We start from the raw sequence: 72,089 nt of genomic DNA on the forward strand, positions 1-72,089 counted from the left end.
TCCCTGGCGATGTTTTTCAATCTGCCCCTGAATTATGGGTACCTATTTTAACCAGGGTGTTTAATACAGCCGTAACAGACACCATCCCACCAACATGTGGAGAATCAATCATCATACCTATATTTAAAAAAGGGAAAAAAACAGATCCAAAAAACTATTGCCCTTTTTCGCTCCTAGACAACTCCATGTAAGTGATGAGTAGGGTTTTACTATTAAGATTGGAGGAATGGGCGCAAGAGCATTTGATTTCAACCCTGTTGCAGATTTGGTTCAGGAAACGGCTTAGGACTATCGAGCAATGCATCAACTTAGAGTTACTAGGGCTAAGGCAGGTACTCTTTATCTCTGCTTTACCGATTTAAGTAGTGCATTTGATCTAGTTGGCCATAATTTACTTAGGCCAACCTTGATTTCTATGGACGCACCTAGGCCTATCATTGGGGTTCTTTCTTGTTTGTATGAGAACCTAACCAGCCAAGTACGCTTTGACCCTCGGGAGGAATGCTACCTAATTTTAAAGTATGGCGAGGTATACGATAAGGATGTGTGTTAGCGCTAATTTTATTTCCCCTTTTTATTAATGGGGTAGGTAATCACTTACAGACAATTCAGGCTGATGACCCCTGGGCGGCTGGCCACCCTATACCCGTACTATTATATGCGAATGACGCAGTACTATTAGCACGGACCCCAGTAGGCCTCCAGAGACTGATGGATGCTTTTTTAGATTTTTGACACAAAAGAAATAGGTAATTTATAAATCATAACCTGTGGGCCGAAACACAAATCCTGCGAACAGTTTTTTACTGATAGCATTCCAATCAATACGTTGAAAATCTTTTGTTATCTTGGTATTTTATTTTTGGGACATGGCTCATGGTCACCATATATTTCAAACACTAGCACTAAAATAGAAAGGCAAACCAAGGGATATTAACATTTATTCAAAACTAGGGAATCGACCAATTAATGAAATGGTAGCCATTTATAAAGCAAAAGGAGTGAGCACAGCCCTTTATGGGGTGGGTCTCTGAGGTCATGCAAATAGCATGGGCCTGAAAATAGAAGAAAATTGCTTTGTAAAACGTTTACTATACATACCTTCCTCTGCATCAAACAATATTGTACATAATGAGGTGGGACTACGGTTTTAAGTGGTTAGACCACTGCTATTGTGGGCTTCACTTTGGCACAGGGAAGAAACAGCTTTTACCGGATCAATTATTTTAGACTGTTTATCCTTGAATGATGCATTAAGTATTCCCTGGTTATTGTTTATTAACTCCTCCCTCAAAAGGCTGTTTAAGATATCCATTTGGTCAGATCCCTCAAAAGTATTGTCTCTAACAAAGAACGGTATCAAATAATTATTTTTCCAGCACAGACTGGATCGTAGATCAATGGTCGAGCAGAATAAACCAACGGTCGCCTTGTATAAATCTTTTAATTTGGAGGAGGGCGGTAATAAAGGCCTGTCACATGTGACTAATGTACAGCGTCATTTTGTGCTGATAAGACTGAGATGTGGCAATGTTCACTACCTAGTTGCATTCCCAAATATGAAGTCCTGCCCACCTGATATTGTGCCATGCCCTTGTGACAAAATAAGTAAACAAAGCACATTGCGCTTTCCATTGTTTTGTAATTTTTATCATAATTTAAGTGTTTTTATCTTAAATCGTTGTTTGCTGCTGAGAACATTAGGTCACACAAAGTAGCAATGAAAGTTGTGGTGACACTAGACCATTCTTCAATATGTTATAATGTTGCTTTGTTTATCTTGAAATAGATGATTGCGAGGAAAGTATTATGCTATAGTGTAACAAATGAACTGTTTTTTTTATAATTGTCACTGTAATTATATGTATTTTAATTGTCTTTTTAGATGTACTATTTTGCTTGTACTTTTATGGCTGTTTTCTTTGATAGCTGAAGAAAGATTTAAATGAATTAATGCTTCACATTGCCATACAACATTCCTGTAAAGCCATACATGTTGGCTTTGCCAATCTTTTCTTTGTTTACATTTTTAGAGGATACTACAGCTCTCCAGGCAGTGCTAATTGGTCCCATGCTTGCTGTTCATTTAATCTACAGTGAGCCACAACCCAGAAGGCCACTGCCTATAAACCAGGAAACCATCATAGAATGGTATTATCCATTGCGTATCATTGTTATACCATTCTATAATTACAAACATATTGGGTTCTAAATATGCAGCCCTGATGGAAAACAAAGATACACTATATTCAACACTGTGACTAAGTTTAAATTTATATGTTATTGCAAGCATATGTCCACCATGTTTAGGTAGTGGCATGTATCCTTTATCTACTTTTATCATTTCAATGTATCTTGCATATGTTGTGGAGTTTTTATGTTTTATTGTGGTAGTGTAAGTGGGTGAATTCAAGAATGAGTCAGCGGGTGAATTAATGGATGCATGATGCATGAGTGCCAGGGTGCTTGTGTGGGTACTCATTGAGAGTCTGAACCCATCAGTAACTGAAGAAGCACCTCCATTAATATAATAGACCTGTTGGCATACCCAGTGCTTATTTTTGGGTCTGAGGCTTGTCTGTGAAGGGAGGGTGCCGGCTTCTTACAGACCCAAATTGAGGCTGTGAAGGAACTGTAATGGTGTTGCTAGTAGCTGTTGTAGGTGGTGATTGGCAAGCGATGGGAATGTGAATGCTCTTTTTGCCATAATATGCTCACAACACATCCACTGAATGTTCAGAAAAAACACTTAAAAATCCAGCTGCACTAAGGCCAATCTCAGCCTTTAACCCATTGTACGAGTACACGATGGTGAGTCTAGTCACAGTGTTTTGTAACAAATGTCCATTCACTGCACATTTCCACCCATCTTCATCATTGGAAAGCTTAGTCACTTTCCCTTACTCAGCTAAGCCATACTTCCCAACCCTTGCATAATTTCTTTCATTTCCTTCCATACTCACCCTTGCACAGGTTCTAACCCCTTCTACGACGCTTTCCTTCCCCCACGTCTGCTTCCACCCTACCACGCCTTTCCATCGCTGCTTCTTCCCAAACCTGGCACTCATCCTTTCCCACCCTAAAGCAGCAGGTTCACACTGCTCCAACCTTACATGCACCCATTCCACTCTTGCATAACCCCTTGGCCTTCCTCGTCCATGCTGGGTCCTAGCTCCGCCCACACCCTGTCAGGCCTCTTCACCTTTCCTTCACTCTGCCCAACCCCCTCACCATTTCTTCTCTCATTCCTTGTTTCCAATACAAACACTCAGACAGGCACAGAAGAAAGGCAACACCACTTCCTGTGTAAGCTTTTTATTAATGCCTCGTTTTGCACACCCCTCTGGCACTGTTCAACAGGCACAGCATCGGGACATACATTAAAAGGAAGCCCTCACTTCCTCTTATGGTTCCAGTGACCGTTCCCGAAATAATTGGGAAGTACTTGGAAGTTCGGTCTGGGCCTGGCTTGACTTATGATCCCCACTGAGTGAAGCGAAGGCCCGGCCTGAGTGCGACCAGTGGCAACGTACTTTACAACACCAGCAACTTTTACAAGACAAACATTGTCCCGCCATGATGTAAACAAATTGAAATGTGAGAGGAGATGTCAACATATCGCAACCAACCACTGCCCACAGCGATCATTAGAAGTTTGACACCCCCCTACCCTTCTCCTGGCCAAGGTAGGAACCATAGGGATCTGTAACACTTGGGTGCAAACACTGTGAAAAATAATTGTGAAACCAGACCCTTTGCACATGCAAATGATGACCATTTGGGTAATGTCTTCTTTCTCTCCAGTTCTTGGAGATCCAGAGATTGGGGGACGAGCCTGAACACACAGCTTGGAAAGACATCATGACGCTTGCACACACTGGTGAACACAGCTTGGGTGGTTCCACTTGCCTACTCTAATAGGGAGAAGCTTGGTGAGTACAGCCAGGTAAATGTCATTGTTCTGCACAAGAGGTATAGATTCCTTAGGAGGCATCAGAACTCCTAGTAGTGAACACAACTTTAAAGACAATATGGCTTTTGGCACAAGCTGCTGAACATGAGAGGGAACACCCTGACCCTCTGTAAACCTTATGCCGCATGACACATCCCGTAGTCCTTGCACATACTGGTAAACACTGCACGAGATGCTTTCTTCTCTTTGCACACACTGGTAAAGGCAGCACACAGCGTGCATTTGATGCCTCTTGTGCCATGCCTCATGGCTGGAGGTTTGTAGACCAGGCTCAGCCTGTACCTTTCCTGGACTGGAGGCTGAGATTCACGGAGGCAGTGGCGTTGTACCGCCTTAGTCCTAGAAGCGGCTGATTCCGCTGCGGTCTGAACTCTGGAAGGAGCTGAGTTCCCAGCGCTCCATCTTGCTTAGTTTGAGGTCTGGCCGCCGCACCACCATGCAGTAGATCTTCCTCAACACGGCCCGCCGAAGGAGAATGTACACCCAGGGATCCAGGATCTGGTTCCACGATGCCAGGCGTACCCCAAGGAACAAAAGCCACTGATTGCGTTCCATGTTGTCCATGTGACCGCTGCGGACATCATTCACAGACATCATCAGAAAAATCTGGAGAGAGTAGAAGAAAGGGCGAGAGTTTAAGATTGGCAAAATATCAAGAGGGGGCGGAGGTAGAAGCATATGGTAAGGCCACTCAGCTTTCAGAAGTTTAACATATCTTAATCAAAAGAGAGTAAACGCAATGATTTACTGGTGTCTCCATGTACCAATTACCTACCCGAAACCCTCAACCAATATTGGCCACTGGTAGTGTTAAGTGGTCACCACTATGATGTCAGGCGGCATCGTCATTGGGTTTTGCATTTAAGGACTTTATTCTTTAGGTGAGTACCGCCTCCTCTCGAGGGAAAGTACAGGTGGGATCTGTGTGGTGTAAACTGTCCATATACAAGTGATGCTAAGGATAATTTACACATCTGAACAACATCACCACCTCACTTTTCAATCTTACCCCTATCTACTGTACTTATATTAAACATCAACTTTCAGATACAGGAGGTAATTTTAACTTTTTCACTACACGGATCCCACCAGTACTTTCCCTTGTGAGATGGCAGTACTCACCTAGGGAAGCGAGTACCTAGGTGCAAAACCCAATGATGATGCCGCCCAATACTAAACCATAGTGGTGACCACTAAACTGCACCAGTGGCCAACATTGGTTGAGGGTTTCGGGCAGCTAACTGGTACACGAAGCCACCAGTAAGCCAGTAGGCAGGGGGAAAGGGATAAAGGTTCTCTGACTGAAAGTATGTGTATTCATCATGTGATGGTGTGTTATTCAAGCAATATAGAACTGTGCGTCACACTAGATATGTCAGTTCTGCAAAGAAGGCTCCTAACATACTTTCGGTTAAATTTGTTTCCTCCACTTTTATGGGGATGGTATAAACACTCCGATCCTATGACCTGTAAATGTGACATGGGTGTTGCACAAGACAGTTTACATATTACCCATCCTTGCCCTAGGTGGATGAGTTTACGACATAAGTATATTCACCCCCTTCTTTTGCCACTGAATGTTAAACAAGCTAAGCTAGCATTACTATATTTGAAGTTTTTAGAGAATTTTAACATATGTTGTTATGTAACACATTTTTAGAATGCGTGTATCACACTAATTTATTCATTTAACTTCTATATTGCAAAATGTTTTTAATTGCGTATCACACTTTTATGATTTGTTCTGTCAAAACAAAATAAGTTATTTTTCATGATGATGAATTTCAAAATTCAGTTTGGTCTTTCAAAGACCCATGCCATACTGCCATCACGTCATCAATATATCACCACAAATGTATGAAAGTTGTTTGCCATCTATGTTTTAGCATGATCAGTTTTTTGTATTCCATTTATAAAAATGTTAGCATATTTTGGAGCCATGCTGCTGCCCATTGGAACTCCTACATTTTGTAAACAGCAATTGCTTTCAAATCTGAAATATGAGCGGTATAAAATAATTTGTAGAATTCTCAACAGAAATGTTCATTTTTCTTCAAAGCAGTGATGTTCTAATATCCCCTATTCCACTGCTGTTCTAATATCCCCTATTCCACTGCTTCCTTTCCTTCTTCATGTGGAATGTTTCAATATCAGTTTACCACATCACAAGTAAACACATATCCTTACGACAATTCAGTATTCTCTCATTTGTATACTATATCAGTAGAATCCTTAATAGAAGTTGGAATACATCTTAATAGTTTTTTCAATGTTTATCAAGTTAAGTCGTCTATGGTACAAAATTAGATTCTTGCCCCGCCACAATAGTTCTCAGTTGAATATTTTGACTATCAGTGGCTTCTTCTAATGAGTAAAACATCTGATTTTTGATTACCATTCCTGGATTATTTTGTAGTTTCACATACTGTTGTTCCTCAAGAAACGATGCAATTTTTGCAACATACTATTCACGGTCCATAAGCTCTTGTCTGCTTTTTAGGTCGAGCATTTGAGACCTCTTTTATATACTTTAGTATATACTTATTATACACTTGTATGTGTATTTACTTGGTGGGCTCTGGAGCTCAGCCCTAGGACTTGTCTGCTTCAGCTTGTGAACTTCTATTTCTGTTCAACTGTATCTATTTAACAGTCTTGAAAGAAAACGACCAATAGAGGTCAGTTAAAATACCAGAATTGCTTACTGCTTGTTTAAATGCCTCAATTTAACTGTTTTGTGAGAAAAAGACCAGCAGGGGTCATTAAAATACCAGAATTGCTTTCTGCTGATTGACTTTCTTTTTACATTGTTGTGGCAACTGCCTCTATTTAACTTTCTTGATAGAAAACGACCAGCAGAGGTCAGTAAAATACCAGAATCACTTTAGCATTCTCTAGATTCCAGTCTATAGAAATTGTCTTCCACGAGCACTCGTAGACAATAATATTTCAAATCTTGTATTTTCAATTATATGACCACCGAAAGCCCTGATTTTATATTAAGAACAGAGCTTTGGACTATACCATTTCTCGCTGAAAGGCAATATTTCTCTCCATAAGTTCCTATACCTGGCTCTCACGCAGTTTGTTGCTTACTTTCCCTCCATGTTAAAGAACAGTAGGTGTTTCAGCACCCAGGCTAATGTGCTGCATAGCTAAATACATATAGGGTCCCAAAGGCGAGACCGATTGCATTGCAAATCCTTGTTTAAATAATCGAGTCATGTGTTTTAACCAACTTAGATAAGTGACTTTGCTCAGAATCAAAAAGCTTAATGGAAGGATTGAATTTTTGCTGAGGAAGGCCTGCTAGTGATATGCAATGTATAAGATTATTTCTTATCATTATAAATAAAGAGGACAGGGTTGCTTTAATCTATAAATAAATGTTGCTGCAGGCGCGAAGAACACTGAACACTTCGGGCCTGGGGCACCATGCCTCTCTGTCACTCTCTCCCTTTGTGACAGATATGATGGGACACCTGGTGCAAGTGACCTCAACCTTTGAGCATCCCCACAACAAGCCCATTAAAGTCTTTTCTAACGAAGTGTCACTGTTGGTAGAGACATAATAGGTGTAAAGGGGCAAGATCATCAGATGGGTAGTAGAGTACAACAAAGGCTGTGCTGAATCTGCACACTTGGCAACACCAAAGAAAGAGGGGTACGCAATGGCTGGCCCCAAATCCCATGTTTCACAAAGCTTTGATCTCTCATGAGCTGGGAGTCTTGCGAGCCAAAATCCACTGAACACTTGTGGGTTGGGTCCAATCCATAGGTATTTCTGCTGTTTGAGCCCTGGTGTTTGGATTACAACTCAGGGTCTGAGGCCATGGATGGCGAAAGTCAAAATCTTCAGTAAAGCTGTTTCTGCGAACAACACAAGTTTCTTAGCTGCCCACAGATTTTTTAGATCCCTGTAGATTTTTTGGACATCTTCCAGATTTTCTGACGTTTTTGAGATTTTAGAATTAACCTTCAGATTTTCTCTGCGTGTTCTTGTGAGCAAAAGAATGATGGTTTTAACCCAGATCTCTTGACTGGGGGTGAATATATGATTTATTCAGCATTCCGTCCATCATTTGTTTGCGTAGCACTTTTCGCCCTAAGTGGGATGGGTATGCCCAGACGTGGGTCGCTTGCTCACTGTGCCACTGGTTTCAAGCTAGCCTGGCTGATGAGGGGTAATACCTACAAACCGGTCCCAAGATGCTTGTTTCCGGTCCAGGGAGGACCTGGCTTGGCAATTCATTCTGGACTGTTCCCATGAGGCACAGGGTCAAGACTTATTTGCATATGGCAGGGTCTAAACTGGGGTGGCACGGTGAGCAAAAGAACAATGGATTTAACCCAGATCTCTTGACTGGGGTGAATGTATGATTTATTCAGTATTCTGTCCATCATTTGTTTGCGTATGCCGTCATTTTAAAGCACAATAAAAATTGTGTACAACTTTCCGATTACAAGGAGGAATTAAATGTTGACAAGTAGATGGAGTCACAATGGCAACTATTAACACTGATAGCCAACACTGGCAGTGAAGGGGGTACTACTCATTCATTGCAATAGCATAGCAGCTCAGGCTGAACAGGGGGTGTCTATACAGCTGGGCTTAATTTGCAAAAAAATAATGAAGAATTTTTGACAATTTGTCAGGGGTGGACATCGATTCCTCTTGGAATCTAGTTACAGAGATGTTTAGGGTAGGCAATGTAAATATAACGTTGAGCTACTGGTACAAAGAGTTGCTTAGTGAATCGAAAGAAAGTGTTGGGAAAATAAGTGAAAAATTGGAAAGGCATATGGGGATCAAGCTAAATTAAAAATTATGGGAAAAATCTTTCGATCTCAGCTATTCCGGTCTTAGAGGTGCTAATTTTGATCGGCGGGATGTTGTACATTACACCTTGATGTATTAAATAAGGCACTCTCAGCGGTCTTTAGGATTGGTCCAAAATGTGATGAGGAAGGAGGGGGTTCCACATGCTTTGGACCTGCTATTGGTTAGAGATATCTTGGAGAGGGGTGTTTCAAGTTGTACGGAAAGTAATCAGTTTGGATATCCCTTACTTTCCCAAGATAGCTCTTATAGTGTTTTTATTTGATGTCGAGAAACCGGAGCATGTTGGTACGGAGCACTTCCTATTTATAGAAATGTTAGTAGCCTGCTCTCTGATTACCTCTCAGTGGAAATCCTACACCACCCATAGGATGGACGAGTGGGACTGAAAAATGGTGAAGGTTAGTCAGAGGGAAGCCTGGTGCCATGCAAGAGTTTTTTGCATCATTCAATTTGGCAGGAAAAGAAAATGTTGGGTCTGGGAGTTATATCTATGATGTGCATGGTATTTCATGAAAGCACTTTCAAGAGGGCTGTGCACTGTCACTTTTTTGATGAAATATACTTCAAGGAAGTAGGAAAACTTGTATTTGTGTAAGTGTGTTGCATGGGCACTTTAATTGGTAGGACACTAACAGGAGTGTCCAGGTGGAATATTAAACTGTATTTAGAAGCTGGGGATTTGCATTGCTATTTCATGAAAGCACTTTAAATAGGATTGTGCACTTACATTTTGGCACTGAGCACTTTATATTCATAGCGATGTTGGTGGCCAGTCTTTGATTTCCTCTCATTTGAAATTGTCCACAGCCCCTATGGTGGACAAGTGGGAACGAAAACTGGTGAAGGTTAGTTAAAGGGAAGCATGGTGCCATGCGAGAGTTAACGCCATGGTCAATATAGCAGGAAATTGAAATCTCTTGCCTGGTAATTATATTAGAGATATCCACGGTTACTTCATGAGTAAGGGAAGTTGAGGATTCTGACAAATTCCCAGGTTTACGATACTTTGTAAATCTGGGAATGCAGCAGAATCCGTGGGTGTTGCGTAGGAACATCCAAAGAAACACCCATGGCACGCCCCTTGAACTCAAAGTGATGCGTGAAAAGGGGCCGTATTTACAATCGATCTACGTGGTGCCACGGGTCGTGCTAGATACAGCCAGGACAAGCCTTCGGAACGATTGTGTTCTTTGGCGTCCTGTACACCGGACACCAGTACGAGTATATTCATTGTATAAACTCGTGATTGTTTTCCCGCACTTAAGGGGATACTCTCCATACATTACACAGGATTGGTATGGATTAATTGGACCTACCTCCCTGTTGGGGTAATAATTTTTCTCTGGAACACGGGGGAACCCTGAGAGAAACCGAATGCGACGGTCCTGAAGAAGACCGGAGTGACCATACAGGCGCATCAAGAGCGGTCGAAACATGTTGACTCTGGCAGTGGTAGGAGGGAAGCCTTGAGGTTCCTAATTATCTCCTGAAGGCATTTTCCCATCCTTTGTTCACTTAATTTTTTTTTTTTTTTTATCCTGGTAAAGGTGCCAAGAGAAGTTTAATAAAGTTTGTATTCTGGTTGACACCTTTAATCAGTTTTAAATCACTCCTCATACTGCACAATTTTTTTGTCGCACTTTTCGGTTGGAAACACTTGGTGTGTGCACTATTTTCACCTCATTGAATGTGTTTAGTGTTGTGTTTGTTCAGTCTGTTTGACTATATGTTGGCTTAAGAGAATTTTTTTTTTTCCCCCTCCCTTATGCTCCGTCCTGTGTGGGGTACACCAGGGCGTATTGTAAGCAGGCCCAATGATGAAGCATGTCACATACCTCGGTATGTGAGTGAGGGCAGTATTTTCAAATAGAGTGATATGCCCTATTGGGGCTTGCTCTATCCCTTACCGTATTAGTATATATGGTTTTATGATTTACTCTATCCACCCCTTTTGTGTGTACAACTATAGGTTTCCGGGGGTTCGGGGTGGCAGAGTTTAAACTTATTTGACCCTCGCCCCTCTTTTGTGATTGTATGCCGTATTTACAAGGGCATGAATAGCCATGCAGGGTGCTTTTGCGTGACTTTGTAAATATGGGCCGGCACACTGCGCTGCCAGTGCGCCCAAAAAAGTGACGCACCAGCGGAGCAATGGGCTTGTGAATGAGCGCCCTTGTCTGCAATGTGTGTGTCCGCTACCAGGTGGCACTATGGTGTCTTACTAGGACGGTAGAAGCAATAAGAATTAGTTACAGCTCCTGCCATTGGGCAGACCCGTGAGCTTGCCAATGCGGCGTAGCTAACATGATCCAGTGTTGCCTGCAGTGCAACCTTTAGCCAACTGTACCTCGATCAGGTGTCAGGTTTAACACCTTAACTCAGGGGTGCTGCAAGCTCGTTCACCTACCTTTTGCATCTCTCTGTAGCTTCAACTTTCACCGCCCTAAGGGGCAGATTTATGAAGGCCCTGCGCCGCCGGTGCGTCACTTTTTCCCATGTTAAAAATTACGCACCGGCGGCGCAAGGCCTTCATAAATCTGCCCCTTAGTCCTGTGTATCTGTTCGGTTTAGTCTGATGGGTTCATGCTTACTGCACCTGGACATAATATGGGCATTTTATCTTCAGTGACTTTATATCTCTGACTCAGTTCTCTGTGTTATCTTCTGCACGTTCTTGGCAATAACTCTGGGGTTTTATCACCGAGAGGTAAATATCTGTGGAAGAATGATGCATGCAGACAGACCTCAGGGTTAAGTATGTTGTCAAGAGAAACGAGGGTATTATTGATTTAGCGTCATGCTTCTACTTCATGTTCCGCAGCAGCAGTACCCACAAAAGTCACAAGAGGCCGCTACTTCACCACTAAACGGCAATGTCATTTTAACTGGGAGTTGTCTAATGTTGTGGTCTGTTAGTAAAATGTACTCTATACGGCAACGTTTTCCAAAGTGTAAATCGGACCAAATGGTGAGTCTGCAGCCAGTGCTTTAAATGGGAAAAACTTAAGCACAGGTAATCATTAAAATGAGCTAGAGGTGTAGTCAGGGGGCGGGGCTGGGGGCGGGACTAAGGGCAAGACATGATGATACTTAACGACTTCTATATTAGTTGCAGCACATACCAAAACACATGAGAAATGTGTTTATATAAACAAAGCAGGTTAACTCATTACGCAAATTGAAAGAGAAATGCAATAATATGTTAACATTTCCTTGTTTTTTGCAATAGTTGCACCTTCTTAATGCCAGGCTGTTAATTGCTGTTGTTTGGCACAATACTATATATTTTTGAGCACGTGAGAAGGAAGAAACTGAAAATACCCCTGCTTCGAACCAAAGCTCTTATGGCACCAAGCAAATGAAGCAAATCACCATGGCCCTCCCCAGGAGATATCTCTTGTCTCTTCTATCGATCTATCCATTCATCAGGGCTTTAAGTGGGATGAAAAAACTGGGGGTCTCTGAAAGGGGAGTGGCCAGTGCAATTAGGGGTGTGGCTTTAAAACACAGGCTAAAAATCTGTGTTTAGCAAAGTGTGCCACCAGACTTGTATTTTGCTGTTTCTGTCCTAGCATCCAGATATATGACACAACAAGTAACATCATACCTACAACAAGTACGGACTATTGGCTTTGTCAATGGTTATTAGTTGCATAAGATAAATAAGCTGCAACTATGGCTTCTTACATATAATATTGAAAAAGCTTCCACTTAAAGCCCTGGTGACCCTACCACAATGTTGCTGCTCTTGCGTTGCAGAAAGAGAAGAGAAATCGAGAAAGAAAATGACTCTTTAAAGGATTTCCCTTCCCCCACAACTCTCAGCTGGCATGACATCATGCTGTAACTTCTCCACTAGTGAGAAGTGAGCAGTGTAGGCAGCGCACATCGATGTGCTTGCTATCCCGAAACGGGTCTCTGTCGGGCTATTTTGCGCCCTGGCACTTTTTTCCAGACTGCAGTGACAACAAGTTGCAGTGACAGCAAGCTGCTGTCACCTTGCTGTCACTGCAGTCCAGAAAAAAAACGGACCGCCTGTGCCAGGGCTCAAAACAGAGCCCGATAGAGACCAGTTTCGAGGCCCCCTTTAAAAAACTGCCTGTGCTCAGACCCCTTGAGACCAAGCCCACTTAAAGCCCTGCCATTCATCCTTTCATCCTACCATTTACCTGCTGATGTCCACCATTTAACCTTTACATTCTGTCAGCTATTCAGTCTTTCATCCATCATTCAGTTTTTCACTATTCCGTCTTACCACCCTTCATATCCAAACCTCTCCATTTCCAAACCTATCCATTCACCCATCTCTTTATTCACCCTTTTGCTCATCCACCAATCCTTTCGCTCATTTATCCATGAACCCTTTCACTCCTTTATTCCATCCACCCTTTCACTCAATCCCACCTTTCAATCATCCATCATCCTCCCTTTCATCCATCCTCCCTCCATTTTTATTCACCCATCCAATCTTTCACTTATCCACCCATCATCCACCCTTTTATCCAATCATCCAACCTCTTTCACCCATCCATCATGCTTTCACTCATCCATCCATTCATCTATACATCCACCCTTGCTCACTCACCCAACCACCAACACTCCCTTTTACGTTATTTATGAATCTTTGTTGCCGAGCAGACATGTACACACAAAGTGCCACCCATTTTCTTTAAAATACCTCCAGAGATTCTCTCTTTCTTTCACTTTATTCTAATGAAAAACAGTTATGCAAATGCAGGCCAACACACAAACACAAGCAGGTAAACAAAAGACTAGGGTATGAGAAAAGCCATGTTATACTCTTCACCTATTATGGCTTCTTTAATTGACACCAGGGCCGGACTTGCCGTAGCCTGATTGCCACTGCAAGGGCACTACCATGATTCCTGTGTTTGCACAAATGCACAGGATAGTGTGAATGTGATTGACAGCACAGGGGCTGAACGGACCCTGCTCTGTCAAACAGTGTGATGGTGAGCACCCGGACATTATTCGAATGAGCCCTGCTGAATTGCTCAGCTGGGGCTCAGATCGGGGCTATAGAAGCGGTGCCTTGGCTGCCAGAGACATGTTCCACGCCTGCTCATCAGCACTCACAGCCAATGATCCTATCTTTTCATGAGTACCGGTACTCTCCTTGGCAGTAGAAAAGTGCCGGTACTCAGAGTGATGAATCTAAGAAGTGCCGGTACTCAGTACTGGTGAGTACCGGCCCATTTAAAGAACTGTCAGCAGCTGCTTTCTGGTAAGTCATGAAAGAGCAATAAATAAAGACGACTTTAAATTTGCATTTATCTTGTCACATTCGCTGCTATTCAAAGCCAGAATCAGTCTCTGTCTTCTGATCATTTCTGAGTCATCTTATAATAGGAGGATTGGTGGCTCCTCTCCTTTCTCTGACTGCAAAGTAAGAGGATTTTTAAAAGTGAATATAATCTTGCGGAGGTATATATATATATATATGTGTGTAGGGCGCAAGTTATACAAACTTGTGGTGTCTCAGTTATTCAACAGACACCCGCTGGCATGTCCTCATGTTCTATCCAGTGGCTGGGGCGAGGGGTGAAGTTCACAGAGAGCTGGCTATCCCTGAACAGGGAGTGTGATAGATCGCAGGAGGAACTGTGTAAACATTGGGCAGAGATTGGTGTGTGGGACTACGACCCTCATGTAATTCCCATTGGGGAAGGATTTAACATTTGTACCTTGTGTGGCTGACATGAAACTCATCGAGGTAACCGCTATACCCGTACGGCATGGAAGCCGTATGATTACTCAAATGGAACATGTGCAGCCCTCCCATTGGCTGACAGTACACCAATGACAGTGGTGGGTACTCTATTTACAGCCAACCGGACTATGGGGCAGATTTACAAGCCCCTTGCACCGCTTTTGCGTCATTTTTCCCATGTTAAAAATGACGCAAAAGTGGCGCAAGGGGCTTGTAAATCTGCCCCTCTGTGTTTTACCAAGGCTTTTCCAGCATTTGATAAAGGCAATCGAACCGAAACGTGTCGTGGAGGAAATAGCTGATGATCATTAAATATTTTTAAAAAAACAACCCCGTGAATGCTCCAGTTTCGTTTGGAAGTTGCTTCGCAGCAAGGGAGTTCCCGTCCTCGCAGTGGATGATAGCACCCTTCCTGAGTTCGGAGATTTTGGTGGAAGGAAAACAGGTATATGTATACATCACTAGGTCTGCTTTTAAAACAAAAAATGAATATGAGGCCTTACTTCATACTCTGCTACAGAAGAGGTTTTTCAAATTTGCTAAAACTGCTGGTATCAACACCAATAATTTTCAGAAGCCTTGTGATTTTAGGGAACAGATATCACAGGCCACTACCCCAATCTGCAAAGATTTCCAGCTCCAGTACAGTTCACCACCTGCCACTTTTATGCGCAGATCAATATCTTGACCACAGTCCGATAAAGCCATATTGAAGGGCATGTTCAAAGTTGCGACATTTACAAACAATTGCTGTCAGAGGAGAGCGCAAAAAATTGTAGAGAGTATGTTACTTTTGTAATTTATAGCATTTTGAAAGCATATCTACTATCTACTATTACATTAAAAAATCAACCCCGCCTGATGTCTGTTAAAGTTAGGTGGAAGGCAAAAGTCAAAAAATTGGGTCAGAATAAAGTTACTAAAGAAAAGGGTCATGGTTCTAAAGAATTTGGTAGCACTGTTCTACGATTCGGAGGAAGGCAGAAGATCCAAGGAGGTTAAGATGGTTAAAAGCCTAATGAATGAAGATATAGGGCAGCAGAGAGAGGATTGAAAAAAGCTCCTGGATTGGAGGTTACAGATAAGTGACAAGGGCTGTGGGAAGTAGGGTTGCCACCTTTGTCAGAGAGTACATGGGGTGGGAGCGACTCTAGGGAACTGAGGAGTTTGTAGGGAAGAAAGTGTGATGGACGGGGTCCAGAACTTTCAGAGCGCTTGTCAAAAGAAGGTGTTGGGGCTATGTGGAGGTGGGATGGAATCAAGATTTGTGTTTCTTTGTGTGGGATTTTATCCCAAAAGTAACACAAGGCAGCACTTAGCACATATTTTGATGCAAACCCATATTTACTAAAATCACTAAACATCAGTTTGAGTCAAAAAAGTGTACCTACCCGAAGCTGGCATTGTGAGGAGAAATACCTTTATTTTACCTCCTCTTTGCATGTGTGATGCATTCTGCATTTTTATTTAATGGCTTTCCTTTCTCTTCTTGTTTTTGTCCTCTCCTGGAGCATAGCTTCTTTACAATCCTTTTGACTGGGTGATTTGCACCCTTTCACTGCTCACTTTTAGGGAACAACTGCAGAGTATCAGGAAAAATCATTTCTTATTGCCAATGCTGTGCAAATCAGTAAAAAGCTTTGGAAAAGCCAGTAAGTTAAAAAAGACATCCCCGCTAATGAAGAAGGCTTTGGTTTCCCAACATTAATATGACTAAGTCAGCTTCAAAATGTATGAGGCTTGGTAATACCAAAAGTGGTTACACAGTGAAATGCCCCAAAGGCAACTTATAGAACAAACATTGGTGGCAGGTATACATATGAAGATCGTCCTCTTCACACATTGAGTTAAATATGTTTAAGAAGCTGTGATTACATTTAATTCAGGAAACAGATACTCTGATGCTAAGAGCAAAAAGTCTAAGGGCCATATGTATCAAGCTAATTAGCATTCGCAAAGGCCGAAATTCTGCGAATTTCGGCCTTTGCTAATGCTAATTTTACAAATGGTGTGTATCAAACATGTTTGATGCAAAATAAGGAATAGCAAAATTTGCAATTCCTTATTTTGCGATTGCACTTAAGGAATTGCAAATTTTGCGATTCCTTATATGCAATGTATCAAACAAAAAATATTCAAAAAATGCCATTAAGGATTCGCAAATTACCACCAACTTCTAGTTGGTGGTAATTTGCGAATTCTTTTCAAAAAGCTTTTTTCCAAAAAACAAAAGGTGCCATATGACGCCCATACATGCCCTTAGGGCATGTATGTGCGCCATATGCCCCCAAATGTCTTTTTCAGGGGTGCAGCAGGGTGTTCTTGAGACACCCCTGCACCCTTGAAGAAATTCCTAATTTGCGATTAGCTAATTGCTAATCGCAAATTGCACCTTCATTCCTATGGGCCTCATGGCCCATAGAAATGAATGGGTAATTTGCGATTAGCAATTTGCTAATCGCAAATTAGGAATGGTAAAGAATCGCTATTTAATAGCGATTTTGTACATACATACCGTTTTGCGAATTCCAAATAGCGATTCCTTCAAATTCGCTATTTGGAATTCGCAAAACGGTAGTATGTTACATATGGCCCTAAGAGCCTTATTTAGTCAGCCGAGTCCCCCCCGGCCCCAGATCTTGCGGCACGGATCAACATTATTGTGACAACCTATTGCAAATTGGCTGCATTTTTTTTGCAGTTAATTTACTGACCTTCCATGGGTATATCTGTGATTTCATTTGAAAACATTGACCATATGGTAGCAGACCTCTCTGTAGTGTCCGCAATGTCCAAACTATATCACCAACTGCACCCATGCTCAATCAATCAATCGTAGATTTGTGAAGCACGCTACTCACCCGTGAGGGTCTCAAGGTGCCCGGGGGGGGGAATTGTGCCGCAGCGTGCGGCTACATCTTACCCAAAGTGCCAGGTCTTTAGGCTCTTCCTGAAGGTGTTCAGAGTGGGGGAACGTCTGATGCTGAGCGGGAGCTCGTTCCAGGTTTTTGCCGCGATGTAGGAGTAGGCTCTTCCACCCGCTCTGGCTCTGCGGATGCGAGGGGTTTTGGCCAGGGCAAGGTCGTGGAGCGGAGGGTTCTCTTGGGGGCGTGTAAGGAGACTCTTTCTTTGAGGTACTGGGGTACTGAGGTACTGGGGTCTGATGATGTGATGTTATGAGTATAACCTCCTGTCAAACCTGGCTTTTGTGGCAAAAGCACGTTTCCATTGTGGGATTTTTTATCCAATATTTTCAATGTAATAATCAAATATACATATCCCAGAATGCATTCTTTTTTAAAAGTCATGAGTGGCTGAATTGGTCACATATTACTTTAAGCTCTGTAGAATCTCTGGATCTGCATTTGTGTGCCTACAGATGTCATGGAATGCAGCATAATACATTTGATCTGAGGGTCATAAACAAAGGCAATTTACGATGATCTTAGTCCAAAGTTCTTTTTTGCCTGCATACACTTGCAGTGATCCATGTATAATGCTGGATTATACTGCAGATAGTTCACCAGGTGCAATATCCATTATCTGCACACAGACTATGGTGCACAGATAAACAACACAAGTACAACTAGTGCTTGTGTTTTTTCTGCACAGCCTACCACAATGTGTCACCAAGACATAACGCCAAGATAACGAAATGGGCCTTCGCTCCCACAAAGCAACTCCTACATCGAGAAGAAGTTGGGAAAGCGGGGAAGGCCACAGCTCTTCAGTATAAATAAACATGTGAAAGTCGCAATTTGGTATCATTCAGATGGGGTGATCTCTTTTAAGAAATTGCATTATAGAGCTATGCCCAAGGTGGGATTTTGAACTACCTACATTTGAAAGCAATTTTTTCATCAGCTTCAATTCAGCGACTGTGAATAAGAGCTTAAGCCTTTCTGCTTTCTTAAAATTCTTTAACAATCATAGGAGGAAGAACAAATCATTTAATATGTATTGCCTTCTAACACATAATAACAAAGACTCTTTTCAAAAGCCAGGAACCAGAGCTGAATTCCAATGTGGATCTTCAAGCACTGCTAAATATATAGAACCAACAGCCCACATCTGCAGGTCTTTAGAATACAGCCAATAAATCCCCTAAAAGCATATTGGATTCCACAAAAACGCCATGAACTACATGCACAAGATGAGAGGCATTGTTGGAGGTGCAACAAAGCTATTGTTGGATGTGTGCATATGTTTATTGAATGTCACTGTGTTCTGCCCTGGTGGAGAGAGGTTCTTGCCAAAGTGGAGACATTTATAAGTGTAGCTGCTCTATTGACCACATCTATTCTGCTTCTGAATGACTTCTCCTCAGTTGAAACTAGGCCTGGGCAGTAAATTCCGTTCCGCTCGTGGAATTTGCGGAATTTGGGTAATTTCACGGTCCGCGGAGAACACGAAATTGCCCAAAATTCTGCATTCTGCAACTTCGCGAAATTTCTCACAATGCGTGTTCGCAAGATATTTCCGCAAACAGCAATAGCGAACAGGAAAAAAGCATCGCAAAAATGCAATTCCACGCGTTCACGGAATTTCTGCATGCTCGTGGATATTTTTTACAGTGTCGCAGAGATTTGCGTAACGCGATTGCGCAAATTCCACCCACCCCTAGTTGAAACCCCAAACACATTTGGAAGCTCTGGTAGTAAGAGATAAATTGTCCTCCAGAACCGTGAGTCACTGAGGATTGTGTAAGGAACTCACCGGATCTCTAGCTTAACAAAGCAGGCAGCCCATAATTAGTCTGGGAAGATAAGAACACATTTGGCTATATCTGGTCCAACCGCGTGCATAACTGTCTAGGTCAATGTAATATTGTAGGAATTAATTTAAAATGTATGTATGGACGTATGTGGTATTTGTGTAGTGAGAACCTAGCCAAAAAGGCAGCAGAGCACTGTATCGCGTCAAAGGCAAACATACAGTCAACAAGTGATAGGAGAGGTAGCTGGGTATTGGATTGTCACTGCGTTGTGATGTAATGTTCTTTGAGAGATGTCTCTTTCCTAAATTAGATCAATGTAGGGGAGGTTCTTACAGACACTGTGATGTTCAAACAGATCCTCGGTGCTTAGATGGATAAGGCTTGCTCCCTTGTTCTTCCCTATTTACACTTCTTAGTCTCCAGCCTGATGGTGGCCAGCCTGTGGGGTGCTAAGAGCCACCAAAGATGGAGCGCTTATGCACAATAAAAAACCCCATGTTTATATTTTCTTTATAGTGCTATCTATGTAATAAACATGGCTAATTATAATGAATACTTCTGATAGTTACATTTTTATATTCTTTATCTTAACTCCGGATTTTTGTTGGTTTTAGTTATAGTTGCATGTATAATACTCCTCACCTCTAAATGTATTTTACTATTGTTTATAGTAAGCAAAAATATTCAATTCTCACACAAAATTGATCAGATTTGGTCCATTATTCCCCCAACTAGATTTGGGAACACCCAAAGGTATAGCTGGAGGTGGTTTTCTCATTCCATGATATTACAGGAAACCATATCTCTAATGAGTCCATTAATAGTACGATCTATGATTATTGCCGAAAAGCAGTTATGAAGGAAGGGCGTGAAGAGTTAGCCTAATGTATTTTGGAGCTTATTAATGGGATATTTAAATGTGGTTAGATTCCTGACGTTCTTAAAGAAAGGTGGGTCTCTCCTCTGTTAAGATAATCCTTGTTAAATGATATAGGCCTGCAAAACTATTGTCCCATCTCTAACATTCTTTCATATTCCTATTGAAATAGTTGAACAAGTCAGCTTGCAACCAACTGCAAGATTTTATTGAGGAAAACAAGTTTCTTGGGGAGCAGCAATCAGAATTTCGTCCTTGGAGGAGACCGGATTGGCTCGGTGTACATACATCTATTCTCAGTATCGACACTGCTGATCCTATGCTAATGATGCTTCATTTTTTTTGTAATGAAATATTTTTATTGAAAGTTCATTTTACAGTATCGTATATACGTAAAGTGTCTATATGATTTCATTTTACTATCATTATCTTAACTCATATTCTCAAATATACATAATAAATCAATACAATATAGTTCAATTAAATGAAAGTAGAGTGTATTACTTGAAACGATGGAATAAAAGCACATATTACACAAAACCTTATAAATAAATTACACATCTCAAATTTAAGGTAAATGACCACCTTCTATTTCATTTTGATTCTCTGCTGACTTGTTTCCTATAGATTTCCAACGGGTCCTAAATCTTCTATAGGAGCCTGATCGTACAGCATAACGTTTTTCCATTTCTCGGATTTTATACAATTTCGACTGCCAGTGGTAAAATGTAGGTATACTCTCACTCCACCAATTCTGCAATATTAGTGATCTTGCCACAAGTGCTAAAATATATAGGCCTTCCGCTTGTGGAGTGCTAACAGTTATGTTTGGGGAATATTCCAGAGTTGCAATATGTCTATCAATGGTTGTCCTAGGACCTAACTTAAGTTTACAGTATTTTTCTATCTCTTCCCAGAAATATTTAATTTCCGGACATTCCCTTACAATATTGGTCCAGTTGCCTCCCCCTTCTGCTAAGCTCTGGAAACATTTGTCTTCAATCTGAGGATATATATTATGCAGAAAGACTGGGGCCCTATACAATAACCATTTATTGTGTAATATTGCATTTTCCTAAAACTGGCGCCTCCTAGAAGTATTGAATTGTGTTTAATAATTCTGTTCCAAACCGACCTTGAGACCTGGAGGCCTACTTTCCTTAGCCATTTATCTTGGGCATTTTCATACACCCGCTTATATTTATATTTGTTAGGGAATTGTAACCACCTACTTATTGATCCACGTCTACCTGTTTCCAAGAGAGCCTCACTAAATGTTAGTTTTGCCCAGAGTTTGACCAGGTCTAAGGAGCATATTATCAGGAAACTGCAGATAAAGCAGCGATAATGACCTTGATAATATGTCCTTGTGAATTCCCATAGCAGCCCAGGTTTACACCAGAACCTGGGCTGTTATGGGAATTCACTGGGGCATATTATCAAGCCCATTATCAACGCTTTAGCGGCAGTTTTCTGCTGCTAAAGCAGCGATAATTTTATCGCCTTTCTTGATAATATGCCCCTAAATTCGTTAAAAAGTGTTTTATTTGAAGGAAAGACCACTTAAGTATATTTTTTAAACGGCTCAGGCCACATTCGATTTCTGTCCATTCCTTCCAAGTATCAGAGTTACTAAAATCTCCCACGGTTAGATAGCCATTCTCTTCCCATTTCCCTGAAATATTAGGTTGGGTAAGCCTCTGTTCCCAGACCTATAGGTCTGTCAGGGGCATAGAACCACTTATTGAAGGTATATCGTAATATATGAACAGTTGTATTTTCTGTTTAAAAGACCACTGGAGGACCTTATACCACACTTCTTTGGGAATTTTCACTAATCTCATTGTGTCCGAGATTAGACATTCCTTCAGTATTCTTGTTATAAAGAAGTTTTCTGTGCAAAAGGAGTCAAGATGGTTAGAAAATCCATACGTGTTATGTGCAAATTTAGCATAGTAGAATTCCTTCAAATTGGGATGGGGCAGTCCACCTTCCTTAGTTGGATAACTTAAAGTGCCCAGTGCTAATCGTGGTGGCTAATGATGCTTCTTGACCTGTCAGGTGCTTTCGGCACCCTTAATCATTTTCCACTCACAAGCAAAGAGGAGGAGAATTTGAGGGCATCTGTTGGGCGTTAGGGGATTAGGGGGCTTGTAGCTGATTAAAGTACTTTTTCTCTAACAGAAGATGCCAGAGATTGAAATTGGGGAAGGCAACAACCAAGAACATTCCCAATGGGTTACCACAAGATTCCTATTTCTTGCCAATTGTTTTTAATCTCTATGTATGATTAAAAGACCAAACAAAACAATATCTTCTTGACTTTTACAAAGGCTTCAATACTTACTTGCTTTAATCTGTTTTTCTATTGCAAATTATTTTATATAGTATCAGATTGCCATTGTCAGAGAGAGAAACATTGAGTCTGAAATGTTGTTTACCAAATTATTTCCCCTATTGGAGTTAATAATAGAAAATGTATGGTCAATGGAACAATATTTTTGTAGGTTTGCCAACATCATCCATGGAGCCATGTAGAAGTGACCTCAATGATATAGGCCCCAGAGATCAATGGTGGAGATCATGGTGACATCCACCATGTGGGCACTTGATGGAAGCCACACTGACAATTTCCCCCACATGCTTATGACAATTACTCACCAGGATGGGGCTCCAGCAGATGCAGGACACCACCATGATTCCCACCAGCTGCACGACCATCTCGATGTCATGGGACTTGGCCCGACGGGTGCATTTTCTCTTGCGCCACCTGGCACGTACCAGAGTCAAGCCACTCACAGTGTTACAGACAAGCGCCACAAAGAGCGAGGCCAGCCCCAGTAGCGAGAAGAGCAGCGCAAAACTGATCTCTCTCCAGTTTGACGTTGGGCTGACATGGATGAAGCACCATGTCCCCGGATACTGCATATCATATCGGCCGAAGCTCAGCATAGGAAGAAGAGCAATGAGCAAGGCAGAGGTCCACAGGCCCAGTAGAGTGAGCTTAGTCCGCGTAGAAGTAACAATTGAAGAATGCAACAGCGGGCGGGCTACTCCGACACAACGCTCCATGGCCATGACGCAGCCCAGGAAAAGTGGGCAGAGGCCAAAGAAGACCATGCAGGCACCAAAGAACTGGCATATGGAGCCCGTCTGGTCAAGTTCCTTCCACTGCATGTGGACGGCGTAGAGGCGCAGTACAAAGGCACCAGGGATTATGTGTCCAGCAAAGTCAGTGATGACCAGGCTACTGGCGAAGAGCAGAAAGGTGGCCTTAGATCGGCGGCGGAAGCGAGCGTAGGACTTGACAAGGATAACTAGTGCAATGATGTTGGACATGGCGCCCAGCGTCATCGAGAAACTGGGCATGGCCGCGGAGCGGGATCTTGAGGAGACAGGCTGGGTGGAGACAGCCATGTCAGAGCTGCTGTCCGGAAACGCAGATGCATTGCCGAGCTCATGCGAACCGCTGCAGCAGGAGTTGTCCAAGGCATCGTATAGGCTGTGCAGGGAGAGATTCTGTTGGTGCTGGGCAAACATCTTACTGGACCCTGTTAGTAGCAGCCATGGAGCACTAGAAGAAAACATATGGAAAACTCATCAGAACCTTGGCATGGAGAGAACTGAAAATAAGGCAGAACATATGGAAATACTCTAAGAAACAAGAACAGTGGAAAGTAACCATAGCCTTAAACACAGAGAAAGTTCAACCATCTATTGAATCCTACAACTAGGATGGAAGGCATTTATGTATGCGAGATTTGAACAATGTTAGCAGGTATTTATTGATAGGAGCCTAGAACAAGGATAGGGTGCAGAAATCTATGGCAGCCTAAAACAAGGGTAGAGGCAGCTCTCTCTGTTAGCCTATGGTATGGGAAAGCCACCCACATGAGCCTAGAATGAGGATAGGCAAAGCAACCAATGAAAACCTAGACCCAAGTTAGGGAGCAGCTATTTATAAAAGTATAGAACAAGGATAGCATATGTGGATGGCAGCCATCCACATATGCTGGGGACCCCACGGGCACTCTTGGAGGGAATACTTAATGTCAATTGTGCCTGGTTGGACAGGGGAACCAGCACAGTCAGGACGTGCAAAGCATCAGCCCCTTCATTCAATCTTTCAACCGGCAGAGACTCACCCAATGGAGACTGTTCAGGGGAGGTGGGAGAGAGAGAGAGAGAGAAGAGAGAGAGAGAGAGAGAGAGAGAGAGAGAGAGAGAGAGAGAGAGAGAGAGAGAGAGAGAGAGAAGAGAGAGAGAGAGAGAAGAGAGAGAGAAAAGAGTATATAAACATTTCAAACAGTTGATTTTCTAAACATTCAGGAATGATCAAACAGCAATCAAAAATGCTATTATGCAGCCTGTTTTACTTTTGGCATAGAATTGAAAAGCGCCAACTTACATTTTAACAGTCCTTTCTGCAGGACATAGAGCGCTCTCTTCTGATTTTATCATTTGTGGAATATATCTCTGCAGCTTTCCTCATTTCTGTCTGCCGATGTGTAGTGCTCTCTCTCTCTCAGCACCTCACCTCCTCCCCCGAGCTGCTCCTGTTACCCCCTCTCCATCCATCTTACCCTTTGCTCCGGGTCTCCTACGGCCTAAGTCCTTTAGCCCGTGGCTTCCGCCCCACTCACGGCACTTCCGGGTTGGTCATTAGTGACTGCTCAGATATAGGACGTACATTTAGGACCCCTGGATCAGTGCTTAATTTGAGCCAGCGGTTTCTGGTGCTTGGCACTTACTCTTAATTGTCAGCACCAGCACATATGGTAGTCTGCCACATGGTGGCGTTGTTTACCTTATTTGCAGACGAGCACAACAACAGTTGTGTATACATTCAACATGCATTGAAAATTATACCACCCAAAACATTTGAATAGCTTTGGGGGGCTGGAAAAGTCTGAATTTTCACACTTCTAGGAGTGTGATGGTTCGTGGGTGTGTTTGTTATGTCATTGGCAGCACTGGCAGGGGCACAATTACAAATTAAGCACTGCCCTGGATGTGCGGTTGGCCAGTAAAACACTCATATCTGAGGGTCGGGAGGGGGCTTGGAGCTCCTCTCACCACACCCTTAAGTTAGAAGAAGTCTTCTGGGCTGAGGCGGGAGTTCCTTAAAATAGAAACAGAGATAATGGTCTCAGTTTGCGAAATAACAACTCTAGGATGTGAACAGAAGCTGAAACTCGACATCAATTAATATTTTGGAGGGGGGATGATGGGGCGGTTTCAATTAGAGGAAGTCGTCAGAAGACAAAACACATTAGAAAAGCATTAGGGACGGATATTAGGGTGTTTAATGGCCTCAAGCAAACCATGGAAGGCTGTACACGCTGCACAACTGTTTCTGTATCAGAAATGAGTATTTGCTGAGGGTGGGGTGACTCACAAAAAAGCAGGACATCTGAATCCCTAGCTGTTCTCCCACAAACCGGTACTGAGCTGCACATTTTGAGATTCACAGGAGTACACCTAGAAAGCTGGTCCAGGCACAGCCTCCCAGAAGTACTTCTGTGAATTTCAAGTATTCCAGTCCTTCCATTTTCCCAGTGGGATCTGTACATAATGTAAAATAGCTCCCTGGGAAAAAAGCTGCCCAAAGTGGAATTTACTTTTTTTTTTTTTGCTTTTTATTTCTCCGCAGGGAAACCCTGTTTCCTCGTGGAGTAACCCCTTCTCCTCCACCCCTTCCAAATTTGGAGGTGATCTACCCCCCTCCTGCCCTTGCTTAGGGAGTTACTGCAGCCCCTTGGTGGAGTAAATAACCATTTCCACTGAGGGTAAAAATCGGACACGAGTTTGTGATTATCCACAAAAAAACATTTCAAGGCAAATCACACCTTAATTCAACCACTCCTCGAACTTTGCTTGTGGTTTGATACCGCAGATTAACAGTAGTAAAACAATTTAGGTAGTGTTTTATTAGGCGGTTTGAACATGGGGGGCAGGGTAATGGGCGGTTGACAGGATAGAATTGTTTTTCAGCAACACTGTTTTTGTTTTGTTTTGCCAGGGCCCATCCTTGGCAGGCCCTGTCCTAATTAGAGCCCCTCATTTACACCTGTCAGGAAACCTAAAGTGGATTTATTAAAGACCTAAATAACAAGTGGCGTCTCTAGAAGTGATTTCTGGGGCGGGGGCACACAAGGAGCTATGCGTAAAATAAGTGGGGTTATGTACAATGGATATTCGAGAAACTTGCATGCACATACGTGTGAATGTAGATAGAGATGTATACATGGACATGGCAATACTTGGCCAATAGGGAAGTTGTTTTCCCTCCACATTTTTGATTGCCCCGTAGATGAGGGTTCAGATGGGCCCTGGGAGTGGACATGCTCTAGAGTGCTGTGAAAGTGCTCCGAGAAGTGTACTATGCTATTGATTTTTTAGTGCTTTAAGTGACCGGGCGATTTGATAAATCACTATTTACTACTGTGAGCCTGAAAAGGCAACGGAGGATCAGGACATGACTCGTAGCGCCTACAGAAAATACATTCCACCCACCCACGCTCCACACAATCTGATTTTGCGGAATGCTGGCCTCTCAAGTTTTGTTTTTCTCCTTCGGGAATGTGAGCGCCTCTCAGGCGTGCCCCTATGCTCATCCCTGTGCCCGTGTTTACATACCTCACCGTCTCCTCAGAGGACGTGTGCTGCAGGTAGCGTGTGCTTTACAAGTCTAGACACAGCTGGAAACCCCCAGGTCTTTGAAATCAGGTAACAAGAAATAATGACCCGCTGCCCCCAGGGTCCTTCTCTGGCTGACACAGCACCTGTGTGTCTGTGCCAGGGACTGGGGTTTCACTTCCCAAGGTGTTTGCCTTCCTGGCCAAGTGACTGTGTATTCACTACCCCAGAGGCAGTGCATTCCTTGTCACAGTGGCCCACATGCATCAAGCATTTTTGGAGTCGCAAACAGTGAGATTCCTTTAAATCGGCCGTTTGGGACTCCAAAAGTGCTTTTTGGGATGCATCATGATATTTTAGAAATCGTAACTTTTTAGCTATTTCTAAAATTGCGTTTGCTTTTAAGAAGTCGCAAATATGCGATTTCTTAAAAGCAATGCATGATTACTTTTAAAATTGCTAAATCGCAATTAGGGGGTCAAATTTACCGAGTGGTTGAACCACTCGGTAAATTTGCAAAAAGTGTTTTAAACGCTGAAAATGCATTTTTTTCAACATTCATGTTACGGACACACATGTCCTTAGGACATGTGTGTGTGAAACATGATGCGAAAAATACATTTCAGGGGTGCATGGGGGGGTCCTTTGGACCCCCCCCTGCACCCATGAAATGCATTAACAAATTGCGATTTTCAAAGTGAAAATCGCAATTTGCTAATGCCTTCCCATTGCATCCTATGGGCCTTTTGGCCCATAGGAACCAATGTGATTAGCGAATTCTTAAATTGTATTTCGGTAATTTATGCGATTCGGTAAAAATAGCGATTTTTACCGAATTGCAAAAAAAAAGCGAAAATATTCATGCATAGGCTTTTGCGATTTCTAAATTGCGAATCGTTATTTTTCGCAATTTAGAAATCGCAAAAGCCGATATTGATGCATGTGGGCCAGTGTGTGTTACCATTCGCAAAGAACTGTAAGTGCTTGGCATCACACCGTGTAAGTGTGTTCCTATTCTCAGAGGTACTGTGTTCTTTGTCTTAGTGTAAGTGTATAGCATCATATAGTGCCACAATATCCCCATTCCCAGACATTGTGCATTCCTTGTCACAGTGTAAATGTATTCCTATTGTCAGAGGTAGGGTGTTCCTTGTCACAGTGTAAGATGCATTGCATCATATAGTGTCGGTGTATTGCCCTTCTCAGACTTTGTGTGTTCCTTGTCACAGTGTAAGTGTGTTCCTATTCTCAGAGGTAGTGTGTTCTTTGTCACAGTGTAAGTGCATTCCTGTTCTTAGAGGTAGTGTGTTCTTTGACACAGTGTGAATGTGTTCTCATTCTCAGAGGTAGTGTGCTCCTGTTCTCTTAGGTAGTGTGTTCTTTGTCACAGTGTAAGTGTGTTTCTATTCTCAGAGGTAGTGTGTTCTTCTTTGTCACAGTGTAAGTGTGTACCTATTCTCAGAGGCAGTGTGTTCTTTGACACAGTGTAAGTGTGTTCCTATTCTCAGAGGCAGTGTGTTCTTTGTCACAGTGTAAGTGTGTTCTTATTCTCAGTGGTAGTGTGTTCCTGTTCTTGGAGGTAGTGTGTTCTTTGACACAGTGTGAATGTGTTCTTATTCTCAGAGGTAGTGTGTTCCTGTTCTCGTAGGTAGTGTGTTCTTTGTCACAGTGTAAGTGTGTTCCTATTCTCAGAGGCAGTGTGTTCTTTGACACAGTGTAAGTGTGTTCCTATTCTCAGAGGCAGTGTGTTCTTTGTCACAGTGTAAGTGTGTTCCTATTCTCAGTGGTAGTGTGTTCCTGTTCTTGGAGGTAGTTTGTTCTTTGTCACAGTGCAAGTGTGTTCCTATTCTCAGTAGTAGTGTGTTCTTTGACACAGTGTAAATGTATTCCTATTCTCAGTGGTAGTGTGTTCCTGTTCTTGGAGGTAGTTTGTTCTTTGTCACAGTGCAAGTGTGTTCCTATTCTCAGTAGTAGTGTGTTCTTTGACACAGTGTAAATGTATTCCTATTCTCAGAGGTAGTGTGTTCCTGTTCACGGAGGTAGTTTGTTCTTTGTCACAGTGCAAGTGTGTTCCTATTCTCAGTAGTAGTGTGTTCTTTGACACAGTGTAAATGTATTCCTATTCTCAGAGGTAGTGTGTTCCTGTTCACGGAGTTAGTGTGTTCTTTGTCACAGTGTAAGTGTGTTCCTATTCTCAAAGGCAGTGTGTTCTTTGTCACAGTGTAAGTGTGTTCCTATTCTCAGAGGCAGTGTGTTCTTTGTCACAGTGTACGTGTGTTCCTATTCTCAGTGGTAGTGTGTTCCTGTTCTTGGAAGTAGTGTGTTCTTTGTCACAGTGTAAGTTTATTTCTATTCTCAGAGGTAGTGTGCTCTTTGTCACAGTGTAAGTGTGTTCCGATTCTCAGTGGTAGTGTGTTCCTGTTCTCGGAGGTAGTGTGTTCTTTGTCACAGTGTAAGTGTGTTTCTATTCTCAGAGGCAGTGTGTTCTTTGTCACAGTGTAAGTGTGTTCCTATTCTCAGAGGCAGTGTGTTCTTTGTCACAGTGTACGTGTGTTCCTATTCTCAGTGGTAGTGTGTTCCTGTTCTTGGAAGTAGTGTGTTCTTTGTCACAGTGTAAGTTTATTTCTATTCTCAGAGGTAGTGTGTTCTTTGTCACAGTGTAAGTGTGTTCTGATTCTCAGTGGTAGTGTGTTCCTGTTCTCGGAGGTAGTGTGTTCTTTGTCACAGTGTAAGTGTGTTTCTATTCTCAGAGGCAGTGTGTTCTTTGACACAGTGTAAGTGTGTTCCTATTCTCAGAGGCAGTGTGTTTTTTGTCACAGTGTAAGTGTGTTCCTATTCTCAGTGGTAGTGTGTTCCTGTTCTTGGAGGTAGTTTGTTCTTTGTCACAGTGCAAGTGTGTTCCTATTCTCAGTGGTAGTGTGTTCTTTGACACAGTGTAAATGTATTCATATTCTCAGAGGTAGTGTGTTCCTGTTCACTGAGGTAGTGTGTTCTTTGTCACAGTGTAAGTGTGTTTCTATTCATTCTCAGAGTTAGTGTGTTCTTTGTCACAGTGTAAGTGTGTTCCTATTCTCAGAGGCAGTGTGTTCTTTGTCACAGTGTACGTGTGTTCCTATTCTCAGTGGTAGTGTGTTCCTGTTCTTGGAAGGAGTGGGTTCTTTGTCACAGTGTAAGTTTATTTCTATTCTCAGAGGTAGTGTGTTCTTTGTCACAGTGTAAGTGTGTTCCGATTGTCAGTGGTAGTGTGTTCCTGTTCTCGGAGGTAGTGTGTTCTTTGTCACAGTGTAAGTGTGTTTCTATTCTCAGAGGCAGTGTGTTCGTTGACACAGTGTAAATGTGTTCCTGTTCTCGGAGGTAATGTGTTCTTTGTCACAGTGTAAGTGTGTTTCTATTCTCAGAGGTAGTGTGTTCTTCGTCACAGTGTGAGTGCGTTACTATTGTCAGAGGTAGTGTGTTCCTTGGCACAGAGTAAATGTATTCCTATTCTCAGAGGTACTGTGTTCCTTTTCTTGGAGGTAGTGTGTTCTTTGTCACAGTGTAAGTGTGTTTCTATTCTCAGAGGTCGTGTGTTCTTTGTCACAGTGTAAGTGTGTTCCTATTCTCAGAGGTAGTGTGTTCTTTGTCAGAGTGTAAGTGTGTTCCTGTTCTCAGAGGTAGTGTGTTCTTTGACACAGTGTAAGTGTGTTTCTATTCTCAGAGGTAGTGTCTTCTTTGTAAATGTGTTCCGATTCTCAGTGGTAGTGTGTTCCTGTTCTCGGAGGTAGTGTGTTCTTTGTCACAGTGTAAGTGTGTTTCTATTCTCACAGGTAGTGTGTTCTTTGTCACAGTGTAAGTGCGTTACTATTGTCAGAGGTAGTGTGTTCCTTGGCACAGAGTAAATGTATTCCTATTCTCAGAGGTACTGTGTTCCTTTTCTTGGAGGTAGTGTGTTCTTTGTCACAGTGTAAGTGTGTTTCTATTCCCAGAGGTCGTGTGTTCTTTGTCACAGTGTAAGTGTGTTCCTATTCTCAGAGGTAGTGTGTTCTTTGTCACAGTGTAAGTGTGTTCCTGTTCTCAGACGTAGTGTGTTCTTTGACACAGTGTAAGTGTGTTTCTATTCTCAGAGGTAGTGTCTTCTTTGACACAGTGTAAATGTGTTCCTATTCTCAGAGGTAGTGTGTTCCTGTTCTCGTAGGTAGTGTATTCTTTGTCACGGTGTAAGTGTGTTTCTATTCTCAGAGGTAGTGTGTTCCTTGGCACAGAGTAAACATGTTCCTATTCTCAGAGGTAGTGTGTTCTTTGTCACAGTGTAAGTGTGTTCCTATTCTCAGAGGTACTGTGTTCCTGTTCTCGGAGGTAGCATGTTCTTTGTCACAGTGTAATTGTGTTCCTATTCTCAGAGGTAGACTGTTCTTAGTCACCGTGTAAGTGTGTTCCTATTCTCAGAGGTAGTGTGTTCTTTGTCACAGTGTGTGTGTCTATTCTCAGAGGTAGTGTGTTCTTTGTCACAGTGTAAGTGTGTTCCTATTCTCAGAAGTAGTGTGTTCTTTGTCACAGTGTAAGTGTGTTCCTATTCTCAGAGGTAGTGTGTTCTTTGTCACAGTGTAAGTGTGTTTCTATTCTCAGAGGTGGTGTGTTCTTTGTTACAGTGTAAATGTGTTTCTATTCTCAGAGGTAGAGTCTTCTTTGTCACAGTGTAAATGTGTTTTTATTCTCAGAGGTAGTGTGTTCCTTGGCACAGAGTAAACATGTTCCTATTCTCAGAGGTAGTGTGTTCTTGGTCACAGTGTAAGTGTGTTCCTATTCTCAGAGGTACTGTGTTCTTTGTCACAGTGTGTGTGTGTCTATTCTCAGAGGTAGGGTGTTCTTTGTCACAGTGTAAGTGTGTTCCTATTCTCAGAAGTAGTGTGTTCTTTGTCACAGTGTAAGTGTGTTCCTATTCTCAGAGGTAGTGTGTTCTTTGTCACAGTGTGAGTGTGTTTCTATTCTCAGAGGTAGTGTGTTCTTTGTCACAGTGTAAATGTGTTTTTATTCTCAGAGGTAGTGTGTTCCTTGGCACAGAGTAAACATGTTCCTATTCTCAGAGGTAGTGTGTTCTTTGTCACAGTGTAAGTGTGTTCCTATTCTCAGAAGTAGTGTGTTCTTGGTCACAGTGTAAGTGTGTTCCTATTCTCAGAGGTAGTGTGTTCCTGTTCTTGGAGGTAGCATGTTCTTTGTCACAGTGTAATTGTGTTCCTATTCTCAGAGGTAGAGTGTTCTTTGTCACAGTATAAATGTGTTTCTATTCTCAGAGGTAGTGTGTTCGTTGACACAGTGTAAATGTGTTTTTATTCTCAGAAGTAGTGTGTTCTTGGTCACAGTGTAAGTGTGTTCCTATTCTCAGAGGTAGAGTGTTCTTTGTCACAGTGTAAATGTGTTTCTATTCTCAGAGGTAGTGTGTTCTTTGTCACAGTGTAAATGTGTTTTTATTCTCAGAGGTAGTGTGTTCCTTGGCACAGAGTAAACATGTTCCTATTCTCAGAGGTAGTGTGTTCTTTGTCACAGTGTAAGTGTGTTCCTATTCTCAGAAGTAGTGTGTTCTTGGTCACAGTGTAAGTGTGTTCCTATTCTCAGAGGTAGAGTGTTCTTTGTCACAGTGTAAATGTGTTTCTATTCTCAGAGGTAGTGTGTTCTTTGTCACAGTGTAAGTGTGTTCCTATTCTCAGAGGTACTGTGTTCCTGTTCTCGGAGGTAGCATGTTCTTTGTCACAGTGTAAGTATGTTCCTATTCTCAGAGGTACTGTGTTCCTGTTCTCGGAGGTAGCATGTTCTTTGTCACAGTGTAATTGTGGTCCTATTCTCAGAGGTCGAGTGTTCTTTGTCACAGTGTAATTGTGTTCCTATTCTCAGAGGTACTGTGTTTCTTGTCACAGTGTAAGTGTGTTATTCTCAGAGGTACTGTGTCCTTGTCACAGTGTAAATACGTTCCTACTCTCAGAGGTATGTGTCCGTGCCAGAGTGTAAGATGCATTGCATCATATAGTGTCAGTTTATTCCCACTCTCAATGAGAGAGCATTCATTGTCACAGTGTAAGTGTACTTGTATGACACAGTGCCCGTGTAGTCGCAGTCACAAAAGGTAAGTGGTCTGCATCATATAGTGTGGATGTATTTCCATTCCCGCAGATAGTGTGTTGCTTCCCACACTGTACGTGTATTTCATGTCCTAGTGTCAGTGCGTGTCATCCGTAGTGTTAGAGGGTCCCATATTCCAGAGCTAGTGTCTACCTTGTCGCAGTGTAAATGTATTGCACATCCTAGCGTCAGTGTTCCTTGTTCTGGTGTCAGCGTGATGCTGGTCCCAGAGATTGCATGTTGCTTTTCAAGGTGTAAATGTATTGCTTATTCGAATCTAGGTGTCTTATCTTACTTTGGTGGGCTTCCTGTCCTAGTGTCAATACGCTCTCTCCCCTACCATCAGTGAGTTCCCTGCTGCAGTGTCAGTGTGTTGCTTGTCCTAATGGCATTAGAATACATCTTGTTACAACGAATGCGCTACAAAGCATTCCATTACAACACGGTCAAACGCAAACCATTACATCGCAAGTCATTACAACGACTTGCTGTAGGGGGCGCGCTGGATTTAGGAATAGTATAATTTACTATTCCTACTCCAGTTTGTGCAACAGCAGGGAAGGTGTTGGATTGTAAATCCAACACCTGCGCGCCCCCTACAGCAAGTCGTTGAAACAACTTGCGATGTAATGGAATGCGTTGTGGCGCATCTGATGTAAACAATGTCTCCCATGGCATTAGCGGGTTCCTTGCCATGGCGTGTGTATTGCATGAGCTAGTTTCAGTGTGCTCCTGGCCCACTGTCATTGTTTTCCTGTCACACAATAAGTGTGTTCCATGTTATGATGTTAACGTATATACTGTTTCAGTTGATATGTATTACCTACCTATTGCAATTGTGTGCTTTGTCCTAGTGTCAGTGTGCACCCTCATGTTATAGCAGTGTACCCCGTTACAGTATCAAGGTGTTCCCTATGTTGATGTCAGGGTGTGGTCCAGTGTCTGCGTTGACATACTTATGTCAATTACATATAAGAGGCGAATCTCTGTTTTTTTTTAAATTCTTGTGGTTTTTCAATGCATTTCGAAGGTGTTTTTAACATAAGTTAAAATCTTACTACCTTTGTCATGTATTACTCCACTTTAACCTTTGTTTTTTCCATTGAATATATATATGTTACCCAGCTTGAGCCCCTGAGTGTTCTGTAAATCCCCACATCCTCATTCCTCCTACCCAGTTTAAATAGTATTTCTGAATTTCTGGGCCCAAGCTCAAAACCACTTTATCTCAAAGGCTTCATTAGCGTCTCTTCTCGCCTGTTTCGGTCATTTTGAAGGAGGAGAATGTGGTCAATCCAAGCTTTATCCATTCTTACAGCCGTTTTGCCATACTTTATTATTTTTGGTTTGAGCTTCTGAGCTTCCTATACAGACAGCATGGGTGTAACTTTCAAACCAGTACAGATGCTCCACTGTAATAAACAGCTTTAGAAATCTCACCACAAATCCATTTCTCAATTTTTAAAACTTGTACTGCAAACAGATATCACATCCAGACAAATAGACGCCTAATGCAGTGCACTAAGGTCAGCAGTTCACCACATCACACAGAAAATGACCCATTATCCTCAATAAAGTCTATGAACATGATAACAGTTACACTTAAATTCCATTTACGCTGTTTCTAAGAATAACTCAAGCAGCACAATTTTAATGGAGGTTTGTTTTTATTTAATTCCAGAATCTAACACAACTCACTGCTTCATAATGGGTTAGTTTACTATTCTAACTCTGTCCCTTGCTTATTTGAGAGCAAGTGCTTGATAGTGGCATTAGGTGCAGGTTGAAGTTTGTGTAATATTTATGTAAGATCAAGATTTTGGAGTCTATGATTTTGCTAGTTTTTTTCTGCAGTCTGTGTTTTACATGCTTGCTTGCTGGGTGCGGAACAAATAATGCATTAGATGAATTCACGAGAAGTCTTGTAGGGCTATCTGTGAAATCTTTTTTTTGCCAACATGGCAAAACCAAAGCATTTTAAAAATGCACCATTTTGCACTTGTTTGTTCTGTGTGACCTTCTGCACCATTAAAATGTTGAGAGGTAAAATCAGGGGCCACACACAGCTCTTCCAAATAATTTAAAGCCCAATGTGCAACATTACTACTAGTGCTACTATAGTAGTGTGGACACCCATACATCCCCTGATGCACCCGAATACCCGCCCACAACACCAATGCATACTGCAGTACTGGGGCCCATCGCAGCTCTGCCAGTGCACCTCAGTCACAACCTGGAACACCATAGGTTACTACAGTAGTAGGATGACACAGCTTTGGTGATGCACCACAAACCTGCCATGCAACACAACTGACTGCTGCAGTACTGGAGCCATCAAACAGTTCTACCGGTGCTTTTTGATCCCCACCTGCAGGGCTTTAAGTGGGGGAGGGCTGTGGGGGGCTGAGCCTCCCCAGTTTTTTGGGAGGGCCTCGAAAGGGAGCTCTAGGGGGCTCTATTTTTGGGCATCAAAGGTCAAAGGTAGGGTGAGCAGACATCCCGGTTTTTGTTTGGTGTTACTAGTGTGGGTAACATGTCTTGATAGTGAAATACTGCCAATTTCGTTTTTCACTATTGAAAGGCTATCTTGCCCATAGGATAACATGGGGAATGCTGTGTGACATGTTTACCTGCATATCTTCCCATAACGGCAAGATAGGCATATGGAATGTGGTATCCCTGAACTCAGAATTTAATAATACATCCTTTAGTGAAGATGGTTTTTAAATTCTAAGTTTGTAAATAGCACTTTTAGAAAGTGGCTATTTTTCTGTTCAACCAAAAATATCAACAAAGGGAGTGAAGAGGTGGTGCAACAGGGCACCGCGGTGGGCTAATCCTCCTCTTATGAACGTTTAAATAATCAACAGAGACCACCTGAAACAAATATACAATACATATTCCGATGGTGTTGGAATACACTCAGTGTGTTAAAATACCCCTCACACACCAAAAGGGCCCTTGGTGTCATGCTTCATCATCGGGGTCTTCCCGCCCCCGCTGCGGGACGGGGCAGTGCTGCGACAAGCGGCTACGCCGGAGCACCTTTTCAATTGTGAGTACTATGTGAGTGATAATGAAGTGAGTGTCAGTGAGGTCAAAAGTGATAGATAGTGAAATAAAATTAAAAAATACCTGGCCTGGTGTTTAGAAAAAATTATTTAATAGGCACTGGCTGGTATCGTTAAAAGGGGGTGAGACGGAGTGCAAGATCGGGTTACTAGTCTTGCTCTCCTGTGTGGGTCAACATGTTTCGGGGCGACATGCCCCTTCGTCAGGACCGGGATGTATAGATCCCCCTGTCACTCACTAATGCGCTCCCACAGATAGAGAGTGTTGAGTACGATCAATGTGTATACATAATTTAAATGCATGTGAAAAAGCTCGGTCAGTAATACTGATGATGTAAGCCTGCAAGGATAAGAACACAGGATTTTAGAAAGAGCGCGGATCCCAATGCGCTTTACTAATGAATACCTGTAAGGGATGAAAATACACATAGGGGAAGAAAACACACTTTAGGCTGTTACATGTCACGCCAGAGATTTCTTGGGAGGACCTGAATAGCCGAATATGAAAAAAACACAATATATAGAACTGTGGAGAAAAGCTTTCAAGGGCTTATTGCCTGGCAGGCCAAGGATTTCCTGGAGGGGCCAGGTAACTTCACAGAGTGCCAATGGGAAGGAAAAAACACACATAAAAATATATACACACACACACACAGAAAATATAAAGCGTCAGAAACTGCTTGTTCAATTTTGATACATACTTATTGAATGATGAGACAATGCCCCATGAGCCAAGCTGGGCGAAGGGTATAGAGGGTCCAACTGTGGGGAGACATGGAGAAATAATGCCAGGACCTAGATTAGCTATTTACACTGAGTGGATTAAGGTAGTATATTCCAGGGCAGGACTGTCGGCTATGCCGTACTTACTCAACCCCCACACCTCAGTGCTTCCTCCTTCGTCAGTGGCTTCCGTGGTAATGGAAAGCCAGGGCAGGGCGGGTCTTATATAGTGAGGCAGAGGCTTGTTAGAGGAGCCTTAATTGATTAACTCGAAACCGATGTGCGTGTTCGGTCGAGTGGTTTTGGCGTGTGACCAGAGCGGCCATTGATAAATGTCCGAGGTCGGCTGGGCCGGGATAGAAATTAGCAAGGGTAGGATGCATTTCTCTTCCGGTAGGTAGTAGTCGGCGGAGGGGGTGGATAGATTGTTAGGATACCCCCTTGGTCTGCTCTGATGTAAGTATCCGCGTGTAAGACGACACAAGCGCCTGCGCGGTGGAGTGTATAGACTCCGCGCATGCGCAGTGGTGCTGCATACTGGCTCGCTTGTCGCGCATGCGCGGGAGAATAGTGTTCCTCCGCGATGCTCGTCTGAAGCAAGGAGGGAGTTTTTCTAATGGACACATGGAGGGACATGAATCATTATAAAAGCGGAACATGTGCTATTTAACGACCGTCCTTGCAGGCAGATATTCTCACATTATGTACCTCTTAATAATACTACTAGTGCTACTATAGTAGTGTGGACACCCATACATCCCCTGATGCACCCGAATACCCGCCCACAACACCAATGCATACTGCAGTACTGGGGCCCATCGCAGCTCTGCCAGTGCACCTCAGTCACAACCTGGAACACCATAGGTTACTACAGTAGTAGGATGACACAGCTTTGGTGATGCACCACAAACCTGCCATGCAACACAACTGACTGCTGCAGTACTGGAGCCATCAAACAGTTCTACCGGTGCTTTTTGATCCCCACCTGCAGGGCTTTAAGTGGGGGAGGGCTGTGGGGGGCTGAGCCTCCCCAGTTTTTTGGGAGGGCCTCGAAAGGGAGCTCTAGGGGGCTCTATTTTTGGGCATCAAAGGTCAAAGGTAGGGTGAGCAGACATCCCGGTTTTTGTTTGGTGTTACTAGTGTGGGTAACATGTCTTGATAGTGAAATACTGCCAATTTCGTTTTTCACTATTGAAAGGCTATCTTGCCCATAGGATAACATGGGGAATGCTGTGTGACATGTTTACCTGCATATCTTCCCATAACGGCAAGATAGGCATATGGAATGTGGTATCCCTGAACTCAGAATTTAATAATACATCCTTTAGTGAAGATGGTTTTTAAATTCTAAGTTTGTAAATAGCACTTTTAGAAAGTGGCTATTTTTCTGTTCAACCTTTCTGTGTGCCTCTGCCTGGTTGTGTATTGACTGTCTGGTTTGTGAGTGACAGGGGCTGGGGGCGGCTCCAGGATCCTGGCTGAGTCAGCACAAGGCTGAATAGACCCATCTGCATGTGGAGTGGTGGGAGGAGTAGCACCTGGGTCTCAATAGGGCTGTGCCTGCCTGCCACAATGCTGGCTCCACCTCCTGCGGTGCGTCTGATGGCTCTGGCCCAAACTCACAAAGGAAGAAGAGGTGCACTGGCAGAGTGCACCCAGAACTGGTTTAGATTGAGTCCAGGACCCCTCACACAAGAAGAACAAAGATTTTTGGGGTATAAAAGTAGGACTGGAGCCCCAGTAAAAATAGTCTAGGAAACTTTGTGATCAAGAAGTAATCCGTGCTCAGTGTCTGGGAGCTGACCTACAGTTGCTGTGATTGCTGAGGAAGGGACTGTCTGCTGTGTGCTGTGTCCCCCTAACTTGAAAAGGAGCTGTGCTGTGTGCTTTGCCCCTCTGAAGCCTGCCTGTCTCCAAGGGCCTAAGAATAGCTGGGAACTCAGGGATACAAAAGTTCTCCAGCACCCACCCTACCAGCTGTTGTGTGGGTCTCTGCGCTGTGCCTTCGTGAAGCTGCCCCCCTGAGAAATCTGTCTCGGTGTGCTCATCGGCACACAGCTGGGGCGTAAGGTAGTGAGGCCTGCTCTGCCTCAAACGTGATCTGCCCCAAGATCGAGTCCCTCGCGCTCTGTGTGTATGGATAAACGCACCGCTGAGGAACTTTGGAGCGCCTGCTTTGCCCCCGAGAACTGTGTGCACATTGACTCCACCGCCGCCTCTTGAGCTGTGTTGTGTGCCCGAGGCCGGGTTTGCCGCTCAGAGAAGGAGCCTTGAAAACACCTTGCCAGTATTCACCACAATTGGCCCGGGATCATCATTTCCGAGCCGTGCTCGGATTGGTCACAGCAACAAGGATTTCCCCCAGCAACGCGGAGGTTCGTCAGGCGGCGCTACGTTGCGTCTGGAAAGGTGCGAGGCATCCCCTAGCAACCAGGTTCCCTCGCGCTCGTCATCGAGGAAAGGAGCTGCCTGAACCTGAGGCTGAGGTGCGTCCCACCGGTGAAAGCGGCTTCAACGGAGATCAGCGCGGACCGCAGAGCCCCCTTCACATCTAAAGGCTACCGGTAACCGAAGTTTGCACAGGGGGGGAGATTATGATCACACGTGCTACCGGTGGGCCTGCCTTCTCTTTATAGGTCGCCCTGTTGCTACTTACGTGTCAGTGGCGTAACAAAACTTGAGGGGGCCCCCCTGTACAGTACATGGAGGGGGCCCCCTCTGACCACACTCAGGAGCTTGGGGAGCCCCGCATCATGGGGGTTGCGGGGGGCCTTTGTTACACCACTGGGGGGAGATCCATATTCAAGACTTCTTCTGGACTTTAGCCCAATAGCTGGCCTCGCTTTCCAGTTTATAATTCATTTCACATCTGGTTGGCAGCTCTCGCAGTTGCTGATTGATGCCCTCTCTATTTCTTGGGTCACTGTTAGCACCTCTCCTGCCATGCCCCTTTGTAGTGCTGCTTCTTGACTACTTTGTTTGGTGGGTCTTACAAGTGTGTTTGCAGCAGTGCGCCGGGTCCTTCTGTCAGATTCCTGGCACGCACCCGGGTCACTGTTGTACCACTCACTGCTGAAACCAGTATGGCTTGTTTCATAAGGAATGTATTCCTTGTTATATGCCCAGTATTATCTGTACAGCACATCCCCTCAGTCCTACAGCACATTCCCTCAGTCCTACAGCCAGTCAGCTTTCCTCCCCTTGTAACACCAAGACAGGGGATGATGTCTCTTGAAACAGAGCTGTGCAAAGGAGGTGGACTCCAGTTTGCCATTGCATTTCTGCTCCCATTCCCTGGTCCTCTAAAGACAGAGGGATTCTCTTTCTCACCTGATTTCTGGGCCTTTTGGCACTTTCCATCCTGTGCACTTGTTGGCACTTTCCATCCTGTGCATTAGTGCAGAGATTGAGGGATGGCACGGGCTTTCAGTGGATTCATGAGTCCGAAACTTGACAGCAATTCATGTTAGAATTATTCCCATCACCTTGTTGGTTGTTGCGACTGACTCTCTAAATGCAACGGCTACGCCCAGTTGTGGGTACCACGCTCAATTGTCATAGGAACCAAGCTATACCTCTCTGATGAGACCTGAGTACGTTCTGCTGACCCCATCTCTAGTTACACATTAGTTGCCCCAACTAATCCATTGTAGTGTAATAAGAAGGTGTTTTACAGTTGTGATCTATGGGAAAACACTACTTTGGGTGATTCTGTGACTGGATGCGACTTCAGGATTTTCATAAGCACACAATGCTAGTTATCTTGATTTAGACCACGCCCCTACTCAGATAGGCCACACCCCTTTAAGAAATGTGTCACGCCCCTTTTAGAGCACGCCCAGTTTTTTTTCCCACTTAAAGCCCTGCCCACCTGCTTGTACAGTACAGGGACTATCCGCCTTGAGGTAGGTGTAGGAGATAATATAGAGTATAGTGCCTAATTACAGTTAACAGTATGCCTTTAAATCAGTCTAGTTGTGGGGTGTTGTGTAGGTGTTGCATAGTGTGTTGTGTTTTACAGTACAATTGTGTTAGCGCTGAGACCACACACAGGTCTGTCAGTGCACTTCAATCGTTAACTCCAGCACTTATGTGACCGCAGTACGAAATTCCCAAATGCTACCCAGTACCCATCCCTCACCACCTGCGGCTTAGGGTGCAGCAGGTACACTGGCACCGGGGCCTGGAAGCTGTGGTGCTAACTTCACCCCAAGTGCGTTGGTTTTTTACTACCCAGGTGTGGCACGGTGGGGGGCTTTAATCACTTGCCTTAGGCTGATGTAAAGGTCGCTGTCCCTTCTCATTCTCCCCCTTTGATCCCAAGCCCCCCCCAACACACACACACTGCCAGTGAACCCGTGGTGAGCGCCTTTCAACCCTCCCAGTGCACTGTGCCAGTACACGGCGGGGGTCCCAGCCTCCACAGCTGGAACAACACTCCTTATAAATAAATACAGCAGACGAGAAAAAGCCTGGATTCACAAGGCTAGAGATGGCCGACCCCTGTTGTGATGGTGGGGTTGGAGCGGCGAAGAGGCAAGGCGGTGGGGGGGGGGGGTCAAAGATGAGGCACAGTCTGGATAGAACGTTGGACTTGGGGGTCAAGATTAGGAGAGAGTGGGGAACAGGGGAGTCTGTAGGGAGAGAGAGGCACGGGGACAGTCTGAGCGGAGAGCAGCAGAGTCACGAGACAGTCAGCCAGCCGGGTGAGCGGGCATGCGGATGGCTTACAGGGGTAGTGGGTATCCATTGGGGGAGAGTAGGCCACGGGGACGAGTGGAGCTTCTAACAATTTCCAGAGGGAGTGGGCCATGGTTACAGTGTTCAGGAAGAGTGGGGGGGGTGGAGGCAGTCAGAAGAGAGACCGGGGCATGAAGGAACCTTAGAGGGCATGGAACCAGTCTGCAGTGACAGTGGGACGGGGTGGACCTTTAAGGAGGGTGGGGCATGTGTGCAGTGTGCACGGAAGAATGTGCATGATGGAAGCAGCCTCATCGTGCAATAACTACACTCCACGCTGGCTTGAAGCGAAAAAGGCCATATATTAGGACAAGTTTATCATAACTCCCAACTTTATTAAACATAACAATTCAACTCTATAACTTTATTTAACAATAAAACAACCCATACCCCTCATCTATTCTCCACCCGTCTCACCATTTTCACTCCTCTCCATTCCTGCTGTAAACGTCTCCATCTATCCCTTCTCACCTTCACAGCCCTCTTAAGCATCCTCTCTTGCCTTACTTCTGCTGCACCTTGCATCCTGCGCTCCGCCCTCATTCCCCTGTGTCTCCCCCCCCCCCCCCCCCCCGGTGTGGCTCCACCCATCCGGGACTCACCAACCCTCCAAAGATCCGCTACCCTGGAGTCGTATAACCCGTCCTAAACTGGCACGCAATAACTCCCACCCACTCGCCCTTTTATCTGCAAGGTGGATCAATTTAACCCAAATAAGGACCCTCCCTAACCCGGTTCTGCGTGGTGCTAGGAAAGAGGCCAGTACCTCCCACCCTAGCAACTTTATAGGCACCACCGCCCCACCCCTAACCCCACCCCATTGACCTCCCCCCACCTTGTCCTTCCGTGGCAGCGCGAATGTACCTGGGAGAAGACTGGTCTGCGACCCTGCTTCCCCAGGGGGCCGACATAGGAGGGGGGCTTTGGGTCAAAAGCTAGAGAGAGTCACAGATTGGCGGGCCGGGGGAACGATAGGGGCGAGAGAGTCGGGCCAAGGGCAAGGCCGGACTGGGAACCAAAACCGGGCCTGGCAAAGTGCTCGGCCGGCCCCCCTCCCCCCGGGGGTTGTGGGTGCCGCCGAGCTCTTTGCCAGGGCCGGTTTTTGGACGATTTTGTTACAGGGCCGATTTTCCAGCTATGCTGCAAAAACGGCCCTGTAACAAAAATGGCCCCCAGGGGCCCAAAACCGCCCCACCCGTGCGTCGCACCGGGGGATTGCCTGGTGCCCGCTACGGCCAGTCCGGGCCTGACCAAGGGTCATGGCTTTTTATAGGCCTACATTAAGGGAGTAAACACTGTTTTTCTCTTTAAACGGGTGAAGTAAAGCACAGCCCTCGCTCCGCTGGAATGAAGACGAAGTTCAGCTCTGTTTCTTGCCAGTGAGTGACTTCAAAGCGCCATGGGGGGTTGTTTGTGAGTCTGTTTTAATACCAGCCGGGGACTCTGTTCAAAGCCGCCTTCATTTTTGAGCTGTTCGTACCCTGTTTGTTTTCCACTTTGCATTTTACTCCTGCAGAGGGGCCTGTTTGCCTGACACTTTTTTAGAGACTCTCTGGGTCTGGGCTATGAGTTGAGTAATCTCCATCGCCCTGAGACCCACTGTTTAAGGAAGCCCGGACCCCCCTCTTCCCCACCACTTCTTTCTGGCAAGGAGGGGGTGGGAGGTGATTGCTAAATTTGGGTTGTTGATATAATGGTCCAGGACCTCACAGGGTGAGCTTGGCAGTGTGTGGATGCCCGGGGGATGCACTCTGCAACGGGAAAGCAGCAAATGCAGGGGGGTGAGGGGTTGTTGGGTGGCCTTTTTCTTGGGGGCTGATTTCACTGCGGTGGGGGCTAATTGTGGGCGCCAAGTGACTGCGAGTACACAGTTCTAACCTTGGCGCTCCTTCCCCAGTCCTTGTAAAATGGCGTTCGGGTCCACGTGCTGCCGTCAACGTGAACCCGCACCAACATTCCCAGAATGCAGTGGTTAGATGAGCAGTCATAACCGGGCAGGGGCGGAGCTTGGTCAGTAGGACTGAGCGGGGAAGGAGGTGGGGGTGAGGTGGTGAGCTTCAGATTTCCCAACATTTACACTGGCACATAAAGTTAAAATACCATATACAACGAGAGGGGCTTCAGGGGCAGTGGAAAGGGAGAGGAATGCAGATTGGTAGCGGTACTAAGTGAGAGAAAACATTATTTTGTGAAATCACCAACATTTTTGAAGTCTTTCCAAACAGAGAGAGGGAGAGATTGGGTGTGCGGTTTTGTCTGTGTATGTAAAAATTCCTGGTGAAATCCGACAGAAACCTCCCCATATCCGACGAAAAGCACCTGCACCCAACTATTTATCACAACATACATTTTTTAGAGGGGGTATGCTACGCACCTATAAATGGGAGGTAGTGTCCCGGGGGATATGGAATCGACCAGGTCACCCTCAGGTTGTTGTGTAACTGCCTGCGCTACAGGCTTTAGAGTTGGGGAACGAGGTTCGAGTCTTGGGGTCAGCTCAAAAGCCTATGACGATGGCCAAATCACTTAATCTCCCTGTGCCTGCAAACAAATGAATGTGTCTTTTAGTAATGTAACTAGTGCTCATGTAAAGTGCTCCAAAATCTCCGGGTCGAGTTCTAGCTATATAAAACTGTAAAAAAGAAACAGAAACCAATTTGGGGGCTTATTTTGAAGCCCATTGCACCACTGGTGCATCACTTTTCTTGATGCATTGGCGGCGCAATGGGCGTGCCCATATTTACATGGCCACATAATCATTCTGCGTGACTTCTCATGACCTTGCAAATATAGACTCCTTCACGCATTACTCTGCGTGAAAGCGGCGTTCCACGGGTATTGCTGTGGGTGTTCCCACGCAACATCCATGTAACATGACACATTCTCAGGTTTACTTTTATTTCTCCTCATTGTTTTCTCTTTCTATGCATGCTGCATTGCATAGAAAGAGGAAAGTGCCAGTAATGATTGTTTAGTGCAGGAAGGTGTGCCTTCCTGCACAAAAATTATCATGCCGCAGTGCAGGCACCCTTGCAAAATGATGCAAGGGTGCCTGTGCTGGCGCATGGCAGCCAATTGTGTGCCAGCACAGGGATGCATCTGATTGTTGTTAATACAATGCATCCCTGTGCTTTGAAAATTACGCAGCATGGTGAAGCTAAATGGCTTGTGGTGCCGCGTTGCATAATTTTCTTGTAGATGAGGCCCTCAGTCTTTTGTCTCAAGATCTAGGTCATACAAACAGCCCTAGTGTTTAACTTGAGCTGGTGTTTGTCAATGCTAATCGCCTGTACTTCATTTGCAACACCGGCACGACAGCCCACCACAGGTGACGCTGCTTGCCTATTATGGAGTTGAGCCCATCAACAAAGTATTTCATAATTCAATATACAATAAAAAATAATAATGCCAGCCATACAATCCATTCTTATAGCTTTGGGTGGCCTGGAATTGTCACCTTTTGGGGGGTTTGATAGCTAGTAGTCTTGTTGGTTCTGCATTGGCAGCGTTTGAAAGCTGGTAGTCTTGTTGGTTCTGCATTGGCAGCGGTGACAAGGGCACTGGATGGTTCAAACTGCAGTGGCCTCCTGATGCCAACTGTGCTCAAAGACCTACTCTAGAAACTGTAGGAAACTCCACTTAGATCACTCAGCAGTGACCACCAGTTGCACGGAATAACGCCAGAGTGTAAGTGTTAGAGCAAGGAGTGTGTTGATCAGTGCTTAATTTGAGCCCGTGGTTTCTGGTGCTCAGCACTGGAACTTGATCATTAACACCAGGGCTTTTCATGAGCACCAGTTAAGGACACATTCATTTATGGTAGGCACGGGAGATGAAGTGATTTGTCCAGATTCCCAGCCAACGCCGAGACTCGAACGTGGTTCCCCAACTCTGAAGCTGGTATTACGTCACTTCCTCTCCCCACTTTCATGGTTAGTAGTTGGTTCTGTTTTAGGTGGCGCTAACACGAGTAACGGGCTGGTGCAAGCTGCCTCCTCACGAGAGGCTGCACTTATTATTTTACAAATTAACCACTGGTGTTGATCCTTCATTGTGAAGGGACCATGTGAATTCTTCAGGGTTGAATACTAAGGGTTGCTGTGGTGTTCGTGTGGCACTGTGCTGTTTTGCACTGCACCCATGGACTTTTATAAAGTTAAGTAAATAGACGCAATTCTTTGTGTTGCTTAAGACCACATGAACAATTATGCAAAACCTTAGTAGTTAACACCCATAATGCAAAAAAGAGCTTTTGCAAAAATAAAGGGGCTTATTTACAAATCCCTTGTGCCGCTGGTACATGACTCTTTTCCATTTTAAATGTGACACACATGCGGTGCAAGGGGCTTGTAAATAAGCCCCATAGATTCCAGAACATAGACTAGCCGAAGTGCAACTTTGCATAGGATGTAGCCTTACGGCTAGAGCGGTCGACCTCGAAGCTGGGGAACCGGGTTCGAGTCTTGGCAGGGACGCTCAACATCCTGTGATTCTGGGCAAATCACTTAATCTCCCCGTGCCTAATAAAAATGAATGTGTCTTTGTGTAATGAAACTGGTGCTATGTAAAAGCGCTCTGATATCTTCGGGTCTAGTTCGCGCTATAGAAAACTCTAAAGGAAATATACATATATATATAGCCCTAGAAAAAAATTATCTGCGCCCATTTCTGCCATTAAGCGTTTACCCTGAAATATGCTACAACTCTAGTTGGAAAATTAAATTAAGCCAGTCTGAAAATATGTAGCAAGTGAGCTTGGCAGGATAAAGGGACAAATGTAGGTCAACATGTTTTTGGGAAAAATATTTATGTGAGGCCGAGATTTCCGAAATCTGCATTTTGGAGTCTGTGTTTCTTCAAAAGATGGCTTTGCTGTCTCTTGCCAGGATTCACAAATACATCTGGAGCATTGCGTTGCGCAAAGGGCCAAGAATTACGCAGCACTATATTTCCCCTTCGTTGCGTGCTGACGACACTGAGCCTTGTTTGCGCAACTCTAAACAGAGTTGTGCCACAGTGCAAGGCCGAGCAGCGTCTTTCCTGAGTTTTGTACTCAAGTATCCCCCGCAGGACAAGTCTCTGGGCTCAGGCAACCGTCCAAGGACAAACTGCATCGTATGTGTAAATTTACAGAAATTACGCATAATATGCAAAGAAATATCACACAATTGCCTTTTAACAATTTTATGCGCCTATTTTTCATTTGGCGCTTGGATTCCAAAGAAACCCAGCACCCGCTGCATAAAGTGACTTTAATTACTTTAGAACCCTAAGGGCATTTGTACTGTTTCCGCCTCATCATACCCACTTTGTATAGATCATCAGCCATGTCCTGTGACGCGGCAATAGTGTTTAAGCGCTTCACTAGTGTCAATCTTCAGAGCACAAAAATCCTTTTGCGAACAAAATGTATTAAACGCTTTTATACACCAATTAAAGGCGCGCTCAACTCTGTGTGTCCCATGAACGACTAGTAAATCTGGATCTTTTGTTTACATGGTACTCTATACGTCTACTTTCTTTAATTCCACCTCCCCCAACAACTCCCACTGACAGTTCCTGATTAAAGTAGGTGGAGGCCCCCTAGGCAGTCAAAAATGTCGTGCCCCCCTCACAAATTATCTCCTAAACCCAAATGCACAGGATTTTTTTACAAATTGACAGCTGCCAGAAGACAGCTTTTAACCTCTTCTCCATGGTGGACATTCTGCCACGGTGCTGAAAAAAATTAAGCATGCGCGGTCGGACGGCACCTGGCCGTCCTCCGCGCACGCCCACTGTGATGTCGGATGGCCAGGGGGCCGTCTGACGCATCGAAGAGGTTAAGAGACAAACTATGTGAATCTGATGTCTCTGGTTTATGTATTAGGGGGCATATTTACAATAACTGGCGCATCCCTGCAAATCAGCAAGGATGCGCCTGTTATTGTGCGCCACAGCTCCGCCATCATGGATGTGCCGCATTTACAATGCGGCGCACCATGGTGCAAAAACGGCACAGATGCGTGATGCTGTAAAAGTGACGAATTGTTGGAGTTGCGTCGCAAGCGCGACGCAGCTCCAGCAATGCTCTGGGGGCCCTATCTAGTTAATGCTGCGTCAATCCTTACGCCTGCGTCAGGCAGGCGCAGAGTTTTGACGCAGCATGGGCCTAAAAGTGACTGAGTGAAATCTTGTAGATTTCACTCAGCCACTTTTAGGAGGCGTTCCTGCGCCGGAACGCCTCCCCCTGCACAGGAACGCCTACATGTGGCGCAGGGCATTACAACGTGACGCATCTCCCAGATGCGTCACGTTGTAAGTACCCCTGCACCATGGAGCAGGATCTGCGCTGCCGCTGCGTCACAAAAGTGACGCAACAGCGGCGCAAATGAGGCGCAAGGGGCTTGTAAATCTGCCCCTAAGTTGTTAATGGGTACATTACATTAATACAGTATTTTCTCTATAGAGTTTTTATTGTAAAGTTTTCGTTTCTTTGAGTTAATTCATTTTTGCTTTCTTTTGGAAACATTAATTAAGAAAGCTTGATTGTAATTTTCTTTCAAGATCAAATCAATAAGATTTTGATCCGTTGTCGCGGGCCCCTAAAAGGAGTGGGGCTCGTAGGCTGGTGCCTACTTACCTATTTGGTAATCCAGAACTGCCTGTGAGCTCAGCCCACATTTCTGCCTCCAGGACTTCACCTCACTTTGGCACAGCTCCAGTGTTCCACCTGTAACTGGCACCCCTGGTGGTGCCCTGGATTCGTGGTGCCACAATACACTGTGGTCATTTGGTACTGGTCCCAGAGAGGATGCTCTTAGTCACTATTTGTGGTTGGTGTGTGGCGTGTGCCAATCCCTGATGCGCCACACTGACGTAATCTTGCGCATCACCAGCGAGATGCACCTAATACCACCAGGTGCGCCCAGAATAGGTGCTGCAGACATTAAGGGTGGGCGTCAAGGGGTGCTAGGACGGACTGGTGGCAAGATGGCGGCCCAAGGAATGGCAGCAGTCTCGTGAAGGCCTATAGGGCAATCGGGCAGCACCCGATGGGCTGGTCTGACATATCTGAATGTGGGCCTGGTTATTAGCACTTTGTGGGTCTGTTTTATGGCCAGGTGGGTCAGTTTTTACTGTTTATTTCTCTATTACCACAAACGTTGCCTGCAGGAAACACAAATGTATGCAGTTTTGCATACCTTACAAAATACACATACATCATGTCTTGACAAATTCAAAACTGGCCTGATTCTCAAACGTGGGATACTTTTTTATCTATCTGGGGTACAAAAGGGGGTGGTGATGGACGGAGAATCCGAACCAATCAAACACTCACACCCAGTCAAAAGATCTGGGTTGAATCCATCACCGTTCTTTAGCCCACTCTGCCACCCCAGTTCAGACATGGCTATATGCAAATCAGTCTGACCCTGTGCCTCATAGCAACAGTCCAGCCCGAACTGCCAAGCCATGCCTTCCCTGGACCGGAAACAAGCTTCCGAGGACCGTTTTTTGGCATTACAGCCGTCTTCAGCCCGGCTTGCTTGAATCCAGTGGCAAAGTGATTCTCAAACGTGGGATACTTTTTTATCTATCTGGTTCACTAATGGGGGGGGGGGGGCAGTTTTATTTTGGGGGCCGGACCTATTTATTTTTTTATCCCAATCCGACCCTGGGTGGAAGAACCCCTGTTCTCCAAGGGGTCAAGGTGCGCTTCAGGCAGATGGGTGTTGCGCATGATGCATGCAGCGGTGGGCAGGATTCGGCCACTTTAAAAGTGGAGGTCTGAAGTAATGCAGCCTCTTTTGCTGCCAGGCCTCAGAGCTGCCACCAGCCCACACCAGTCACCTGCTCAGGCCTGTTGCTCTGGCCCAGGCTCCTTGGGTTGAGGGCGATGCAGTCTACCCCAAGAGACCCAGCTATAGATCGGGTGCCCTGCCCATCTATCCATCGCGTGTTTGGGGCCTCTCCTGGGGTCTCAAGGGTGGATTGACTCTGGCATGCAGGGGTGGCCTTAGGCATGTGCAAGCTGTGCACCTGCACAGGGCCGCCAAACCCCAGGGGCCACCACGCCAATAAATATCCTTAATATAATAATCCTCTGAGGATGGATACATATTTGGGTGGCGGCCCCTGGCAGGGATTTGGCGGCCTCCAGCTCTGTTCCACTTCCAAACACCCTGACCCCCCCCTCTTCCCTGGCCTCCACGCTCCGACCCGCCCGGACCCCCTCTTCCGGGGCCCCCTACCTATGCTCCCTGCCCAGGGCCGCCATGAGCCTAGAGCCGCCCCTGTGGCATGGATAATGAGGTTTGCATCTGAGCAGGCTCGTGCTCCCAGTATTGGGGGATTCGGGAATACAAATTTAGGTGGTCTTTCCACATCACAGGGGGCTGTTTAGTTTGGAAAATACAGGAGGAGGCATCGGACCATGAGCTCACAAAAAATGTAAGTATGCATTGGAGGTAGGGTTGATTAGCAATCTTCTTCTCTAGCATACTACATATCGGCATCAAAATAATGTATAGGTTTGTAGCGGTGTGCTGAAATAGTATGATTTCCATGTTTTTAACATTTCTTTTATCTCTATGCAATGTTAATAAATACCTGGGCAGGGAAGTTTTTCTGTAACCCAAAAAAAGTTCTGGGCCTCGTGCTTGTTCTGGTGGTGTTTTGATCAATCGTGGAACTCGCTGTGTCCTCTCCATATCCCTCTTATTGACCATGCTCTGTTCGGCTATTGAATGCTTCTCTGACCCTGATAAGCACTTTGCTCAACACAGTATGTTTACAGTGATTCCTACTAAGAATGCTACATGAACACCGCACTTCCCTACTTCAGAGATGTCGAGGGCAGGTTTTAGCGTTGGTGGCACCCGGTACGGCAATCTTTGTCGGATCCTCCTTATGACCTTCTTCTTCACGGATTCCCTTACTACCACCCTCCAATGGTGCCTCTCGTCTCTCCTTAGTCCTTCTCTCACATTTACTTGTTTTATGGTGCTACGCATCCCAATGTAGAATGTCAGAGTGCTTAGCGATACAAAAGGGGATGATGGACGGAGCGTTTGAGCAAATCAAACACTCACCCCCAGTCAACTGATCTGGGTTTAATCCATCACCATTCTTTAGCTCACTCGGCCACCCCAGTTCAGACAAGGCTATATGCAAATCAGTCTGACCCTGTGCCTCATGGGAACAGTCCAGCCCGAACTGCCAAACCATGTCTTCCCTGGACCGTAAACAAGCATCCTGGGACCGGTTTCGGATTCATAATCCTCATCAGCCAGGCTATCTTGAATCCAGTGGCCAAGTGAGCAAGGGACTTACGTCTGAGCATACCCGGAGATGATGGACGGAGCGTTTGAGCAAATCAAACACTCACCCTCAGTCAACTGATCTGGGTTTAATCCATCACCATCCTTTAGCTTACTCGGCCACCCCAGTTCAGACAAGGCTATATGCAAATCAGTCTGACCCTGTGCCTCATGGGAACAGTCCAGCCTGAACTGCCAAACCATGTCTTCCCTGGACCGTAAACAAGCATCCTGGGACCGGTTTCGGATTCATAATCCTCATCAACCAGGCTATCTTGAATCCAGTGGCCAAGTGAGCAAGGGACTCACGTCTGAGCATACCCTGCCACACTTAGGGCGAACAAAGCGATACAAAAGGGGATGATGGACGGAGCGTTTGAGCAATTCAAACACTCACCCTCAGTCAACTGATCTGGGTTTAATCCATCACCATTCTTTAGCTCACTCAGCCATCCCAGTTCAGACAAGGATATATGCAAATCAGTCTGACCCTGTGCCTCATGGGAACAGTCCAGCCCGAACTGCCAAACCATGTCTTCCCTGGACCGTAAACAAGCATCCTGGAACCGGTTTCGGATTCATAATCCTCATCAGCCAGGTTATCTTGAATCCAGTGGCCAAGTGAGCAAGGGACTCACGTCTGAGCATACCCTGCCACACTTAGGGCGAACAAAGCGATACAAAAGAAATGAGGACGGAGCGTTTGAGCAAATCAAACACTCACCCCCAGTCAACTGATCTGGGTTTAATCCATCACCATTCTTTAGCTCACTCGGCCACCCCAGTTCAGACAAGGCTATATGCAAATCAGTCTGACCCTGTGCCTCATGGGAACAGTCCAGCCCGAACTGCCAAACCATGTCTTCCCTGGACCGTAAACAAGCATCCTAGGACCGGTTTCGGATTCATAATCCTCATCAGCTAGGCTATCAGAATGTCAGAGTGCTTTGCATCACAAACACATTACAGAGTCATACAGGTGTGTAAATCAATGTATACCAATTATTTCTTAAGACCATGAGGACTACAAAGTGGAATCACGTGTCATCCATATTTGTAGGCATTATATGTTAAGGGTGCTTGGTCTGGAGAAACGAAGGGGCATAGTAACTAAGTGTTTACGATGCACAGTAACCAAAGTTATGTCACTCCATGGAGTGAAATAAGAGCGAGCACAAAAGCACCATATCTGCTAAGATACGGAGCTGTTGCTCTCTTCCGTGGTGCTGCCATACCTTAGTCTGCCTTGTGCAAATGCACACACCCTTGTACCACAGTGCAGGAGTATTTTAGTTAGATGTTATACTGTAAAGTACATTTTTCAGCACAAAATTCCATGCTTTGTCAAAGTTTGACACGTTACCACTTCTTATGTGTGCTGTACGGTGCAGCACACATGCAAAGTTGGAAAGGTTTGAACAAAATTCATATTTTTCTCCAACTTTATGCCTACCTTGAGGAGGCATCATTTTTTATATGTCAATCCCTTCCTACGAAAGTTAGTAGATAGGGATTAGCATCAAAATCCTGGGGATGAGTGCATTGGGAACGTCCATGTACCACCCACGGTACGGTTCCTTGATTTAAAGTAGTGCATAGCGCTATTTGAATTGCTTAAGGTCTACTGTCCAATGCATTTGAGGATTTGTGCTGGAAAGTAAACCCCAAAACAACAATTTGCACTGATTTACATCACATTTGTGATGCAAACCACGTGCAAAGTGTTTGTAACTATGCCCCATAAAAGTAACACAAACCTTTCCCATAAATGCACCACAATGATGGTGGTGTCTTACTAACAAAATTGTATTGTTACTCAAAGGAACCCATTTTAGCAATCTTAGAATAATAAAAGATTGATGGGGAAAAGCCATAAGGTTCTGAACCTCTGCCTTTCAATTTTCACGCAGCACTTTGAAGCCAGTTCATAGCACAATGCGCTATATTAGAAGACTTAGGGCCCGATGTAGGTAATCCCAGATTACCGATTCTTAAATACCGAATCATACCGATTCGGCATTTAAGAAGTGGCAATCGGGATGTAGGTATTTTTACCTATTCAATTTCCGAATCGGTAAGATTCGGTAATTACTGAATCGGTATTTACCGATTCTGTAATTGCCATTGATTCCTGCGGGCTTTGAGGCCCACAGGAATCAATGTCAATTACCGATTTTACAAGGGGGACAGGGTGTCACTTTGACACCCTGTTGCACCCCTGATTCTGGCTTGTGTGCAATGTGACACACATACATGCCCTCAGGGCATGTATGTGTGCCACATGGCACCGGTGTACATGCACAGATGTGCATGTACACAGAAATTCATTATTTACCACCAAGTATTATTTGGTGGTAAATAATGAATTCCTAAGGGCCTGTGGCACTGTTTTCAGTGCCACCTACATCTGGATTTACAGAATCGGTAAATTTACCGATTCGGTATTTTACCAAATCGGTAAATATACCGAATCTGTAACTTTACCGATTCTGTAAAGTTAGGCCCTCTACATCTCAAACTCCAAATATCGGTCGGTAACGGCCGAAATCGGGCGTTACCGACCGGTATTTGGCGACCTACATCTGGCCCTAACTCTTATAAACTCCAAGCGACAAAAGGTTCTCTGATTCAAAAGCAGTAACCCACTAAGCAATCTACATAAAATACTAACCTGTCACGCCTTGTGCTTTGCAGCAGGAACATTAACCTATGCTGCTATGAGTCAAAAACTGACTAGGCAAATCATAGATCTCTCCCTCAAGTGCATTAGCCACCAGAGTTATCATGCGGTTGTAAGATTCCTTTAGGCTGCTCTTATCTTGATCAAGCCTGTCATGCAGAGGGCGCCCTTTGACCTTGGCGCGAGGTGTAAAAGCACTGGTCGCACCCTCCTAAAGTCAGCCCTGGAGATGTCTTACTTTTATTACCATGCCCACTTTCCCAGCATACTCGGCCCTTTTTTGGTGGGGTGCGATGATTTACAAAGCCATGTCCTAAATGTTGGCATCTGTGGGAGTCTAACAGAACATTTCTGTAGTTCTGGTTTTAGATCCTGCACAAATTTGGAAATGTACGAGAACTCACTGTGACTTTGTCGACATGCGCAGAGTGCGGGCTGTTAGGTCCAGCGCCTGTTGTGGCTTGTCGCAAATTCTTTTGTTCTCCTGCTTGTCTCCCCTGCAACCAGGGCCGGCGCTAGGCATGGGCAGTGTGGGCAGCCGCCCAGGGCCTCGCGCTCAGCAAAACACAGGGGGCCTCGCGCCCCTGTGAAAGGTCACACTTTCACAGCTCACTTCAGGGCCCCCGGCAGCGCCTCGGGCGCCTTGGTTAAGTACCGGCCATTCTCGGCTCTGTTTGGGCATTTTGTATCCAAGCAACAGAGGCCCCTTTGTTTCTTTCGAGCACCAGCCGGACACAGGTAAGAGAAGGTGGGTGAGGGGAGGAGGGAGCAGCCAGATCAACTGGCTTTTGTTATACTTCGAATCTTGGTAGGGCAGTGTCTTGTATCTTAAAATGTATGCATAAGCAATATTTGACTTGTACTGATCTGACAGGGGGGGCAATATTACATACACATCGAAAATATATTTACTGTTGCCATCTAAGCTAGGTACAGCTACAATTGAAGCAGACCCCTTCAGCTGACGTTTTTTTTTTTTTTTTTTTTTGCTCTCTGATGAGCTCTCTGCAGTGTCTTGGGAAGTGCCTTGTTACGGTTTGAAGGCCCAGGGGAGGGGGGCCCCCTCCCAGGGCCTCATAGCACTGTGTCGAGCTGGAAGGTCATGGTGTGGGGGCCCCCTTCCCTGGGCCTTGTAGCCTTCGGTGTCTGTTTCAGAAAGCGCAGAAAGAGTGTAGGTTTTAAGCAGGACTCATTTATATATTGGTGATACATTTGGCAAGTTAGTGAAGGTGGCAATGTATGCCTCCAATGAGCCTGTCCTGGACTACAAAATTGTTATCATCTTTGTAATGTGGGCATTGTAGCCATCGGTGGCTATTGGGCAGGAAGCAGAGACATGAAAAAGTAAGTTAAGCAAAATCAGTTGCAGTGGAAACCACGTTCATAAATTACTAGTAGAACAGCACCTTGCCGTTTAAGTATAGTGGACCTTTTAAACAAGCATTTGCAATGCAATAGGTCTCGCATTAGGAAAGTTTGAGCTATTGGTCTTGTAAATGACAATTTTATTATTTATGTCTTGGTTTTGAAAATAGCTAAATTAATAGCTTTGTCATTTACAAGGCCAATAGTTATAACTTTCGCAAATGTGACACCTATAGCATTTGTAAAGCAACATGTTTTGTATTTACGTGACTTAGATGTATTGATATTACAAATAACAATGGCTTTTAATTTTTTAATTAATTAATACTTAAATAAAAGTGATTGTAATTTATAATGGCAACAGCTTAAACTTTTGTAAATAACTTTTGTGAAGATTATGTTCAGTGTATTTTATTGTGAAGAAAATCCAAGAACAGAAGTGAAATATTAACATCGTTTTGTGACATTTGTAATAAAGCTTGAAACATTGAGAGAATGTATTTGAACCAGTTGTTGTTGAATGGTTGCACATATTGATGCTGTGATGGCGCGGAGTGATGTGGTGGCGACGAGTGATGCTGTGGCGGCGACGAGTGATGCTGTGGCTTTCAGTGATGCTATGGTAGCGCATAGTGATGTTGTGGTGCCCCTGAGTGATGCTGTGGTGGCCCTGAGTGATGCTGTGGAGGCCGTGAGTGATGCTGTGGTGGTGCTGAGTGGTGCTGTGGTGGTGCTGAGTGGTGCTGTGGTGGTGCTGAGTGATAATGTGATGGCGCTGAGTGATGCTGGGGTGGCGCTGAGTGATGCTGTGGTGGTGCTGAGGGATGCTGGGGTGGTGCTGAGGGATGCTGGGGTGGCACTGAGTGATGCTGTGGTGGTGCTGTGGTGGTGCTGAGTGGTGCTGTGGTGGTGCTGAGTGATGCTGTGGTGGTGCTGAGTGATGCTGTGGTGGTGCTGAGGGATGCTGTGGTGGTGCTGAGTGGTGGTGTGGTGGTGCTGAGTGGTGCTGTGGTGGTGCTGAGTGATGCTGTGGTGGTGCTGAGTGATGCTGTGGTGGTGCTGAGTGAGGCTGTGGTGGTGCTGAGTGAGGCTGTGGTGGTGCTGAGTGATGCTGTGGTGGTGCTGAGTGATGCTGTGGTGGTGCTGAGTGGTGCTGTGGTGGTGCTGAGTGGTGCTGTGGTGGTGCTGAGTGGTGCTGTGGTGGTGCTGAGTGGTGCCGTGGTGGTGCTGAGTGATGCTGTGGTGGTGCTGAGTGGTGCTGTGGTGGTGCTGAGTGATGCTGAGGTGGCGCTGATGCTGTGGTGGTGCTGAGTGGTGCTGTGGTGGTGCTGAGTGACTTCTTGCAGTGATCATTTCGATGGCCATGCTATCACATCTCAACCATATTGCTTCAAAATGCATTTTATCCTCTAGTCCTGAAGTACGGCATAGACCAGAAGATGCTCTTTATGCGTTACTGGCAAGATGTGTCAGTAAATCAGATGCTCACTCCTGACCTGCGGTTCCTACACGTAAATCGTGCCTAGGCAAGCTAACACTTTTAACCTTCCAAGGTCGGTATATTACACACCCTTAAAGATTACGTAATAGTAACGCTCGCCACTGCACAAAAAGTCTGCTCTACATTGCTGTTCACTACCGGTAGGTGAGGTGGCCTCCTCTAGAATTCTCTGCGCTTCAACACTCGCCAGTCCTCTTATAGCTCCTTACTCATCTCAAGCACCTATGACCTAGGATACTAAGATTAAATGTTACTATGTTATGTTACGTCATGATGGTACCTTGACTCTACAACTTGATAGCAAAGCATGCTGTTCCGTCTCACAGTCCTCATACCCCACTATGCGATTGCTCCTCTTTCTTCTATACTGTGCCTGTACTCTTTGTTTGAAAAATCTCAATTAAAAAGATGCTGAAGCCCTTTGAGCCCAATGGGCAACGTGCCTGATCCTGAGTAATCACTGTTGTAGGTGCTAAGCTTCCTGGTGCAAGGTCGGCGATCTTTGGACCAATCTATGTAATTTTCACTTTCAAACTAAAACCAGCAGAATCAAAAAGTTTTAACTTGTCAGCTAGAAGAGCCATGGGCCAGATGTTCAAACATTTTTGTGGTTACAAGCGATCTGGTTTGGAGTTTGTGACCTCACTGCATTTTGCAACAAGCATTGTGTTCATTCTCTCAACCTTGTTTCATTGCAATATTTAATTTTATCTACTTTTTATAATAAATTGATATTTGCTCACGTGTTTTCAATCCCCTCTACTTTTTGTCCATGTTACTGATATCCACATTAGTTAGCTTCAGTGATGCCAAATAAGATCAATAGTACTGCGATGTCGCTTTCTGTGATGTCACTTCTTGTGACGCAATATGCAACAAGGGGGGCCTCGCATCTTCCCTTTCGCCCGGGGCCTCAGAAGGCCTAGGACCGGCCCTGCCTGCAACTATGGTATGTAACCGTGTGTTACATCACAAGACATATCAGGAGAGGCTTTTGGGTGTAAACGTATGCTCTGGAGGAAAAGATGGAGGAGGTGGACTGAATAGAGACAATCACATCTCCACATGGTATAAACGCGGAGCAGAAGATGCACGTGTCACTCAAACAGCAATGCAAGAATTCAAGGTCTGGATGGGAGACTGAAGTGGAGGCGAAAGAAAGGGAGGTTCAGGAGTAAGGAGTGAACATAAGAGGCAGAAGGGAGTCTCGGGGATAAGGAGTGAATATAAGAGGCAGAGGGGGGCTCTGGAGTAAAGAGTGAATATAACAGTCTCTGAGATGAGACTGCACAGGGTAACGTAGACAGAAAGACACTCTGGGAACAACTTCAGCTGAGATAGATACGAGAGGAGAGGACGCCTTCAGAAAGACGTGCATCGGCTGCTGATACTGAGTAGAGCTGGAGACCACGGGCGGCTCAGAGATTGCAGGATGGAGAGGCGGGTGTGGTGCGTGCGCTTATCGACGTATGTATGAAATAAACCGGGAGATCTGTTCACGAGCTGCAACTTCTAAAACAGCAACTAGGAATAGTTAGACATAGAAGCGCATTCATGTCGTGTTACGCTTTATACGCTGTAGGTCTACAGAAGCGAACCGGGGTGCAGGCGCCCCGGCACTGGCGCCTCATCCTGCCCCAGGTACGCACCGCGGCAGAGCTAGAGATCCACCGGAGAGCGCGCCCTGGAAACACTTTCAGTGGTCACTCGGACACTTAGGGCTCAAAGGCTGTCGGACACTTTGCGGAGTTTGGGGATTCAGCAACGTTTATGTCACGTGACTAAAACCTGCTCTAGCCCTCTCGGGGTTCGGGTAAGAGAACATTTAGGGCGCACATGTTCTCACGCACTCTGTAGGGGGCAGTGTTAACCCACAGAGACTCCTCTGTTCCTTGGGGTGTTAAAGAGCAGTGCGCCCTGTAGCTGCGGCCTTCAGAGGTGTCAGGTTTCTTCTATCGCTGAGTGAGCTGCTGCTCTTAAACCGCTGGATAGCTCCCTGGGTTATGCTCCAGCTGCGGAGATCCGTTGGACCGTACGGTAACTATTGAAATGTGAGCTGGGCAAACCCAGTGATCCATCTTTACATGGTCGGTAAACTGAATGTCATTGAGTTGGCTGTGCTCTATAAAACTGCATATCAGCGGTAGGAACGCGCTATAATAAAACTAGTTGTTAAAACGTTTTAGCGACAGGCGTTGACTGGCATTACTTGTAAGGGGCCAAGTCTTCATGTGGCTTCTGCCTGCCTTACTCCTCTACCCTGGATGTGGCGTTAGGATCAGAGCTGAGACTGTAGGTCTGAGGAGCCAGGTTCGAGTCTTGGCATCAGCGCAACATCCTGCGATTCTGGGCAAATCGCGTAACCACCCCGTGCCTGTAAATAACGCGTGTGACGTTATGTAATGTAACTAGTACTCATCCTCGGGTAGGGTGCGGGCTAAATGTAAAGACTGCAGAAAATGCACTAAGAGATAGAACTAAGCTTTCACATAAGGAAACACGAATAGTTACCCATTTAGTAGCTGATTTGTACAAAGTCAAACCAGAAAACCTGGATAAATCCTGGCTTCCCCGTTTAAATTGTGTGATCTTAGTCAAATGTTTTATTACCCCCAAAAATCTCTTTTTTTTTCATTATCGCGTGTGAAAACACTTTCAAAGATGAGCGCAGACTACCAGAAGTACAAAACTATCACTTTTAATAAGTACTTCTCAATGTACAACATTAAAGACATACACGTTTTTTAAAATTTCAAGAGACTTTATCATATTTTACTTCTTTTGTTGTATTATTTGCGTAGCAAGTCTTTTCAGGACTCAGCTCGTGCACTGACTACAACATCCAATCCAGACCCTTGGCTCGGCATTGCCTGTTAATGTGTCGGCTCTCCAACCTCTACAGTTCTGTTAATACGAGGACCAAGCGGCAATTTATTAGGGCCTTTAGCTTCGAGTGCATGGGTAACCCCCAAAGGCATTATTAAGCGTTATAACCAGTGCTGTTTTCACTGTAACTTCGCTGCAACACGTAGCTCCTATAAAAAGTTACAACTAATAATAAAAAATGACTGTGGTTAACCAGCGGCGCGCGACCAGCCCTCGGGGTACGATTTATTCAATACCCACCGCCTCCCGAAAGTGCACCTCTCCTGCTTACCTTCTAAATGCCACTGTCGCTCGCTCTTTCTCCTGCCCTGCGGGTGCGCCGCGACATGGCCACGAGGCGCTTCTGTCGTCCACACTTATCGGACGGGCTCACGCAGGAGATATGACATGTGGGCGTGGCTGCTCCGCAACCCTGCCCGTCCACTACCACGCGTGGCACCCACCACATCCAAGATATTCCGATATGTCGCGAAATCCACCCTGTCGATTTCTGGGAAGCTCCTATGGGCTGCACAAAAATATCCACCAGCCCGTCTCGTCGCTCAACTGCTAGGTTTCTGGTCATAGATATTTCCAGATGACCCTCACACCCCGTCCATCAACCAAGGAAGTTCTTTGGGACGTGAAGACGTTCTTGTAGGGCTGTCACCCTCTTCGAGGAGTCCCTGAGGGGTCCCTCCCGCCTCCCAGTGGACGCCCCTCTGGGGGTATCCTTCCAGTCTCCGCGGTTTTCCTGGGGTCGCTTCAGGCTCGCCCAGGCTCTTGGGGTCGCTGGACAGGTCTCCCGGGTCCCTTCACAACCTATGTCGGATGGGGCTCCTGGGGTCGCTCCAGGCCTCCGTGCAGACCCCTGCGGGTGCTAATGTCGCCGGGCAGTCTCCAGGTGCCGGTCCCTCCTCGCCGGGACACTTGACTGTCTGCTGTCCTCCGAGCTGCGCACTCGGGCTCTTTCACCGCCTCCTGGTGCTCAGCCAGCAGGTGGCGCTGTGAGTCAGCCCTCCACCCCAGCCGGGGCCAGAGGGGTGTCAAGTGCAAGGGCAGGAGCCAGGCTGCCAGACAAGAGGGGAAAGTGGGAAGTGGGCAGTCCGGCATAAGGGGAGAGAGGGGGACAGGAGAAGGGCTGGGGCAGAGAAGGAGGGAGATGGACATACGAGGGAGGAGAGACAAGAAGGAAATGGTGACATAGCAGACAAGGAGGCAAAGTCCAGCACACGAGAAGTAGGAAGTCGGAGAAAGGAAAGAGAGAGAGTTAGAGGCAAGGTGAGGAGTTTGAGGCAGAGATAGACGCGAGAGAGCGACAGAGACACAGAGGGAAGGATGAGGGAAGACAAGGAGTAAACAAGTAAAAGAGGGGAAAGTGATCGCAGTTGTGCCATGTGTGAAGCAGTGGTGGGGAGCTAAAGTGTGCACGGTCTGGGAGAGTGCCACGTAAGCCGGATTTGGCGGTGTTTGTAAATGTGTCGTTTCCGGCCCTTGCGTGTAGGGATGCCGCACGTGTGAAGTTTGAGTGTAACTGCATGCAGTGTCGGTGAGTATTTCATGTTCACCGTATGTGTGTGTGCAGTTAGTCAGCTTTAATGTGTGCAGTAACTGCGTTTGTGCAACGGGTGGATGCGTGCGTTACCTGTGCAATGTTTGCTTGTGTTTGTCATCTATGCAGTGTTTGTGGGTGTATTATTTCTGCAGGGATTACGTGCTTTTTGTATGTGCTGTAGATGTGATTGCGTGTCAGGTGCGCAGAATTTGTGCATACGTTACATGCGCAGTATTTGGGAGGCGTGCCTTATGTGCCAGTGGGTCATGTGCACAGTATCAGCCTGATTCATCAAGCTGTTTTGCGCTCGCAAAGGGCCAGATTCTGAGAATCTGGCCCTTTGCGAGTGCAATTTTTGCATTTGGGATTCATCATCCCAAATGCAAAAATCGCTATTACCGAAATCGCATATTTGCGAGGAATTGGATTTAAGGAATCTCCAATAGAGATTCCTTAAATGCAATTCATCAACCAATTAGAAATTGCAAAATCGCAATATTTGGGTGCAATTTACCACCAAGTCTGACTTGGTGGTAAATTGCGAAAAACGAGTAAAAAGCACTTTAGTGCATTTTTTTCTTTTGCATGTTACACACACACATGTCCTTTGGACATGTGTGTGCGCAACACCTGTTCAAATGTGCATTTAAGGGGTGCTACAGGGTGTCCTTTGGACACCCCTGGCACCCTTCAAATCGCTATCTTATTTGCGATTAGCAAATTGCTAATCGCAAATAAGGAATACTCCCCATTCATTCCTATGGGCCTTTTGGCCCATAGGAATGAATGGGGAGTTTTTCCTTATTTGCGATTAGCAATTTGCTAATCGCAAATAAGGAATGTGTAGGAATCGCATTTTATTTTGCGATTCCTACATGAATACCGTTTTGCGAGTCTCTAATAGCGATTCCTTATGAATCTCTATTAGAGACTCGCAAAACGGTTCCTTGATGAATCAGGCTGTATGTCCTGTGTGGGCTGTTTGCGAATGTGTCAGGTGTGCAGTGTTTTGTGAGTGAGTCATGAATGCAATATTTGGGAGCGGGTCTTGTAGGCATTATCAGCCTGATTTATCAAGGAACCGTTTTGCGAGTCTCTAATAGAGATTCATAAGGAATCGCTATTAGAGACTGGCAAAATGGTATTCATGTAGGAATCGCAAAATAAAATGCGATTCCTACACATTCCTTATTTGCGATTAGCAAATTGCTAATCGCAAATAAGGAAAAACTCCCCTGGGGAGTATTCCTTATTTGCGATTAGCAATTTGCTAATCGCAAATAAGATAGCGATTTGAAGGGTGCCAGGGGTGTCCAAAGGACACCCTGTAGCACCCCTTAAATGCACATTTGAACAGGTGTTGCGCACACACATGTCCAAAGGACATGTGTGTGTGTAACATGCAAAAGAAACAAATGCACTAAAGTGCTTTTTACTCGTTTTTCGCAATTTACCACCAAGTCAGACTTGGTGGTAAATTGCACCCAAATATTGCGATTTCGCAATTTCTAATTGGTTGATGAATTGCATTTAAGGAATCTCTATTAGAGATTCCTTAAATCCAATTCCTCGCAAATATGCGATTTCAGTAATAGCGATTTTTGCATTTGGGATGATGAATCCCAAATGCAAAAATCGCACTTGCAAAGGGCCAGATTCTCAGAATCTGGCCCTTTGCGAGCGCAAAACAGCTTGATGAATCAGGCTGTATGTGAATGTGTCACGCACGCATTAGGTGTTAGTGTCCCATGTTCCGTATGTAACATGTGTGGTATTTATGGGTATGTCATGTGTGTCACAAGTGCAGCATCTGTCAGTGAGTACTGTGTGCAGTATGAGTGTACGTCGTCGTGTGTAGCGTTTTGGAGTTTGTGTGATGACCAGGGACTGACAGGTTTGCCTGTTGTATTGAATGGGTGTATGCGAGTCATATATGCTCTAATTTTGAGCAGCAGGTGTCAGTGTGTCAAGTACGCAGTCTTAGTGAGTGTGGCATGCCACAGTATTTCTGAATGTGTCATGTGTTTAGCATTGGTTAGGATGTCCAGCATACAGTATTTTTCACTGTTTCATATATTTACTTTCGGTTAATGTGTGATGTGTGCCGTTTATGTGAGTGTTACATGCCCGGTATATACAGGTGTGTAATACTGGGTCTCATTAAAAGCGGTGCGAATCCCCGTGTACATGCATCTAAAATATAATGCAGTGCACGGAGTATGAGAGCGGGAAGTGTTAGTTTTTGAGAGCGGGAAGTGTCAGTGTTTTGAGAGTGGGGGCTGGAAGTGTCGGAGTTCGGTGTTTGAGAGCGGGCAATGAGCACAGTATTTGTGAATGCGTCATGGCTGGGACACAAATATCCCCAGCGTGGCTCTGTGCCGCGTGCATATCAGGCCCAAGGCAGACTGCTGGTAAAGTCACGAAATGTTGCGCATTTTACCTCGAGGAATACGCGTCTTCACTGGAGAACTCCCAAGTAACTGGACTGAGACCCCAAACTTGGCTCTGAGGTCAGAGGACCCCCCAAAGTTCACCCCTCATAGCATGAGTGACTGCTTTCCTCTTACTGGTCTTGGTAACCCATCTTGGAGTCCTCTCTATAGACGCACCTCAAAATGGAGGGCTGAGCTGAGACGCCCCTGACCCTTTCTTTAGTCTGAGAGCCGATGCAGCATGTCTGAACCTCCCCCTGAGATTTAATTGAAGCCGTTCAGTATGGAGGATGTTGGGGTGACGGCGCCTCTCCTTTGTTATTGGGGAGCACGCACTGGAATCTTCCTGCCCTTTCCACAGTAGTATCACTGTGGCCAGATATCAGTCAGTTAGCTGGTGTACAGGGACACCCAGCATCCGTCATTTTTAGATCTCGTCTAGGCTGCGCTTTCATGGTCTCTTCGAGACATGCTGTATTCTGGATATGTGCATAAAGCTCTGCCCACTTTCCGTCCATCATTTCAATTGGCTCCTGTCTCTGCCCTTTGTAAATGCTGGCTTTTTATTTGTCAACAGGCTTAGTGGTCCCTCTGTAGTACAGCCTTGTCTCTTCTTGTAACCTCCCATGAGAACACTCCCTGTTACATGTGTTGTTACTACCTAGGTTTAAATTACAGCCTCAAGGCACTATTTTCTTAAAAGGTTTCAGGCAAAACACATACTTAGTTCTAGTCTGGCAGTGGTTACTTTGCTCACTAGAACATCTCACATTTATATGAGACCGTCTATAAATTTCCCTTCATCACCTCCACACAGAATACAACCAAATCCGAAATAAATGTAATAATTATTTTGTCACATTTCAAAGCTACTAATTGTATATATGGACATAGCTATTTGAATGTACTCATAGTACTGTCTTGCATGCAATGCATTATGGGTAGGGTGGATTTACCATATCCTCTGCAGGGTGCAGTACTATTTGTGACCAAAAGAGGTCAGCAGTGCTGGTGCCTTAGTCACTGGGGACCACTAGGAACAGCTTGCGGTACTGCACTGAGACATACATTGTGGTTGCTGGCTCACGACACAAGCATTTGCAATGCACTGGGTCTCACATTTACTAAATGTATGAGCTATTGGCGTTGCATTATTGTTTGCAACGCCAACACCTCAAACTATCAGTAAAGCGACACCCAGTGCTTTGCAAATGCTTGGGGTGTTTAGCCTTCTGCACCCTGTCCTGGCAGCCCCACCCTCACAGTCGACACCCAGTCCTGCTAGATCTGTGTAACAAAGACCACAGGCGAACCAGTTTGAGCGTAATGTACAAAGACAGAATAACTGACCCAAACCAGCTCCAGAGAGGGCTTCCGGAATTAACATTCTGCATTCTCTGATTCGAGGAGCTCCACAAAATTTGAACATAACACAAACTCAGAAAGTTCAGTCTGGCAATAGACACTGGGCTGCTTCCCCCACTGGGTGCCAGGAACAGGGCCGGACTGAGAACCAAAACCGGCCCTGGCAAAGTGCTCGGCCAGCCCCCTGGGGGTGTGACGGAGCTCTTTGCCAGGGCCAGTTTTCGGCCGATTTTGTTACAGGGCAGATGTTGCAGTTATGCTGCAAAAACGGCCCTCTGACAAAAACTGCCCCCACCCTTGAGGCGCAACGGGGGATTGCCCGGTGCCCGCAATGGCCAGTCCAGGCCTGGCCAGGAATCTTCACTATGAGAGACAGAAGTCACACATCAGCGTGCCTGAGAAAACTGCTAAGCTCCAGGGCTAAAACCTCTGCTTGGGACCAATTCTGGTCCGAGACCCCTGCAAGGAGAGGCGTGGACTGCCTGGAGCACGAAGGCCTGCCGAAGAGAAGGGACTGCTGGACCACATCTGCTAGAGATGACAGAGTGCCTTTGGAGCCATTAGCCCAGCCTCTGGAGGCACTGGGACTTGTGCAAGGGAGTACGAGGTCCAGCATCCTGCTAGATGCGCTGCCTGGAACTCCCTGGAAGGAAGGAACCTCACTTTGCAGTAGAGGGAGGTACCCCGCAAAAGAAAAGTGCCTAGAAGAGGAGTCTTGAAGCCTATAGGTCAAGTGAGTAAAAGTGGCACAAAAAGGACAAAGATCCACCCAACATCAAAGCTGTGCATGGCATAAAGGGGGTGAGCCCTGTAAGGATCTCTGGTGAGCCCCCTTTGTCCCTGATGCCCAGGCTGACCTCCAGCAGGCCCTCAAGATTGGCTGGTCCTCCCTCCCGGCCTGGATCTGATCAGTGGGGTCATTAGAGGAGGCTCTAATTAGCCCAGGACCGAAAACCATGTGCATAACTGTGCAGTGACTGCGGAGACATTCCAGTCTGAAATCCGATTTATGGAAGTCCTTGGTGGCCCCCCACTGTGCTCCCCACGCTTCGGATCTGGGGGTCCCGGCCGCATTCTACAAAAGCAAAGTTACAGGCCTTTGAAGTGCCGGCACTGAACATTTTCCAACCACGTTCAGTCGTTTTAAATGTATTGCTTTTTAACATGATTACCCTACGAAGAGACTGCCAATGCTTGGGGATTTCAGCGCGACTGTCTGGAGAAAACCATTTATGGCCTTATATAGAGTTTGGTGGCTGCAGGACACCGGCCAAAAAATGTCAGATGTCTCTTCCACCCTGTTTGGCGGGTACAGGACCTCGGTGCACTCTAAACAGGGCAGAAGGGACAGCCTCCATGCATCTGACGGTCACTTCCTCGTTCCTCTATGCAGCGTGCACTGCTCTTAGTCTGTGTGCACGTGAGCACCGGAAGAGGCGGGATGACGGGCAAACAGAAGCTCGCGCTGCTTAGGACCAGCTGAAACAAAGAAACCAGGGCCGGCGCTAGGCATGGGCAGTGTGGGCAGCCGCCCAGGGCCTCGCGCTCAGCAAAACACAGGGGGCCTCGCGCCCCTGTGAAAGGTCACACTTTCACAGCTCACTTCAGGGCCCCCGGCAGCGCCTCGGGCGCCTTGGTTAAGTACCGGCCATTCTCGGCTCTGTTTGGGCATTTTGTATCCAAGCAACAGAGGCCCCTTTGTTTCTTTCGAGCACCAGCCGGACACAGGTAAGAGAAGGTGGGTGAGGGGAGGAGGGAGCAGCCAGATCAACTGGCTTTTGTTATACTTCGAATCTTGGTAGGGCAGTGTCTTGTATCTTAAAATGTATGCATAAGCAATATTTGACTTGTACTGATCTGACAGGGGGGGCAATATTACATACACATCGAAAATATATTTACTGTTGCCATCTAAGCTAGGTACAGCTACAATTGAAGCAGACCCCTTCAGCTGACGTTTTTTTTTTTTTTTTTTTTTGCTCTCTGATGAGCTCTCTGCAGTGTCTTGGGAAGTGCCTTGTTACGGTTTGAAGGCCCAGGGGAGGGGGGCCCCCTCCCAGGGCCTCATAGCACTGTGTCGAGCTGGAAGGTCATGGTGTGGGGGCCCCCTTCCCTGGGCCTTGTAGCCTTCGGTGTCTGTTTCAGAAAGCGCAGAAAGAGTGTAGGTTTTAAGCAGGACTCATTTATATATTGGTGATACATTTGGCAAGTTAGTGAAGGTGGCAATGTATGCCTCCAATGAGCCTGTCCTGGACTACAAAATTGTTATCATCTTTGTAATGTGGGCATTGTAGCCATCGGTGGCTATTGGGCAGGAAGCAGAGACATGAAAAAGTAAGTTAAGCAAAATCAGTTGCAGTGGAAACCACGTTCATAAATTACTAGTAGAACAGCACCTTGCCGTTTAAGTATAGTGGACCTTTTAAACAAGCATTTGCAATGCAATAGGTCTCGCATTAGGAAAGTTTGAGCTATTGGTCTTGTAAATGACAATTTTATTATTTATGTCTTGGTTTTGAAAATAGCTAAATTAATAGCTTTGTCATTTACAAGGCCAATAGTTATAACTTTCGCAAATGTGACACCTATAGCATTTGTAAAGCAACATGTTTTGTATTTACGTGACTTAGATGTATTGATATTACAAATAACAATGGCTTTTAATTTTTTAATTAATTAATACTTAAATAAAAGTGATTGTAATTTATAATGGCAACAGCTTAAACTTTTGTAAATAACTTTTGTGAAGATTATGTTCAGTGTATTTTATTGTGAAGAAAATCCAAGAACAGAAGTGAAATATTAACATCGTTTTGTGACATTTGTAATAAAGCTTGAAACATTGAGAGAATGTATTTGAACCAGTTGTTGTTGAATGGTTGCACATATTGATGCTGTGATGGCGCGGAGTGATGTGGTGGCGACGAGTGATGCTGTGGCGGCGACGAGTGATGCTGTGGCTTTCAGTGATGCTATGGTAGCGCATAGTGATGTTGTGGTGCCCCTGAGTGATGCTGTGGTGGCCCTGAGTGATGCTGTGGAGGCCGTGAGTGATGCTGTGGTGGTGCTGAGTGGTGCTGTGGTGGTGCTGAGTGGTGCTGTGGTGGTGCTGAGTGATAATGTGATGGCGCTGAGTGATGCTGGGGTGGCGCTGAGTGATGCTGTGGTGGTGCTGAGGGATGCTGGGGTGGTGCTGAGGGATGCTGGGGTGGCACTGAGTGATGCTGTGGTGGTGCTGTGGTGGTGCTGAGTGGTGCTGTGGTGGTGCTGAGTGATGCTGTGGTGGTGCTGAGTGATGCTGTGGTGGTGCTGAGGGATGCTGTGGTGGTGCTGAGTGGTGGTGTGGTGGTGCTGAGTGGTGCTGTGGTGGTGCTGAGTGATGCTGTGGTGGTGCTGAGTGATGCTGTGGTGGTGCTGAGTGAGGCTGTGGTGGTGCTGAGTGAGGCTGTGGTGGTGCTGAGTGATGCTGTGGTGGTGCTGAGTGATGCTGTGGTGGTGCTGAGTGGTGCTGTGGTGGTGCTGAGTGGTGCTGTGGTGGTGCTGAGTGGTGCTGTGGTGGTGCTGAGTGGTGCCGTGGTGGTGCTGAGTGATGCTGTGGTGGTGCTGAGTGGTGCTGTGGTGGTGCTGAGTGATGCTGAGGTGGCGCTGATGCTGTGGTGGTGCTGAGTGGTGCTGTGGTGGTGCTGAGTGACTTCTTGCAGTGATCATTTCGATGGCCATGCTATCACATCTCAACCATATTGCTTCAAAATGCATTTTATCCTCTAGTCCTGAAGTACGGCATAGACCAGAAGATGCTCTTTATGCGTTACTGGCAAGATGTGTCAGTAAATCAGATGCTCACTCCTGACCTGCGGTTCCTACACGTAAATCGTGCCTAGGCAAGCTAACACTTTTAACCTTCCAAGGTCGGTATATTACACACCCTTAAAGATTACGTAATAGTAACGCTCGCCACTGCACAAAAAGTCTGCTCTACATTGCTGTTCACTACCGGTAGGTGAGGTGGCCTCCTCTAGAATTCTCTGCGCTTCAACACTCGCCAGTCCTCTTATAGCTCCTTACTCATCTCAAGCACCTATGACCTAGGATACTAAGATTAAATGTTACTATGTTATGTTACGTCATGATGGTACCTTGACTCTACAACTTGATAGCAAAGCATGCTGTTCCGTCTCACAGTCCTCATACCCCACTATGCGATTGCTCCTCTTTCTTCTATACTGTGCCTGTACTCTTTGTTTGAAAAATCTCAATTAAAAAGATGCTGAAGCCCTTTGAGCCCAATGGGCAACGTGCCTGATCCTGAGTAATCACTGTTGTAGGTGCTAAGCTTCCTGGTGCAAGGTCGGCGATCTTTGGACCAATCTATGTAATTTTCACTTTCAAACTAAAACCAGCAGAATCAAAAAGTTTTAACTTGTCAGCTAGAAGAGCCATGGGCCAGATGTTCAAACATTTTTGTGGTTACAAGCGATCTGGTTTGGAGTTTGTGACCTCACTGCATTTTGCAACAAGCATTGTGTTCATTCTCTCAACCTTGTTTCATTGCAATATTTAATTTTATCTACTTTTTATAATAAATTGATATTTGCTCACGTGTTTTCAATCCCCTCTACTTTTTGTCCATGTTACTGATATCCACATTAGTTAGCTTCAGTGATGCCAAATAAGATCAATAGTACTGCGATGTCGCTTTCTGTGATGTCACTTCTTGTGACGCAATATGCAACAAGGGGGGCCTCGCATCTTCCCTTTCGCCCGGGGCCTCAGAAGGCCTAGGACCGGCCCTGAAAGAAACGTTAACTCTTCCCTCCCTTTAAAAAAAAAGACTGTGCCAAAACAAACCAGCAGTGAATGTGGCTTTAAAAACCCTGAGCCAAACTCAATGGTCGGTAGTGAGGGCATTTAAAAACCTATGAATAACACCGTAGGGAGACTGCTTTGTGTACACCCAGGGGCAGATTGGCACTGCGGGCACTCGGGCATGTGTCTCAGTGCACTCTGTGGGCCGTTTTTTCCCCCTTTCACAGTCCACAGAGAGCACTGACAGCAAGGACATCTTAAGGAATTTGGGGGCCCTGGGGCGAATGTATATTGGGGGCCCTTGTTCAGAACAGCTTTGAAATTATGACCCAATGTCTGCTCTTTCATGCCCTCTTTGGCCAGGTCACCGCCAGCGCACATGCACACTCATCCAAATTCTAAATGTGTTTACATCTGATATTCAGAAGTGGTGACCTGTGTTTTCAACAATGTGACACAGCAGCGTTTCACTAATATTACCAAAAATAACCTCTCATATCTCATATGCCACGTCCTGTTTTGTTCTGAAAGAAACTTTTTTTATGCATGTTTCACGAAACATTAACACAACATTGATCTGAAAAGTGTCCATAATAGACTCTAACACATCACCTATATTAAAAATAAATGAAAAGAAAACGGTATTGGAAACAATCTGTTTAAGAATTATTTAAGGTCATCAGGACAAGACTCTCTGCAGAACATGGCTGACTCTATCAGGGGGTCCTTGAAAAGCTGGGGCCCTTGGCCAGAGCCCACTTTGCCCATGCCTTAAAACTTCTCTGACTGACAGGGAGAGGAAAGCAGCCATCAGCTGTGCAGCTGTTCAGATGACCAGCTGTGACCTCTCCTTGACCCCCTGCCCTCCCAAGCAATCATGCTGATGGTGGTCTGGGGAGGGGTGATTGTGTGCACAAATCGGCCTCCCTGGGGGTCAGGTGTTGCTCAGGCCATTGAGCCATTTTCACCTCGGACCCCCCCTGGGGCCCATGCAGCCCTGAAATAGTGTTTGCATTAACACCGAAGGAAGAATGGGTCTCTCTGTGGGGCCAGGTGATGTTGGGAACTCGCAGCATCTTCACCTTGGCCCCGCCCCCCACTCCTATAGAATTCTAGTGGGCACCTTGCACCAGTCCAACCAACCCTTATTGATGATTAGCTTAAAGACAACCTTTATTGAAAGCTATCCTAGTGGTAGCTGTGGAGAGCAGCCTTCGGGCTAAGTCTCGAAGGAATGTAAAGCAGCTTCCTTTACCAGATTATAACCAAATGAAAGGAGAACCACACAAGCAATATATAGAATATATGTATTTATTACAAACACTCTCTACTAACCACTTTATGAGATTGGAGAACAAAGCACACAATATTAAATCATTAGAACAACAGTAAATAGCACAATACACAGCGGGCTCCAGGAGGAGACCGAACCATATACTAAGAAAGTGGTATAACAACCACGACTTGACTAGACACAGTGCCTAGAGCACGTAGAATCACTGGGACCCCAAGGAAGCACCCAGGGTAGTGACACAGGGGACCCACGGGGGACACGTGCAGTGTGAGAACACATGCGCGAGTTCCGTACATCTCTATGGGAAAGTCACGATTGGAATTTTAAAGATTAAGGACACTTGGGAGAGGACTTTAAGCAAACCCTTTTAAACGTAGAAGGTTCTAAGGCCAGCACCCTTGTGAGCACTGGAGTACTCGTATTTCCTAATCCAGGGAGGCCGGCCGGGTGCATAGGTGTCAAGTGATGTCAGGAATCATCATAGTTTTCAATGGCGTGATGCTGAAAAGTGCTGCTGCCGTGAAAAGGAAAAGTGTCTGTTGTGATCCAAGCCTGGATCATAGATGAGAAGAACCTGAAAGCAGAGGGAACAGAGTCTGGGTCACTTCCGGGTGATTAGGGGTTCGGTAGACAAATGCCCACCGATGTCGGGTGCTTCAGGTGAGTTGATGCAATGCTTGACTCTACAGCCACGGGGACCAGGAGACGTTGACAATGACCAAAGTCTGGAGGGAGCTGTCCCACGAAGGATGTCGAGGGCTGGGGGGGGTCAGTGTTCGGATGGAACACAAACAAGCCTTGGCAACTGCAACCCATTTAAAAAAAAAATATTTTTATTGTTTTAACACACAAACAAGACAGCAAGGTGGGCCAGCAGAAGCAGTCAATATCCAAGTACACTTCTGGCGAGAAAACAGTACAGTACATGAATAATAGATCAACATTTCTGGGTTTAGTTCCCAGGCGTTCTTCACCATGGGCAGTTCTCTCCATCAATGTTCCTAGTCCCAAACCTCAGTGCGAGGCATGCAACAGTGCTCTATGCGTGGCCCCCCAACGTCCACAACAGCCCCCATCCCCCCCACCCCTGCTGCCAAAACCATGATGGCAACTGCAACCCATGAGGTCAGAGGAAATCAGCTTCTGTTAGGACCAGCAAGGTCCTGGAGACTCTCCAAGCAGTGGAGAGTCAGGGCACATCTGAAGCAACCAGGAAAGCCCACAGAAAGTTAAAGTTACCTTCACAGGGGCCCACAGGCCAACGGACCAGGGATCGTGAAGGGACCTCAAGAGGAATCACAAAATGCCATCCCATGGAACACTCATGGAGTGTAGGCCGGAAATCTTCAGTGAAAACACTGCTCGGGGTCAGACTACAAGTAGCACAAAGCACAGCCTCACGGGTCACCAAAAAGCATATGCTGCTGCAAATGTACACAATGCACAGGGGGTTGCACGGTCCCCACGAAGGATACGGGCCTCAGAATTGCTGAGAGCGCAGATCAACCTTGGAGACC

The 72,089-nt window shown here is 45.4% G+C and overlaps 1 protein-coding gene across 1 annotated transcript; it reads right to left on the minus strand.

Annotated features, from left to right (window-relative positions):
* Nucleotides 1-3,299: 3,299 nt before the first annotated feature.
* On the minus strand, nucleotides 3,300-60,245 carry LOC144772747 (prostaglandin E2 receptor EP1 subtype-like). Its single transcript, XM_078657292.1, has 3 exons — nucleotides 59,413-60,245; nucleotides 22,803-23,715; nucleotides 3,300-4,579 (listed from the first exon to the last, which is right to left on the minus strand). The coding sequence occupies exons 2-3, from the start codon at nucleotides 23,679-23,681 to the stop codon at nucleotides 4,313-4,315; spliced, it is 1,146 nt and encodes a 381-aa protein (XP_078513418.1). The 5' UTR covers nucleotides 23,682-23,715; nucleotides 59,413-60,245; the 3' UTR covers nucleotides 3,300-4,312.
* Nucleotides 60,246-72,089: the final 11,844 nt, after the last annotated feature.

Source organism: Lissotriton helveticus, chromosome 1_1, assembly GCF_964261635.1.
Source record: "Lissotriton helveticus chromosome 1_1, aLisHel1.1, whole genome shotgun sequence".
Classification (NCBI taxonomy): Eukaryota; Metazoa; Chordata; class Amphibia; order Caudata; family Salamandridae; genus Lissotriton; species Lissotriton helveticus.

What these genes read in the sequence shown, in the direction of transcription:
- LOC144772747 (XM_078657292.1), bottom strand. Translation starts at nt 23,681, where the DNA reads ATGTTTGCCCAGCACCAACAGAATCTCTCCCTGCACAGCCTATACGAT. An exon ending in TCTGCTGGAGCCCCATCCTG is followed by an intron (nt 4,580 to 22,802) that starts GTGAGTAATTGT and finishes TACTCTCTCCAG; the next exon opens with ATTTTTCTGATGATGTCTGT.